The sequence below is a fragment of the Pituophis catenifer genome, unplaced genomic scaffold (assembly GCF_029215685.1).
Source record: "Pituophis catenifer annectens isolate HBS135680 unplaced genomic scaffold, rPitCat1.0.hap2 SCAF_3, whole genome shotgun sequence".
NCBI classification, from domain to species: Eukaryota; Metazoa; Chordata; class Lepidosauria; order Squamata; family Colubridae; genus Pituophis; species Pituophis catenifer.
In genome coordinates, this window is record NW_027256883.1 from 147,647,393 (window position 1) to 147,719,481 (window position 72,089).

A 72,089-nucleotide genomic window follows, 5' to 3' on the forward strand; every position below is an offset into this window, starting at 1 on the left:
GTTGACTTATCTTTTTCCAATTGCCACATTGCCCTGAGGGTCACAATTTGGTTTCTAAAATTACAGGTATAGTTCTGTTTTACTGGCTTCAATCCACCTTATATGCAGGTATAACATGTGACACACCTGTTCATTACTGATGAAATCTATTATAAAACAGATTTGTATGGAGGCTTTAGCTATCTGATTCCTAGCAGTTTTATCAATACACAGAAAAACAGTATATATTGGGGCATATGAAGAAAAACCTGCATCTGAAACAATTTACAGCACCTATTTACATTTTTAAATCATATCTAGAAATATTGATCACAATCCATGCATTTTCTTTAGGCACTGTATTACCTAATGGCACTTTTACCTTTTTTTTTTTTTTTTGAACAGCAGCCTCCAATGTTAAATGATTAACTGCAATCTGAATTCTGCTAAGTTTCCAGCATAGTTTGTGAGAAGACTTCAGGTATGGGGGGAGGGGGGATCCTCTAAAGGCCTGGCAGCATTTATATATACTTTCCACTGTTCATATTTTGCGATTAACCATTACATGGTATTTTTTGCTATATGGCTATTTTAGTTACCTGAAGAGGTTGCTTAGCTTCCTTCTTTGACACAAAGTTCATTTTTAAAAAAACCTGGGGAAATCCCAACTCTCTAGAGAGATACTGTAAAATTCTGTTACCTGCATATTATTTGTACTTCCTGGGAACTATACTTGCTGTGAAATGCTAACTTGCCTCCAAAGACTTTTAAAACAAGGTCTTTTACATTACTCTTTAAATGTACTTGTAAAGAACAATTGGATGCTGGTAAGTGCCTTGAGATATTTTCACCTAGTTCAGAACCTTCTATTTCAGCAAGTAGTTACAATTCATTTATGTACCTCATTTTGAAGAATATTGAAAGTTTGGTGTGGTGGATAAGGCATCAGTCTAGAAAGTGGGGAACTGAGATGTAGTCCTGCCTTAAGCATCTAGACAGTTGAGTGACCTTGGGCTAGTCAGTCCTAGGAAGGCAATTATGGCAAACCACTTCTGAAAAACTTTGCCAAGAAAAGTGCAGAGATTTGTCCAGGTAGTCTCAGAGAATCTGACATGATTGAAGGGGGGGGGGGGAATTAAGCATACCCATTATATATGTCATAAATATTACAAATTATAAAACAGAATTTATCTTATTTATCAACCATCATGCCTTCTGTCTCATTCTAGCAATTTGACTCTTTTATCAGTAGTTTGATATAACTAACAGATGTTCTTCAGATATCTCTAATTATATAAAAAGGTTGAACTGTACTGAATAGATCTTTACATGGGCATTGGGAAATATTTGTACTCAAGGGCCATGTGGACAAAGATGAAAGAAACATCAGGGAAAATGATCACACAATCATCTTTAATATGCAGATTAGCAAAACCTAATGCTGATATTTGATCATTACTAACTGTAAAAAACCACAAATACCCACCAAGTAAGAGAATTACAAAAGAATTTTTGACAAAAACTTTTTTTTTTTGGTATACTGGATAAATATATCAAAAAATTTAAAAGTATGTTTTTCTTATTTGCTCGGTATCAATTTCTTGCAAACTCAGCATGTTCTTGTAAATGAGGGGTAGACAACCCATGAAACTTATGACCCCAGAAAACTGTAGGAATACCATATATCAATTTGATTAGTGATTTGCAACGATCTGTGATTTGCAGCAAATGACTAATTTGGGGCAATGGTTTTTCTCCCAGTTTTTAAATGAAATAATCCACAGGTATATTAATCGTATAGCAGGGTTAATGCAACTATTTTGAGCCAAATTCTATGATCCTCTCCATGGCGCATACCTAGCACATGGTTGGATGGGGAAGCAGAAAGTAAACATCCTCTGAAAAAGGATTCTCTTCCTCCTTGGAACTCATTTGTTTATCATAATTAATCCTTCCAGATGTGCTCCTGATACCTCACACTTTAGATCCAACAACACTGTATAATAACAATGGAGGGCAGATAAGACAGTCAGTCAGCAGGCTGAGGATCTAAAATATGCTACAATGGTTTCAGCATATGAATCTATGTTTCCCAGATATAAGATGAAATGGTGAATTAAACACTCACATGCCATGCATCACTGATATTTTAACACACGGGTGTCAAGCTCGCCATGTCACGTTGCCGTCATGTGACATTTCATGACATTTTTCCCATTTGTGGAGCTGGGGTGGGCGTGGCCTGTGTGTGACACATTTGGCCACCAGTTTGACACCCCTGTTAAACACTTTAATATTTAAATTAAAAAACACCTAAATCTGTTATTTTGATTCAGTTTTCCAAGCTACTTTTAGAGACAGCTAAATAAGCTGCTCTGCAATCTTTACAAAATAATGCATCTTCATAATGCTGATTTTTTTTTTACTTCAGAATTTTTAGAGAATGGCATTTGTTTACAGAATGGCAATGTAGTGCTCTTCTGACTAAGTCACCAGACATCCTGTGAATAATGCAAACATATTTAGAGCCCATTTCTTTTATTTGGAAGCTTCACTACACATCACCATCTGTCCATCCCCTCTGGTTATGGGAAATACATTAAAAATTAGTCATTGTACTTCATTTCTGTAAAAAGAAATCTTCACAAACTTCCATTTATTTATATTTCCATACAAAAATGTAACATTAGCATACTGCTATTAAACCACAGTGGTTCTGGAACAGTTCACAATAATAATATCAAACTCATAGTTCAATCATTCTGCCAAAACCCAGATTTTAGGTGCAATTACAAAATGCATTTCATTAAAATAAATCATAGCATCATGAAAACATGCAAAAATGAAAATCCATGAAATTGGTACAAGGTAATGTTCTACAGGGAATTGTTAAGCCTCCCAAGACAAACCTGAAGGTACCAAACTCCCTGTCTCCTGGAGACTTCACACACACTCTTGCTTTGGAGTAATACACAGGATTACAATTCTTGCTGCAAACTTTTCCAGTTGTACAGGTAATCCTTGATTTATGACCACAATTGGGACTGGACCTTCCACCACTAAACATGTGAATTGTGCCTGATTATATGACTTTTTTGCCATGGTCATTAAGCAAATCATTGCAATTGTTAAGTGAATCTGGCTTGCCCCATTGACTTTGCATGTCAGAAGCCATTTGGGAAGATTGCAAATGGTGATCATGTGACCCTGGGGCGCTGCAACTGTTATAAATACATGCCAGTTGCCAAGCAGCCAACATTTTATTACATGATTACCAGGACATTGCAATGGTCGTAAGTCTGAAGACCAGTCATGAGTCACGTTTTTCAGCACCATCATAATTTTGAATGGTTGCTAAATGAATAATCATATGTCAAGGACTATCTGTACCTTGCTGATATCATTTCCCTAATCTGAGTGTATGAGAGGTAGGGCTCACACACTGCGCTGCCTTTCTGAAGACTAAACAACCAGAATGCAAAAATTAAATATATTTCAATTGTGCCAACTGCTGACCATATCCACCCAGCAACTGGGCAGAGAACCCCTTGCTAAAATTTTTGAAGCCCACCCCTGACCATAACTGACAAGCTATCATGGTAAGCTTTACATGCTAAGACCAAAACATATACTTTACAATTCTTTACAATCTAATTTCATGTATTTAATTAATAATACAAACTCCACTAAACTGAATAGATTTGCCTTTTAGAAATAATGTTTAAAAATTCAGTTCTTTTTTGACTAGAACTGGCCCAGATTCAAATTCCCAAACAGCTATGAACTCACTGACTCTGGATTACTTACTATACTTATCCTACAATATTGTTTAAATGGGAAATTCTCTAGAATTCCTCAGAGGAAAGATGAAATATAAAATAATTATAACACCTGAATGGGAATTATTGTGGCACATTTGTTCCCCTATGTAGATCAGTGAACCCCAACCTTTACGGCTTGGCGGCCTAGCCAGGTGGTGGTGGAAAAAGGAACAGGACTGCGCAAGTGGCAGCCCGCCATGCACACTTGCATGTAGGCCTGCACTTGTGCAAATCAAGCTGCATGTACACTGGCCTTCCACTTGTGGAGTTGTGAGCATGCGCACCGGCCTGCTCCTTGCACAAGATAAGCTGCACGTGTGCGCCTGCCAGTTGCAAACAGGCCACAGCCCAGTAATGGAACATGGCCTGGGGTTTGGGGACTCCTGATGTACATTATTGAATTGCTAAGCACACATCAATAAAAATAGGTTTTGTTTAAGATACTGTAAACGTTCAGCCAATTATTGCCAGAATTTGATTATCTTTGATGCAGAGTTAGTTGTGGTTTCTGTTTTCCAGAAAAGAGTCAAGTGAATGTAAATTCAGTAGGTCTATGGAAAACAGCACTACATCATCTACTAGTGACAACCTGTACAGCATTTCTTTTTAAATAATTATAATTGAGCAAGTCTTTTTCTCGTGTATAACTAGTAAATGTTAATTGTCATTTTCTTTTTTACCAATAATGATTTAAGCTTTTAGAAGACCATCACAAAGTGCATTAAACTGTAGCATACTGTACTGTTGGTAGAACAGCCTGTAAAATCATTTTATCCAGGGCTGAGTCTGAAAAATATATTCTGGTATAATAAATTGAATACATCAAGTTCAGTAAGAAGACAACAATAGGTTGGGACCCCTTCAGGACTCATTGGAGCCTTACTTAAGAGGCCTAAATCACTTGCAACTTTTTGAATTATCTAAGCCTTTTACACTTGGGAAAGAAAGATAATAATCACTTATCATGGATAAAGTACCCTATTTATAACAACTATTCGCCTTGCTTGACAGTTTCATATTATAGTGGCATAAGGAGTACCCCAGGGACGCAGTCCAGTTACTGCAAACTTGTGTCACTATAATAATTAAGGACCAGTGTTAGCACACACAAAGGAGTTCTAGCCAATGAGTGAACAAAAGAATGTTAATTTTATGGTCATCCATTCCATCAAGTATGAACGTGTGTCTCTGCTCATGAACTCTTGTCATTATTTAGCCATTTCTCATTTGGGCAGTTATGCAGTATGCAGATTATTTAAGTAGAAGAAAGCTTTTTCACTATGGTTATTCAAATAAAAGCTGCATTGAAAGTTCAATAAAAAATATTGCTAGAAATAATTTTTGCGAGGCTAATATGGTGTGAAGCCAGACGTGGAATTTTCAAAGTCTAATTCCTATTATTTCTCCAGAGTAATTATCTCATATTTACACTTAAAACTATTTTCTCTTCATAATGCTTTTCTGAGTCATTTATTTATCTATCAGCAAGACCAGAACACAACCATGCACATCTAATAATTCATATTGAATATTCTGCCATGTAGTCCTCCCAATACGTTATTGATGTTACCTTGATATACTAGAGTAGTAAATCTGATTTGTACTAAAGGAAACTGTTAGTTCCTACACTTGTTCACTCTGCACAGTTGAGGCGTTGCAGGATTAGGTAGTAGTTGTTACTCAACTAATATGTCTTCTCTCAGGTATTACCTATAACATGGCCACAACTGAATGAAAATGGCAAACAATATAAACGTGATTCTATTATGCTTCAGATTATAGCACAAACCTGCAGTCTAATGAAGATCTATGCTTATAAGTATATTGATTGGGAGCTGTCCAGAATTGGCAAAAGGATGTGCAGCTATATAAATGTTTTAAATAAACCTCAATAAAATAAATTAATTGCATCTGACAAAATATTACTCAAAAGTGATGATAATTAGTAACTGAGGGAGGGGGAAACCAATGTTTATTCCATAATCTATAAGAGAGATGAGTGAATCACAGGATCATTGAAGGAAAAGGATAGCTGGAGGTATTGTTGAGTTGTTTTAATGAGAACTCTCGATATTAGTGGAGAACTAATTTTACAAATTGGGAAACAGCAAAGTTGTATTATTGTATAGAAATGTTGATGTGCTCAATAGGTAGCCAGAAATAGGTAAAGCTGGGGAGGCTCAGATGCAATGACTCATTTAACATTTAATTATACCTTAAATTTACATATAATTGAGAGCCAGTGTGGTATAGTGAATCGTTCTGGATAGCGAGATGGGCAGGAACGATGGTTAGGGTCAGCAAAAGTTATCTCTCAATCTGCAATGAATCAGTGTGATGACATTCTATAACATTGAATACAAAGGGCTTTATTCTGCTGTGCATTGATTCAGGGCAGCAATAACATATGACTATTATTACAAGCAACTGTTCTTGTAGATTCTTTGACCATTGGCCACAGTGCCATTATTCAAATCCTATACCAGATCCCATTGGGGAAACAGCTAATTCCTAGGATATCACATAGACACTGACTCATCTATGCAATAAAAAAACCTTAAACTTTGTTAGAAATCGGTTCCAAAACTCTTTTTTACAAAATTAGTATTTACACTTGGAACTGGCAGTTAGTCAAAACATTGCAAGGCATGTATAGAGAGCTTTTTCTTTCCAGAGCACAAGCATGTCTATCCATAGGATATCTGAGATAACGTTCACTTTTTATTTACTACAGTATTTTCCCACACCTGAAAAAAATATAATTTTCCTTTCAGTTATTCATGATGTTATTTAAACCTTTGTTAGTGCGCCCACGTGTGTATAACAAGAGTAATGCAATAAAATGCTCAACTGAGAACTGAATAGTTGCAAGAGCGCATTGGTCAGAGTATTAAAATACCAGACAGCAGCCTTAATTTCATCTGTGAAACATCAAAGGGCCTAAAACACTGCAATTCTTTTCAGGAAAACTTATCGCTTACAGAATTCGTCTTAACCACTTAAGGATAAACATCAACCCAATAATCAATGATTATTTTCATTGTGACTTTGCTTGATCTTTCCTAAAATAAAATCCAGAGTTTTAAGACAGCTTATTTTCTGTTTCTTGCCACTGCTCGCCTGCAAATAACTACGGGAAATTTTATCTTGCTGAAAATCTGATGGTAGTCGAAAAGGGCAAGAGGAAAAGAGAACGATAACAGCGAGCAGAATAAAGAGCTTCGGCCGCTCATGCTAAAAACCAAGCAAAGAGGAACTCCGTTTTCAGGCTGGGGGTTGATGTTCCCGCCCGGCCGCTTTTGAGCGGTGCACCGTTTGGACTTGGGGCGGGAGTCTCAGCTTCGCTGCCGAGGAAAGGCTTGGAAGTGGTCCTGATGCCGCGGTAAGAGGGAAATTGGGGTGAGGGAGCAGTGGAGGGGCACCATTGCAGCGGATTGGCTGGCAGCGCAGGGGCGAGGTTGGGTATGCTGGTCGAATTTAAATTCGAACGCAGCCGAAGACCAACGAGTTCTAATGGTGCCACGGACTGTCAGTTGAGAGCAGGGGTCTCCAAACTTGGCAACTTTTAAGACTTGTGGACTTCAACTCCCAGAATTCCTCAGCTAGCTTGCTGTCGGAGGAATTCTGGGAGTTGAAGTCCACAAGTCTTAAAAGTTGCCAAGTTTGGAGACCCCTGATTAAGAGTGTCTGTTAACCGGAGGACGGACAGAGACCTATTGCATTAATAACTGTTCCACTACACCGACAAGAGGAGTGTATTTAGGTGCTGTTGTTATAGGTGTTGAGACTGTCGAAAGAGTGCAGAGAAAAGCAACAAAGATGATTAGCGGACTGGAGGCTAACACATATAAAGAACGGTTGCTGGAATTGGGTATGTCTAGTTTAATGAAAAGAAGGATTAGGGGTGCCAGGATAGTGTTGAGATATCTCAGAGGTTGCCACAAAAAAGAGGGGGTCAATCTATTCTCCAAAGCACCTGAGGGCAGGACAAGAATCAATGGATGGAAACTAATCAAGGAGAGAAGCAACCTAGAACTAAGGAGAAATTTCCTGCAGAGCAATTAACCAGTGGAACGACTTGCCTCCAGAAGTTGTGGGTAGGTCCAACACTGGAAGTTTTTAAGAAGAGATTGGACAACCATTTGTCTGAAATGGTTAAAGGGTTTCCTACTTGAGCAGGGGATTGAATTTGCAGACCTCCAAGGTCCCTTCCAACTCTGTTATTCTATTCTAGGTAAGATGCACCTGGAAAAGTGTTTTCTTGACAAGGTTTTTGGGAAGTGGTTTGCCATTGCCTGTTGCTTAGGTCTAAAGGGTGACTGATCCAAGAAGGCCAGTTCATTGGCTTTGTGTCTAAGGTAGGACTAGAACTCATGGTCTCCTGGTTTTTAGCCTGGTGCCTTAACCTTTACACTAAGCTGCAGCTGAGAGTGCTATTAATGCATGTATATATAGAAATAACTATGGGAGTTGTGCTTTGGAGTGTTTACAGCCGTTGAGTTTCCTCTGCCCCATGGTAATAAATATTTCTAACAGTGAATCGCCTCCACCAGTCTGGTGTCCTCCAAATGTATTATATTAGCAGCCCAATAATTTCCAGCCTAAGTGGCTTTTCAATTTGGGAATGATATGAAAAGGGCATTATATTGTGAAAAACTTCTATGAACATATGGGATAGAATATTCAGGTGAAAAGTGATTTCCACCTACTTGTTGCTAGAGAGCCAAACATGCTTTAGCTTGATAAATTAGGAAAAAGTCCTGCTGAGATTTATAATGTTTGAGGATTTCCCTTTTTTTTTGTTTACTTGAAAAGGTAAAAAATACAACACATACAACACACATACCTCATTTTGTTTCCTAGTATGAAATGAAGCATTCTTTTCCACCTCTCTTCATTTGATAGTATTTTAGCTACTAATACAAAAGATGGCTTCCAGGCCTGACATTAGCATTGATGAGAATTCCCATTTAAATGCTTGTCCTAAACATTTACTTTTGAGACTTTATATTGTTTCAGAAAAGTTTATATATTTAGCATAATAAAAGGATAGATGAGGTTAGTCCTGTTCTTTGGGTTCACACATCACATTAAATCATGGTGGCTTAGCACAATGTTATTAGGATCTTCAGCAACCTATGATTAAATATATGATTCCAACTAATATGTATAGTTTTTATTTTTGAACCAAGCATTCCTCTTGACAGTTGCTGCTGCTGGGAAATATACAATAATGATGATCCATTGAGTAAACATAACTTATTCATAATTTTCACTGACCACTAACTATTGGGGTTGGATTCATATCATAGGCTATGCTAAACTATAGTTTATGGTTTAGTTTGGCAGGCAAACGCAGGTAGTGCTATCCTAGTAAGATGTGCAATTAAAGTAAAAAGTGAGCAACATCAAACTTTGTGTTTATACAAAAAATGCTAGACAATAATCTGCTTGACAATTTGGTTGATTTTGGCTTTAAATATTATGTGAATCCAGCCATAATCAGCATATATATTCATTAGCAAGAGCTTTAAAAATGTTCAGGCATATGTACATATGTGCGCTGACATATATTTGACATACTTCTATTAATTCTCCAAGTAGTCAATTTTTGGTGACTGGAAGTTCTACTTAACATGATGGAGGAGAGCTAAGGATTAAATTCTGAAGTAATAAGGCAAATTGCTCCAGTATGTAGGTAAATAAACAAGATTTTTTTTTATTTGGCCTTGATACTGTGAGGAGTCTTTACTTTTAAACTATGCCAGGTCTATTTCAGGATTTGCTCTACAATTTTATAGTTCTTTAAAATCAGAGATGCAGAAAATGTGGCCCAAAATCTGCAAAATCATGCTCCAAAAGGCAAGACAAGAAACAATGGTTGGAAACTAACCAAGGAGAGAAGCAACCTAGAATTTAAAAGGCATTTTCTAACGTGAGAGCTCAAAAAAGAGATTGGACAACCAATCTGAAATGGTATAGGACCGTGATGGCGAACCTATGGCACGCGTGCCACAGGTGGCACGTGGAGCCATATCAGTGGGCGCACAAGCATTGCCCTAGGTCAGCTGCAGTGCACATGAGCGCGCAGGCCAACTGATTTCCTTCCGGGCACACTGGAAGTTGGCAAATGGGCCATTTCCGGCCTCCAGAGGGCCTCCAGGGGGGTGGGGAAGGCCGTTTTCATTCCTAGAAAGCCTCTGGAGCCTGGGGAGGGCGAAAAAACGGGCCTACTGGGCCCACCGGGCCATCACGTGCCAAAAACAGGGGGAGTATGGGGTGGTCGCACATGCATGTGCGGGTGGTGGTGGGGCGCATTGAATTGTGGGTGTGGGCATGCACATGTGCGACCCCCCCCCGGCGTAACCTCCGCTTTTGGCACGCGACGTCAAAAAGGTTAGCCATCACTGGTATAGGATATTCTGCTCGAGAAGGAGCTTGGACTAGAAGACCTCCAAGATCCCTTTCAACTCTACTATTCTATATTCTATGTTCTGCATGTGACTCATTAATATTTCAGATTTTCCCAGAATGACTTGGATCAAATTCTAGATCTTGTATTTCCATTGCTGAGGGATTATAAGGTGTACAGTATAATGGATGTCTGAACTATTTCAAAAGCTTAATGTAGCCATAGAAATGGTGATAGTAATAATTTATTATGGTTGACCAGAATTCTCAGAGTTATTCACATAATTACTTTCTATTTTGAATAAAACCAAGAACATAAAATTATAACTAGGTCACTGAGGCAATCAGGGCATATTTAATTTATAGGCAGTGTAAAAAAAATCTAACTACATTCAAAGAAATAAAATTTACAGGTATGATAAAAGCAACTGTACCAAAAATAATTCAAAATTGTCCGGATACTTTGCCAACTAGGGAATTATGAAGCAAGTCCTTGTGTTCTTATAGAAGGAATTACTGGCCATGAACTATGGATTCAGTGGATCCTTTCCCACAAGGGTACAACCTCAACTTGTAAGATTTTTTTGCCTTGAGACCAGCTTTTCAAAGCGCATTGAAATATGTTAATGTTCTTTTGGGTTTAGGGACCCTTATTTGGTTTAAGTATCTTGCTGGTTCAAAAAAAGGCAGTTGACTTCTCAGAAACACTTTCTTGGGTAGGGCAGATTGATCTCATCAGGCGTTCAAATTTGTAACACTTTAAAACTATATGATTGTCATAGAAATATGAATTCTAGCTGCTTTTCATGTAATGCAGATTATACATTTTTTTCATATAGACTTATTGATGTAACACTTGTAGATTCCTTGAGGTTAAATGTGCAGAACAGCTATATGCTGCTGTTTTGGATTGCTGATTCTCAAGATGGCCAAAAAAATGAATATACCATGGTTCATAACATAATATGTTTGAGACTGCTAAGAAGGTTATAGGATTTCCTTCAGAGCAAAAAAACAAAACAAAAAAACCACACCAAACTATTGGTGGAATAGGTGACCTGGTGCCTTAAATTAGAAGTTACTATCTCCAGTCTTGCTGCTGAGAGATGATGGGAAGCTTCAAAACATTCAAAATATGCCAAATTTCCAATATTTTGTTGTCACACCAGCTTTAATGAATGGGTATATGTGCACTTTATCTCATAAGAACATAAGAATTCCATGTCTCAACTGAGCCTATACTCAAAAGACAGAAAGTGGTTCCAAGACTTGTTAATCATTTATGATCGGTTCCGTTGAAATCATCTGAGCAAGAGTGTTATGACTTTCACATCATTGGATTTCTTGGAAAATAAATTTAAAGATTTATTTATTTAAAAAGGGAACATGCTGCTAAGAATTTTGTGAAATTGTTTTACATTTACCAATAGAAGAAAGTATACGTAGCTTAAGGTTGAATAGTGGAGTCCTTGGTGTTCTCTGACCTTAGTTGTTTGATCATAGATGTTTCATTACCTGACTAGGTACCATCATTGATACTAGTGAGCGTGGTGTTTACTCTGGGTTTTCTCCTTAGTACCCTGATCCTGAAAGCCTATGAAGAATTAAGGACGCCAAGGAAAAATATGTACTCTAATCAAAGGAAGTATGAATGAGAAAACCATTCCCCTACCAACAATGGCAAAGTAAGTTGCTGTTTATAAACAGGGAGCAAACACCACACTCAGTATCACTAATGAGTATGTACTCTGTACAATGTACCTAGTCAGGTAATGAAATATCTGTAAGCAAACAAGATCAAAGAATACCAAAGACTCAACTGTTCAGCTTTTATTGTCTCTTGGCAAGAATATGAGTGTCTCTTACCGTGAAAATATAAATACCATACAACTTACAGTATCTTATTCTTTTTATACACAAAAATTTTCAGTAATTCCTTTTCAAAATAATCCTAAAATCAAAACTAGCAATATAAAGTCATGCTTCAAAGATGTTCTTAAACTTTTCTTATTATGTTTCATCTCAAGAGAATAAAGTAAAAATATTTTATTGAAGATTGGCTTGAGCGTTGGCCTTGCTTACATATTTTTACATGGAAACATGTCTCATTGCATTCATAAGACTTAACTTTTGAGAAGATGAGAATAAACTACCTCCAACTAATAGGCAGCGTTAGCCAAAGCACATTATGTACACTGTTATACATTTCATTGATTCACTGTCCCATTTGGCTATTTGATCTAAATGATAAACCAGTTCTTAAATAAAGTGTATTTTTTCCTCCTATAACTGTATGATATAGAAGAGCAATACAAAAGAAACGTAATAAATGCTTCTCAGATTATGCTTTCTGTTTCACAATATAGCCTTGAATTGATGCTCCTTCACTTTCCCATTTAAGAAATGTCATTCTTTAAATCTGTAAAGGTCTTTGCAACTGTTGAGTTTTACTACTATTGCATAGGGGAAATATGTACCTAAAATAATTGTGTAACAGAAATGTGGCAACTCGATTTTTCTTCTCCTGGTAAAGTGGTAATTTCTTGGACTGTGAATGGCTAACGAGTTCAATTATTTCCAAGTTTTCAGCATCTCCACAGGCAGCGGAAAGAAAATTTGGGTATGCTGTAACTCTGCTGCCACCCAAAGTCTCTGACAGATTTTAAATAGCATACTGCTTGGCCGGTCTACCGTTTTTCCTAGATTTTTTTTTCAGTTTGCTATAGTTTAATGGGATTTTCATGTAGTTTGCCATTTATCCTAATCATAAAGCTATCTTGGGTGCAGATTCCACTGTACTTTTGCTTCCAGCTTTCTTTGAAGTCCACCATAAAAACTTCCATCATAACATGCCTTAGTGTCGAATGCAAATACATGTCCCCTACAGCATCTTTGCAGAGTGAATGTATTAATGTACACAGTGTTTCCTTGCTGCCACTGAGATACAGAAGATGTAATGGAGTCTGCATTCGTTAAGCAATACAGGCACTGTGTTTTAAAAAGAACATTCCATTAAGAATTTTGTCAAATTCTTTCAGCTTTGATTGTATCGTGGCAAGAATGCAAGTGGCTTTTAACATGAAAAATGTAAATACCACATAGCGTTGCTTGTTTGTTTTAAAGACAAAAATGTTTTTCATTTTCATTTCAAGCTAGCAATATAAAGTCATACTTCAAAGATGTCTTTAAACTTTTCTCATATGTTTCATCATAAAAAAATAAAGTAAAAATATTTTGTGGGAGATTAGCTTGGGCTTTGGCATTGCACACAGGTGCCATTTATGCAGGTAATTTTTTGTGATTTTTTGTGAGGTTTACTCATTCTAGCGCTGTGGTTGTTTGGAAACAGGAAAATGGCCTATTTCCAATGTGATACCTGTAATGTTCTTTTCTAAAATGAAAACCCTCTGCAAACGTTGTTTAATCTAAAGTTATCTTCTGATGCATTTATTAAATGATTTTTAAAGGTTCTTAGTTCCTTCACAGGGAAAAAAGGTCCTTTAAATATTGTTAAAATTTAAGAAGGTACATTGGAATTGTCTCTGGGAACAATAGTCTAAATTTATGTTGACCTTTCTTTCTTTAAGTATTTAGTCTGCATTCAATAAAATTCTGATGACTGCTCTTTAGAAGACAGCTGTACAATCTAAAATATTATAAATATTCAGCTTTTCATTTCTAGTATTGCCATTAACAGCTGGGCATCTAGTTCAGGAAAACAGATTTTACAGAGGAAGCTGGCACGTTCTTGAATCAGTACAGTGAAGAATGCGAGAAAATATTTTCTTATGGTTTAGGGACCTGTAAAGTCATAGAGCATCTGTTCCTTAATTCAGTCATAGTCTAGCAGCACTGAATCATGTTAAGAGCTGAAATATAAGAATTGCTTTTTTCACCTTGAAAAATAACGAGGTAAGTTACTATGCAATTCTGCATAACAATGTTCATTGTTAGTCCTTTATAGTTAATAAATATTTTGGGTAATCTGATATTGGTATTCTAATCGAAGTGTTTATTTCAGTTGTATGCTACATGTGAGAAAACAGCACAAATATGATCAGTTTTCAAAGCAGTATTTACCAACTTGTTCAATGTATAACTGTATGAGGTTAGCTCTTATTGTAAGAAAATGTTTGCATGTGGTTGAGATTAGTTAATGGGGATTATTACTAGCTACCAGTAAAGGATTTTCTTAGATTAAAATTTCCCTTTGCTTTCCTTCTTTTGTAGTGCTAAAAGAGCTTTGAAGCTGGAAAATCTTATTCCAGAAAAAGTAAGAGTTTTGTTTTTCTGTCCTGTATTTAAATTATTTTGTAGAAAATGTGTGTGTGTAAATGAGCAACATTTCAGAAAAATTATCATAAACAATTTAATAATGATACTGTATATCTGAATGTATAGAAGTGATTGCTAGAGATCTTTGAAGGCAATACTATTTTATATAATATTCTGGCTTTGCATGAAACAATTGACTATAACTAAGGAAATATAGTGCTGTTCTTTGTTTTGTTATATTAAAATCTCTTTCCAGCACCAAATGTTTTTATGACATTGCTTATTAGAAATTTGTTTTATAATTGGTGAAGCAAATGCACTGCTATCTGAATGTACATATAACAATATGCAATTATGATAATACTATAATCTGGATATTATAAACTGCAAAATTGAAAGCAAAACAAAGACATTTTTATGATGAGAATGTAATTAGCTGAGAGAAGTAATTTAAAATGAAATAATATACTGTAACATTGTAATAAATTACCCATTCAGTTATCACAATAAAAATGAAATTATATTGTTTTTGTGTTTCTCTCTTGTTCTCCCTCATTGGTAAAATGTGGCACTGTGTGTTTCTAAACCCATTGTGCCATGACATATGCCAGTTTATTTTCTTCCAATACCAATTATGGGTGTTTCTGTGACGCTAAACCAGGTAGCTTGTGGAAGAGAACAAATAATAAGAAAATATATTAAAATGTAAATAAAATGAATTTCCATTTTTGTTTGCATGTACCATTTTTTTTTATTTTACAGATTTGCTACAGCTTAGCTAAACTGAAAATTTGACCTTGCTAAAATATGTATATTTTCTCTTTGTTTGGATTGAAACAAAATTCAAGCCAAACAAATAACAATCATTAGCAATGTAATTTGCAATTTCATTTTCTATTATTCATTATGTGCTGTAAATACAGCTGTGACTGTAATTTTGCATCTGTTTTCTAGGTCAGAAGGGTGTTTTTGGAAACAAGCGATCCAGCTTGAAATTATTTTATTCCACCCTAAAGCTGCTTTTTCTTCTGAAATAGAAATTTAAAAGGGGGGAAATGTTTATTTTAAGAATAATTATTTGGCATGTTTGCTCAGTCAGATCTCTTGCTGCAGGTTTATAATTTCATTACTTTTTCAAAAATCAGAGGTAAAATTAATCATGAAAATTGGGAGAACTACTTTTTTGTTCAGAGTGAAAACTGTGTTGCTAAATGTTGAAAGAAAGTGTTCAAATTACAAGACTGTTATAATATATCTCATCCAGAGGTAGCTTCTGTGGGCTATTTTGAGAATATATGTAGGTGATAGAAACTGTAATTTGTAATCCTAAAAATTAAATCCTGAATGTTCTTAATTTCTTATTTCATTCTACACCACTTTCTCTTCACTTTCCCCTAAATTTTGAGTAGTAAAATTAGAGTTAGAAATGTCTTGCTCTTTATATGGCATTTAATAAATATTAAGTTAATCAAATAAAAACCTGCAGTTATCAGGCCCAAATCCAAAGATTAGACAGCAAAATCCAATTGACTCCAATCCTTTTATTTGTTTACATTTAATAGACAGAAACTTGCCAGATTAAAGCTATAACCTTCTAACCTAATAGAAGTACTCCTGAGAGATTATAGGATGTTGCTTCCTTGAATTTTTTTCTCCCTCTCCCATCTAGTTCAGTCTCATATTCTGGGCTTTTCTCTGGAGTGTACTGTCTCCGCCCTGGTAAATTGTGGTGCTTTTGCCAAAATCCCCACCCCCCTTCTCCAGTTATATATTCTATTAGAGCAGCCAAGAGATTTCCAATTATAAATGAGCGATAAACATTATCAATGTTTGTTTATACACAAATACATTTTAATGTTTAGCAATATGGAGATATGGAAAGGAATATGGAATTTTATATTAAATAGTAAGTCTGCTATGTTTAGTTATAATGTGATGGTGAAGGAGGAAAAGGCAATAGTTTGTCAGATTCAGATTTGGCTTCTATCTTTGTAACACATCTGTTGAGGTTGAAGGTTCTCTTTCTTTTGAATCATCTATAAGCAGTGTCTGAGTGATTGGTGACACCTTTCTCATTATTTCATTTCATGATTAGTAGCATCAAGCAATTCTGAGGTGATAATGAGTGTATAGTAGATTGATTAGGGAAGACTAGGTTATTGCCAGCCTTTTTTTAAAAGTTGAAATAACATTTGGAATAAAATGTGAAAGGTAAGTTAGCAGCTTTCCTCTATATTGGCAGGATGATAGGAGGATTATTTAACAGGTTAGTTTGTACAGCACAGTCTAAATCAGAATCAATATCAGGCAAAAGAAAATCTTGTCTTTGAGGACTATGCTGCTTAATTCTTGGGTCCTGCTGTAAGCTTAAGCCTACAGAAGTAATTTCACCTTGTTGGAACTGCACTGAACAGGTAAGTTGGGAAGTTACCCTGTCCTCTAAGTCAGTGGTTCTCAACCTGTAGTCAGCGGACCTCTGGAGGCTCACAATGTCATCACAGGTGATCCACAAAGGCTTGGGGGCACAGTGGTTAGAATGCAGCGCTGCAGGCTACGTCTGCTGACTGCCGACTGCCTGCAGTTCGAATCTCACCAGGCTCAAGGTTGATTCAGCCTTCCATCCTTCCGAGGTTGGTAAAATGAGGACCCAGATTGTTGGGGGCAATATGGTGACACTGTAAACCGCTGCAGAGAGAGGGCTGTAAAGCACTATGAAGCAGCATATAAGTCTAAATGCTATTGCTATCAGTTCAGTCCGGCTGAGGGATAAGCTGTGTTAATGGGGAGTGGTTTTTGTGGTTCTTTAATCTTGAGTCTGTTCTAAAGATTTATTAACTGAACATAAAATAGATCATTGGTGGGGAGGGGGGAGAAAAGGATGGTTGCATTCTCTTTGCAGTAAAGCACTGGTTTTAGTAGAGATTATCCTCTGCTCTTGACAGAAGCCTGAACCCTTAGCAGGTAAGAAGAATGTAGGTGGATCAGGGGCTGGACTAGAGTGTTTCTAAAAATTCTAGAAGAGAAAATGTATTTTTGTTGAAGAGTTTGTCCCATCCTAAAAAAAAAAAAAGGTACATTAAATGGTTTATTGAAAAAGATACTTTTAAACCTTAGAAAACCAGGCAATAAGTGATATGCATTCAACCTACCGATATATGCTTGGAGTCACAGTTTTAGGCGCTTGCTCAATAATTTATTACAACTTTCCAATGTGTAAGATTCCTAGCGAACAAAGATAGAGAGCAGAGCCTGCTTCTTTTGAAGCTATGCCTTCAGATTGATTGATTTTTTAGTAGAACACCTGGCATCATTAGATTTTGTGGCATGACAACTACTAACACCAGTTGTTAGAACTTGAATCAACTTACCAAGTTTAGATTGAATGTCATTTGAGGAAATAAAGATGGCCACAAATGTAGAACCTGTACATAAACAAAGCTCTCCTAGAGTATTTGGGATGGTCTCTGAAGAGTGGTTTTTGTGTAGCCTTTCTTTTCTATTCTCTTCAGTGTTTTGTAACTGAGGGTAACTAGGACTAGGCAAGTATTGTCTTTCCTCAACCTCCTTCAGAAAAGTAGAGTTTCCTTTCTCATGGTAGCAAGCTTGTTCTTAAGTAAAGGGGTACTTACAACTCTGTAAGAATCATGGTGTGGTAGGAGACCACTTTTTTGTTTTTCTACCTTGTTTTGTTGTTTCCCCACCTTTTTTTTTTTTTGCACTGTTGAATACTATTTCTCAGTTGCTTCTTTCATTGGTGGTTATTTTCAAGGTAATCACAGAAGTGCTAGAAGACAAGACAAGTCATTTAAATGGCGAGAGGGAAGAAGTAAGAGAGTACTGACTATGAGTGTTCAGCCAGAATATAGCACTCTAATAGGATAAAGCCAGAAATGGAAGCGATAGAATAGAATAGAGTTTCAAGATCAGTGTCCCAAGTTTCAACATTTTGGTACAAATAACATTGTGTTAATCTGTGAGCCCTGCAATATCTTCTAGTAGGTTTCTGTGTGTAATTCAAAAATGCTGCTTTTAATATTTGGGATAGGTCTTTCTTGTGCATTCTCTTCCCCCACCCCCATCCTTTATAATATGTATTCACTGATAAGGCTTAGGGAAGATAACCATTATGCTGGAGAAAATGATGTGCCGCCCTTGCTATAGGATAGTGATGGCTAACCTTTTTGCCATCGCGTGCCGGGGGGAGGAGGGGTTGTGTGCATGTGTACCCATACCCATAATTCTAGGTGCCCCGCCCCCGTGCATGCACGTGTGACACCCCCCGCTCCCCCCTGTTTCTGGCACACAATGGCCCAGTGGGCCCGGTAAGCCTGCTTTTCTCTCTCCCCAGGTTCCAGAGCCTTTCTAGGAGCTTGGGGAGGGCAAAAACAGCCTTCCCCACCTCTCCGAAGGCCCACCGGAAGCAGGAAATGGTTCATTTGCCAACTTCTGGTGGGACCAGAAGTCCCATTTTTTGCTCTTCTCAGCCTCCAGAGCCTTTCTAGGAGCCTGGAGAGGGCAAAAATGGCCTTCGCCACCCCCCTGTTGGCTTCCGGAAGCCGGAAATGGCCCATATGCCAACTTCCAGTGGGCCTAGAAGGCCCGAAAATCAGCTGGCCAGCGCATGCATGTGTGCCAGAGCTGAGCTCCCATGCCCACCGATATGGCTACGCGTGCCATATTGCCATCACAACTATAGGATAAGCTTTGGGAGTCATTTAGAAGGCACATGCTACTACAATAAGGTCTAAATGTTGTGGGTTTATCAGATATTAATTCAGCATCCATAGGAATCTGAAAGTGCAGCCAGAGACATTTATGCCACTTCTTCTAGATATTCACTTAAGATCAACTATATTTTTCTGTTGTGACACCCATAACTTAGATCACCCTCTTGCAAAATTACATGAGTTGACTTTGATGCAACATAGAATTATGCTGAAAATATTAAAACATATGTAACTCTGGATTGCAAGGAGGTGTATTGCATGATAGGTAAATTATGATTATTTAAAATAGTAAATAAGTGTATCGGCATTGAAAGGGAGAATGTGACGGTGCTTTCTGCACATGTTTTTTATTGGTCCAGGTGCCAGCAACATCATCAGTAAAAGGAAAGGAAAATGGCCTTCTTTTTTCACCAATAACAGGAACATGTCTAATGAGTTCATTTTCAAGTCCCAGGAGTAATCATGCCAAAGAACAGAGAAATGACCTATCAAATGGTTAGTTGAACATTTTATTCTACTTACTATGGAAGTTTTCTGGTTATTGATCAAGTCAGGTTCTTGATTTAGTAATTTATGTTTATAGTTACATAAATAGCTATAATTTCTTTTTTATTTTCTCCCCACCCCCCAGTGAAATTGGATTATGAGGGCCAAGATTTTTACAACTTTTACAAGCATACTTAAACCATATTCAATGGGGAGAATAAAAAACTTGCCAGGTTTTGTATGACTTCTTTACTGTAGAATGAATACTTGTAAACTCCTTTGACTGGCTTCCTTCAGAAATCTGTAGGAGTTTTATTTTATCCTTTGCATCACTCATTTAAAGGTGCAACAAAACTCAAGGCGTTGTTTTAAAATATACATTGCAGTTAATTAACTGCAAAACAATTTCATGCCTTTATTAATTGATGGAGTATATCATACAATGTATCAATTTAGAATTCTTGATTAAACAAGTTGTGGAAGTTCTAAAGATAGAAACAGACAGTGGTAGAGACATTTATGAGGCTGAATGTTCTCAAATAAATACAGAGCTCTGTAAATTCAGCCATGAATAATTGGTTGCATTCTTTTACATTTAAAACTCAGAGGGAAAAATTCAAATGAGAAACTCCTAAGGGGGAAAAATAATTGATCAAACTAGATTTCCTTGATAGCCTTAACTTAGAAAAAGTCTTGTAACATCTATTCAGCTGTGGTACTGAAAATGTATATCTTCTGCAATAGCTATTGTTGAAAGATCTTAATGTACAGTAAAAAGAGAAGGTATCTCTCACAATGTTGAAATCTGCTTACTATTTTACTCAAGTCAATTTTTTTTTAATTTGATTTATATGCCGCCCTTCTCCAGAGACTCAGGGCGGCTTACAGTGCGTTAAGCAATAGCCTTCATACTTTTGTATATTTATACAAAGTCAGCTTATTGCCCCCACAAACTGGGTCCTCAATTTACCTACCTTAGAAAGGATGGAAGGCTGAGTCAACCTTGAGCCTGGCGAGATTTGATCTTACTTTAATTGCAGACAGCTGGTGTTAAATTACAGTGCTTCTGTCTGTTGAGCTAAACCAGGCTCCTTTGCAAATTTGCAAATATTAGATTGTTAAAAATAATAAAAATGAAAAAAAAGGCTAGAAAGTTGAAAAAAAGTCTCAGAAAAATGCAGTGGCAAAATTATGGCCAAAAATAAAAAATCCTACATGGACCAGGAGTTAAGTTAACTTTGAAGAAGCTTTTGTTTTGTTGGTCAAGTAAAGAAAATATCATTTAGGATTTTAAAAATACCCGTTTCAATTTCCAACTATGCGTTATGACATCTTTATCATAATACGCCCATAACTTACTTGTGCTCACACTATTTGTAAGAAATTAAATTTAGAAATTAAGAGTAGAATTTTTAAAAAAACAGCTTACCATCCGATTCTTTGGCATTATTTCTGCAGCTTGATAGAACTAAAAAAAGGAAAGCTACTGAGGCTTTGCTGTATAATTATCCATCTAAATGTCAACTGCGAACATGTGATGCCTTCTTTTATGTGCAAAAGGACTGTTCCCTTATGCCCATACTTAATTACAGCATGGAAATATAGCACACACTCACCTTTGCCTTTGACACTTAATGTTCAGGGATTTTACTTCAGGCATTTCTCCTTTTCCCCCCCACTCAGAGTACAGGCATATGAAAAATTCAGTCAATCTATATGCCACATACATATGTGCCACACAAGCTAAAAATCATAAGAGTTGGTAAAAGCAAATACTTTGTATACTGTTAATAAAAGATTCATTCAGGACATCCAGTGTTTGGAGTTTTGAAGTTGTAGATTACACTATAGATTATGAATATAGATAAATCTATTATTAATATTCAACTAAGAAGACAGGAATTACTGAGTGAATATGATAAATTCTTCAATTTGTATAATTGCTTTTTTACCAAGTAGCTCTAACTTGCAGTATGATGTACAAAGAGTACAGATTTTCCTTATTTTAACTGGTCCATATTAAGCCATAAATTTCCAAACGATATTTTCTTTCTTCTCTTCGGTGTCTCTGTATCATTTCTGTTTTGACATGTTACTTGGCTTTAAGCCTGGTTTAAGGCAAGATTTTAAATAAAAAGCCCTTATTGTTCCTCATGCCTTTTTAATGCATTTTACAATACAAGTAGTCCTCGTATAACAACTGCAGTTGGGACCAACAACTCCATTGTGAAATGACATGGCTCTTAAGTGAAACTTCACATTATTGCGCCAGGCTTAGTATATCCATTCTGCTGTGGTTGTTAAATGAATTAACCGCAGTTGTTAAGCATAATGTCACATGACCACGGTTTGCAATTTACTAACAGCTTCTCCAATGACTGCTTATTGGAAGCTGAACTGGCTGTGAATAAAATAAAATTGAATGGTTGTTAAAGAAAGACAGCCATTAACCAAGGACTACCTGTATTTTCTGTATCTCATCCCACACAAACTCTAAAAATTAGATTCCCCCTAATATCCCTTAGCTCCCATCTTGGCATTCCAGAAGGCTTTAAATAGTTGGCTGTTCTCCAGGCCTTGTGCTAGGGTGGTCAGGATTTGTTTGAGAGGGTCAGTGGGTTAGTCATTGGTTCTTATTTTTTATCATTTTCTTACTTGTTTTTATAACTGTTATATTGTATTTTCTATTCTATTTTGTTTTATTATGCATCTCCCAAAGTCAGTTTAGAGCTGGACGGTGCCTAAATTGAATAAATTAAAACAAAATAAAATTAATTAATATATGATCCCATAGCTAGTATTCTGTCTATATTAGCATGACATAATAAACAACAGGCTATTTTACTAATTTAATTAGATTTCTAAGCATTAATGTTTTAAAAATTGATTTTAATCCTTACAAATCCCTTTAATGGCTATACATAAATGCAGAAATCCGTGAGTGCCAAATTCAGTGACCAAACAGAAAGGTAATTAATATACTTTAATGAGAGAAAGCTTCATTTCTGTATCAAATATGGGAAAGGACCAGGTTTCTCAGGCTAATAATAGTTATTCAGGAACCAGGAAGACACATTTTGCAAACGTTCAAGAGCATTTTTCGAGGATGTTCAGGGCATTCAGATTAGGTCCAGTATAAAAGCCACTGTTGTTTATGAATCAAACATAAGGTCCTTCTCACTGTGTTTAGAACACTATTTAAATTTGGGGATGGGACATCATTTGTTGTAATCTGCAGAGAGCTTGTGTGAAGAGATCCTGCAGCCTTTCTGTACTTCAGTTCGGCACTTAAGATATATTCCTGAAGGAGTAAAATAACAGAATGTTATACATCGTAAATTTTAAATCATGACTTGACATGCATACAGTCAGTAGATTCGGTGCAGTGCAGGAAAACACTCCTAGTGATATTTACATGGTACTTTAATCATCCCCGACCTCTTTCACTTTCAGATAGCCTTTAATTCTCCCTTAGCTGGAATCATTTGGTGTCACAAGACTTGGGAGCAAGCTGTGCTCAGCGGATTGCCACCTCCTACTACTTGTGCCCTACGCTCAGCACTAATTCTGTTGCCTCTTCTTTTAAGTCCAGTCCATCCTGTCTCCCAGAGGGAGGCGACATAGACCACACAGTGATTATCTCTTTGCCTTATTCCTTAATGTGCTTGATTAGAGAGGGCAGGAGAGGAAAAATAATTGAGCCAAGCAGGCTCTACGATGGAGAGATCACATGAGCCCAGTCATGTTGTCTGTATTGTCCCTTCCTGTTAATCTGCAGATCAGGACATTTTAGTTTTCTGAACATAACTGTGTTGCGATTCTTTTGAATGAACGGTCATTAAGCTTCATTCATGTGTGAGTGAATGTTTGTTGCTTACTTATGGCTTGATCTGCACGTCCTGTGTTAGGATATGGGCATATACTTCGCATTCAAGTTGCCATCGAGACAGACTGTAAGGATAATATTTGGCCAGAAGATCAGCAGCAGCTATTTAGTTACTTGGATTTTTATGCCAGTCCTCTCATGACAGTCTCTCTGGGCAGCTTCTGTAAATAAAAAGATAATGCCGTAATCCTATAAAAACAACCATGTGCAGAGTGCAGAATCAGCTTGAAGAACAGACTGGTGCACTAGTCAAAACTGAACAGGAACACACAGAACCCTTTCATGTGTTTGCTTCCAAATCGCCTTAAGAAAAGGAATGGTTTTAAACTATTTAACCAGAGAATAAGGCAGTAAAGAGAGGGGAACTATCTATGGTCTGGAACCTCTACATGCCCTGTGTTGCTTTCTTGGTTAAAGGATGGGTTTGGGCTTTTGAGGAAAGAAATTTCTCCCTGTCTCCCTGATGCAAAATTCTAGCATCTAGTTGTCTAGAATGCTGAATTCCTTTTTCAGAGCCTTTGAACTTTCTCTGGATAGAGAGGGAAAATACATCCCTAACTTAAAAGCCACTGTTTGGGGATTTAAACCTCTGTTCTGTAGAAAACGTTTGCCTATCTTACCCAGCTATTGCAATGAGATTGACTGCTAAAAAGTGTTACGGTTGCTAAGGATTAACTTTCATAGGGTTTTTCCCACTTTGGGTGATATTGTACATATTATATAGTACAGTGACATTGAATTAAAATCAAAGTCTTGTGTACCGTTTCCTTTCGGTGGTTTCAAAAGTATGAGATAACCCTCATTCTTTTCTATATTCTCTGTTGAATACTTTTTTAAACCAGTTCAAATTGAGTGTCTTGTTTTCCTTTCTCATTCTAGTCCTTCTACCTGGGACAATGATGGAGTCTTTGTGAGAGGAATCAGGGGCTGGCTAATGTAAATAATCCACTCCACTAGAAGCATCCTAATTCTGAGATACTTTTTGGTTTCCAGGGTTTAAACAGTGTATGTGTGTGTATATACATAGTATACATATGTATGTGTATGTACACACACACACACACACAAACACACACACAGAGAGAGAGAGAGAGAGAGAGAGAATATATTAGATAGATAGATAGATAGATAGATAGATAGATAGATAGATAGATAGATATAAACAGAGAGACAGAGACACATACAGATACATACATACATACATAACATTCATACATATTACTTTAATAATGAGAGGAGTTTCTGTTCATCAGCAAAATGGGAAGTGTTCTTTATTGAGAAGATAAATAATTTATTCCTACTTCTTTAATTAACTTTGTAGAAATTGGAGAGTCTTCCAAAGTCTTGCCAATCCAATCCAATAGAAAGGAGCAACATCAAATGAAGAACAATGACAAGTAAGGTTTTCTATTGAGTAATTATCATGAAGTTCCAACTGCAGGTGATTTGGGAGTGTTCAAAGCATTAGCACTTCTAGATGCCATATATACAAATACTTTTTTGCACTAGTATTTCCTGTGCATTTCCATGTTTTAATGTTTTGAATGACACATTCATCTAAGGGATTGGAAAGAAGATTAAAACCCTCACTTTATCGTGCTTGCCATGCTTTTTCTTTGTATTTTATGTTTTATTGGTTTTATTTTTATTTTTTTATTTGATTGTTGTGAGCTGCCCAGAGTCATTGAAAGTTGTGAACTGTGTTAAATAATTTATCTGTATAGGTAGTTCTTGGCTAGTGATGGTGATTGGAACCAGAATTTCCATCACTAAGTGATGTGGTCGTAAAGCACAATGTCCATCACATTACTTAGTGACAGAAATCTCAGCAATCAGAAAATCCCTATTGGTATTTTTAATTGAATTCCCCTGGTGGGAACCCACTCCAATCCAAGCCATTACTGATTTGTTACCTCCCAGCCCTGAATTTCAATAAGGGACTTTCTTCTCTTGAAGTCCCCCCATCTGCCTAGCTTCCCCCACTGCTCTTTTGGCTGCCCTGCATTGTGACATCCTTCAACAGCAGTGGCAGCTCTGGGACTGAAGTAAAAGTCCAGTACCTTCAGTAGATTCTGCTGGCTGTGGCTGCCTTGGGCCTCTACTTCAGCCCCAGCACTGCCAGCGCCGTTGCAGAGTGTTACCTCAAATTCCATGCTGCAGCCAGCAACCCAGCACCACAGCACAAAGCCACAGCTGCCCCCATCATCTAGTATCTATTGTATCTTGTACTCCACCAGCCCTACTGCACCTAGGTGACATTTGCTGCCTTGTCCCTTCTGCTGCTGCTGAGGCATCTCTGGCCCGGCCCTATGCAAGGCAACCACTAACCACCCCAGCCTTCTTCCTTTTTTACAAATTGCATGTACTGTTCTCCAAATTGTATGTGTCCTCACGATTCTTTGGAAGGCCTCTACATCAGCCCCAGTGTAGCTGTCACTACGACCACCGCTGAAGCAGCACTCAGGCAGACATGAGGCCCTGGAAGCACCCCTGAGACCCTTAGTCTTGTTGATGTGAGTGAATGACCATGCCTGAATTTTGATCATGTGATCACAACGGTGCTGCCACAGCGATAACTTCGGGGACAAAGCGTAAATACTATTCAAATAGTTTTTGAATAATTTCAACAATTATACAGGATTAACTGTTGCCTAATCCTGCAAGAAACTGTTATTCCTTCCAATGTTGTTGCACTGGATTTGGCAGCAATGCCATCCAGTATGGTTGATGATGAGAGAGGTTAAGAGTTGTAGTTTAGCAACATCTGTGGAATCCTCATCTTTATCCTATAATATCAGTTTGGTTGTTTCAGCTGTTCGGAGCAAGCAATTGCTACTTGAGCTTTTATTTAATATATTTGTACAGTGTAGTCCTTCTGTCAAATATCGACCTTCTAACGGCCTTCAGAATAGTGCTGGGGTTTCCATTGTTCTTTTTTCTCTGTTCTTATATCCACTGTTTACTTTCTCCTTGATCTTAAACAACCATGAATTTGGAATGTGGCTTGGTTGGAATTCTTATGTACAGTACTAACACTGGGATATCTGGGTAAGTAGATACTAAATTAGTACACTGAAGCATGTTTGCAATCTTAATGCAACCAGGAAGAAACCCGATGAACTAGAAATATTTTTCAGATGCATGCCATAATGTAAATAGTTGCAACTTCATATGGCTGTTGTTTTAACCTTAATTGGGGTAGGGACAGGTTGTTTGCTAAAAGCACAACTTTACACGGAAGGTCTAGTTTTTCCTTATTTCTATTTTCCTTATATTTGTTTCAAGTATTGTGCCATTGATGTTGTATTTGTCTTTTTACATAGACTCTTGGTATTGCAGTCTGAAGTTGAACATTCCCTGGAAAGATTCCTGAAAATCCGAAAAAAACTAACCAATCTGAAGGTCCATCATTATGCTTTTCTGCTTTATCAAATTAATTCAATTATCTTGATTTTTTAAAAAAATCATTACAGCTTAGTTTTTATGTTCTTCCTTTTCTTATTGTGAGTTGAGTTCAGTAGAAATACTAAATATTCCATAGATGCATATGTGTGCTTGTACCATCTCTTCAAGGTAGACCCGACTAAGGAACCAAAGTCATACACACTAATGCTACATTTATTATAAGTTTATATTAACAGAATTTTGCAATTCTGAGTGTTTCCCTGCTCTCTCCCTTTGTCTTTGTGAAAACTAGGGAAGGTTTTCTCTGAGATGCTTGCTCAGGCTACAGTTTTGCTCTGGATTTAGATTTATTTTCTGACTATAGTCTTGGTTATGGATCTTTCTCCTGTTCCTCAAGGTGAATCTTTCTGCCCATTACATCTTTCCAGGGGGTCTGGAATAGCTCTCTACATTCTCACAAATTCTTTTCTAACAAGTTGCCCCTTTCTGCATTCACCTGCTACTTTCACTGTCTGAGAGGTGCATGTGTGTAAGAGGATTTGGGGATGGCTTTGCTCCTACTTTTCATTTTGTTCAAAGTTTGTAATAATTGAAAAATATGGGAATCACTGTCAGTGAATTTTTAAAATGTAACAGTGGAATAATTGAATTAATTATAAGTAATAATAGTACAACTTCTTTAAAATATCTAAGTAATCCTACTCTTTTGCAGTGCAACTTCCGATATGCTTTTTAAAAGTCTGGTGTTTCCCTTAGCCTTAAAAATGTTTAAATCTTGATATAGTAGCTGAATATGAATTTGGATTGGAGGACATCTGAATTAAAATCACGGTTCAACCATTCCTGCATTTTCATGTTGGTGCATGAGATTAAGACAGAGTTATGGGAAACAATACATTTTATCTGATTTGCTCTAGGAGAGATGATAAAATAATCCAAAGTTACCCCAACAGGCAAAAACTTCAAATCATATCCAAAATTTATTTATTTATTTATTTGTTCAACTTGAATGAAATTCCTGGTTTCTCAATTCTCTAACTACCAAATGTAGCCAGGAAATTAACTTTCAACTTCATTGAACTGATCCTATTGGGCATATTTCTAATATCACGTGCTAGTAACATGATATGTTTTATCAATTGAAAAGAGTGGAAGATTTAAGAAATGTTGTTTTTAGGTTAAAAACCTTAGCACTGATACTAACTTTCTCAAAAAAATAATAATCTGTTTTTCAGGCTTTAGAGGGCACCGGAGAGCTGGAAAATATTCTGGGCACGTCAAACAAGCCTGGTAACTTAAAAATTGAAGTGAGAAAATCCAGGAAACTGAGTAAGAAGGATTTTATCTCATTCCAGGTTTTTCTGACAGAATTTAAACTTTACATTTTGTAGGAGGGCTTGGAGCTATAATTGTATTATATAATAATATAAACCCTTCATTGGTTTATTTTTTATAACTTTTGAAGGCTCTAAAGACACTTTGCATGGAACAAAACAATTACAAAGATAAGTGGAGATATATATATATAAAGTTATTTAAGGCAACACAGCTCAATCCTGTATTTATCTAGTATTAAATTTAGTGAGACTCATCTCATGCAAATAGGACTATACCCTTAAATTAAAGTGTTCTGTTGAGGAAGTTAAAAAGTAACCTAATGTTTAATTCTTCACAGATGAAATGACCAAGTTTGGCATCCTATCTATTTCTCAGTTTACTAATCCATTCATGTATAAGACTTTCTGGGTTTTAATTTAGACAATATCAATATTATGGCTTTACGTGCATATTTTCTTCTAATACTTGTCCTTTATCGGTTCTTGTAATATAAGAATTTTGTTTACAAACTCTTTAGTGTATTCTAATATCCTTACCAATGTGTGTAGTAATATGCAAGATAAATTGTGTGGGTGGATATTTCCATAAATTAAGATGTATTATTGCCATTTATATTAAAATTTACTAAGATTCTATTTGCTGCTTTTCTTTTTTGGGGTAATATAGAAGTGTTGTAAGGTCTAAGGGTGATTTCCCTTCTCATTTCCTTAAGTTAGATGAGAAAACTGAAAAAAGCATACAAACTGTCATAAAATTTGAATAAAAGTTGCAATAGTGAAAATAACTTTTCAATACAGACTGGATTATTAAGGTCTATTAAACATAAAATCTGTGAGATCTTGATTAGTATTTAAAATTTGATTTTTATGCCTACAGCTGGTCTTGTAAATAAAATGGCTTGATTTCCTGTCTACCTGAAACCCTCTGTTATCATTCCTGATGCTTTCTTAGAAAACACTCATTCTATTACTATAATGGATGTAGAAATCTGCATCCAATTCAGCATTTTTAAATGTAATGATTTCATTGGGTGTTACTTAACCACCATTTTAAACATTAGAATTACACAAGTAGAGTTCTCGTGGTATCTAAATATTGTTTCTTCTTCAGTTGAGCAAGTCAGAAAGAGAAACCTGCAAAAACCGGGTGCTGTTAGACTTTCTACTCAAGGTGAGGTTTTTATTCCTTAATATTGTATAACATTTGCTTTGATGGCTAATTTACTAGGGAATTCCATTTCTTGACACGCTGTTTCGCAAGGCACCATCCCACCCATCCCTTACAGTATAATGTAACTTTCATCTCTTCCCCAAGCACTTAAGCAGGTATATAAAGACACATTGTCACATTTAAGGGTCTAACTCGAGGTGTCCAACCTTGGCAACTTTAAAAACTGCTAATTCCCCAGCCAGCCATGTTTACAGGTCTTAAACATTAAGACCTGTAAAGGGAGTGTCCCAAGGGAGACACTCCTGGTCCCAAGGGAGGACACTCCTGGTCTAACCAAAGTGATATGGTCTAAGAAGCTGCATTTGGTATTAGTTATTTTGCAATTTATCAAATGCCAAGAGGCTAGATATTTTGGACAGATGTTTCATTTTTAAAAACTCCAAATAAGATGTTGAATTGTTTATTTACATATCTTTCCCCTCTGGCTAGCGAGGTGAAGGAAAATCTGCAGCGCCTTGTGATGTTGATGTCCTTTTTTATTGATTGAGAACCACAAAAGTAGAAGTAGCAAACCCAGTTTTCTCCAAGCAGATGCCTAGGCAGCCCAAGAGAAAGAAACATACTGCTGATGAACTGCAAAAACCTCATTCCCATTTTTTCCCACTTTATTAACAAGCTTCCCCAGTTGGCACTCACTCCATCAGTGTCCACCAATAAGTGGTATGGAGTTGAAGTCCAACACGGTTGAAGAGGTCACATGAAGTTGGATTTATCTTTGTAACAGGGATGATTGGCTGGTGGGGAAACAACTACTGTAGGGTATTACAGACTGAACTAATTTATGGATTATTTATACATACATACATACATACATACATACATACATACATACATACATACATACATTATATCTGCAAATTCATTGGAAGCCTTGAGTGGGAACACTTTAGAACATGGTTGTCCAATCTTTTGGCTGGCCTGTACTGCATAGAATGAAGAGGAATGGTTTTGGGCTGCACATAAAATATAGTTAATATATATAAATAACAAACTTCCTTTATTTTTAATGTTATTTTTTTAATGATTTTGTTGGGCCCATTACAGGCTGTCCAGGGCCACATGAGGCTCATGGTTTGGACACAACTGCTTTAGAGAATCAAGAAATCAGGGACAATTTTGATTTATATTCTGGCTTTGCCTTCACATAAGAAAATGACAGAATTTATTGTCTGACATTGGTTTTTGCAGCCTGTTATCGTGGTCTTTGAATAAGCTGTTTGAAATCCAGTTTCCATGAAATCCGATAATTCTCTTATATCATTGGAAAATTTAGTCCTACAGGATGAGCATTGATAGAATTGATATTTATTTACTGAGTCTGCATTAGATCTGCAATAATTTGACAGTTACAGTGGCTCTTGACTTTTTATTTATTTCTTTGATTGCCAAATGCCATTATTTTCTAAAATGAGTTTTGCAGCAAGTTTTTTTAAAAGGATACTAAGGCGGTTCAGAGATCCTAAATAATATCCAGTGAAATACAATTGTATTCTTCCCCACGGAGCCCTTGCATTGTCCAAAATATTTTTATAGAAGATTGGGACCTTATAAAACAATGGAAGTGTGGGAGAGAGGTCTGGAGAAGGAGGAGAAAGTTGGGAATATTTTACACAGATGCTCATAGCCCCCCAGTATTTTAAAATCATTCTGGGCTTTCCAGAGGCCCTTACTCAAACATGCAGGTTATTTAGAAATGTTTCTTATCAAATTATTTTCCTACCAAAATCTTTTTCTTTGCAATGTTGAATCCACGGAGAAGAACCAAATGTACACATTTGGGGAGCGGCTTGCTTTTTTAAAAAAAATGTGCAATTTTTATTTTGAGACTCACACAAACATATTCATGTTTTGTATTTTGAAAGAGTAGACTATGACAAAATGCAAGGAAACGTGATTCGGTGATCATGGTCACGAAGACTCGAGAACAGTGGTGTCCAGCCTTGGCAATTTTAAGACCCGTAGATTTCAACTATCACAATTGCTGGTAGTTGTATGCTGGCTGGGGAATTCTGGGAGTTGAAGTCCACAAGTCTTAAAGTTGCCAAGGTTGAACACCCCTGCTCTAGAGGCTCCATGTGATCCTAGAGCACCTTCAGTTGCTACCAGTGGTGAAATCTAAAATTTGTTACTACCGGTTCTGTGGGTGTGGCTTGGTGGTGGTGGGGTAATGTGCCTGGGTGGGCATGGCCATTTTTTTTCTTTTAAAACCATTTTTTTCTACAACCTCTTCAGCGAAGAGGTTGTAAAAAAATGCTTTCAAAAGGCTCTGACGATCCCAGTTGAGTTGCCTGATCAGCAGAGGCTTCTTTTCTTTTAAAAGCCTCTGCCGATCAGGGAACTCAGCTTTGATCGTCAGAGGCTTTTAAAAGAAAAAAAAACCTCTGCCGATTAGGCAACTCAACTTGGATCGTCAGAGGCTTTTAAAAGAAAAAAAAACCCTCTGCAGATCAGGTAACTCAGCTTGGATCGTCAGAGGCTTTTAAAAGAAAAAAAAAACCTCTGCTGATCAGGCAACTCAGCTGGGATCATCAGCTGATGATCCCTTTGACGATCCCAGCTGAGCCGTGCGATAATCAGAGACTTTTTTTTTATTTTTAAAAGCATTTTTTCGGCCGAAGAGGTTGTAGAAAAAATGCTTTAAAAAATTAAAAGAAAAAGCCTCTGATGATTGTGTGGCTCAGCTGGGCATGGGGGGGGGCAGGGATTTTTTCTATTGGTTCTCTGAACCACCCGCCTCCATCGCTACTGGATCGGGCGATTCGGTCCAAGCCGGGAGCATTTCACCCTGGTTGCTACCCTTTATGCTAAGACAATGGTGCAGTTTTCCTGCAGTAGCAGTGTTACGGCAATTTGTGGCGAGGAGCACTTCTCTCTATTCTGCTGGAATCCTTGGCCTTTAATACAGATTAAGCCTCACTTAGTACTTAGCTCCCTTTAAGGAAACACATGCTGCCATTTTTCCCCTCGGGCATCTTTAATTCACTGATCTTAATAAAAGCTACCTTTTTTTTTTTGCAGTGTTCTTTGGGAAGCTTACAACAAATTGGAGCCAGAACATACAATGTTTTTAGTGTTCTTGACACCATGAAAGCAGCATATTTAAGGGGAATATAATCTGTTAATACCTGAATTTACACACACACTTCTGTATCTGTCTTACCCACATCACCATTTCTTAACTTCAAATCTCTCTGTGTACAGTATAGCCTTGGTGCCACCCAAGGCTTTAATAATGATAATATTTCTCTAATGTCTATTACTGGGGGACTTGAGAACACTCAACATTTATGAATACAGCCTTGCCACATTGCAGAGACAAATGAACTCTATTTTACAAAGTCCAATCTCACCAAGGCACTTAAAAAGATGAGATGCTTAACTGACATCACTGCTTAGCTGACCCACCTGAAGGTTTAAGCATATCTTATTTAAAAATAAGCACTTTATAGTTCTGTTTCATATTATGCACTTCAGTGGCTTAAAATCAGGAGGTTATGAGCTAGTGAGATAAACGATCTTTTTCCATGGTCTTAAGGAGTATTTCTAATCACTAGTTTTTCATAGACATTCTTCGTAAAGTTGTCTAAGTTTGACAGATGGAGGAAAAATCTACCTTGAAAGCATAAATATATCATGTGTTACACAGATTCATAGAATTTGAAAGACTGTTTAGACCAGTGGTGAAATGTAAAATTTGTTACTACCTGTTCTGTTGGCGTGGCTTGGTGGGGGGAGGGTAATGTGACTGGGTGGGCATGGCCCACCCAGAGCCTTTTAAAAGCCAAAAAATGCTTTTAAAAGCCTCTGACGATCCTAGCTGAGTTGCCTGATCAGCAGAAGCTTTTTTTTCTTTTAAAAACATTTTTTCTACAACCTCTTCAGCTGAAGAGGTTGTAGAAAAAATGCTTTTAAAAATAATGTAAAAAATGCCTCTGATGATTGCGTGGCTCAGCTGGGCATGGGGGGCGGGGGCAGGGATGTTTGCTACCAGTTCTCCAAACCACCCTCGTTACCAGACTGGGTGATCCAGTCCAAACTGGGAGCATTTCACCCCTGGTTTAGACCAAATCCAATTCCTTGTTAGTGCAGGAATCAAAATTAAAGCACCCCGTCAGATGACTATGTGCTGAGCATATCCAGCACCAGAGAGCCTTCCACTTCTTAAGATTATTTGTTCCATTATCTAACAAACTGCTTTTGCTCTTAAGATTTTCTGAACATTCAATCTCTCTCCCTCTTCCCTCTCTCCTCCACATAAGAGAAGCTTATTCTCTTATGTGCAGACCTCTTCTCCCCTATCAACACTGATTGATCCTCAAATGTGGAGGAGATCCACATTATATTGTGCCCCCCACTCCTAACCTCTGGAGCTGGTCCAAAAGGATATCATGAAAGATAGTATTGAAGGCTGGTGGGAGATCAAGAGAAGCAAGGACGAAATACTGCCATCCTGATTCTTCTTGCGGTCATCCAGGAATGTGACCAATGCCATCTTGGTTCCATACTGAATCTCAACTGCAAGGGGACCGCATGATCCGCTTCATACAGGGCCCTCTGAAGCTTGCTTTAAAAAGACAGGACAAAATCCCTTTCCACTTCCTCATATCTAATGGGATCATGTTTGCACTGGTATATGTGCATGTCTGCTTTTTTGCTACACTGATCGTGTTTACAAGAAGACTTGATTCCAATCTGGTTAGTCAATCATTTAGAAAGAATTTTTTCATCATAGCCAGTATAGCTGTCCATATAGCATTGTTTCCAAAATATTTGGAAATGCACTTACATAAACTATGAGCCTAATTTTATTCTTGGCCCTGTATTCACTACTTAAATACATGTGAGTAATGGATACAATTAGGAGCAAAACCTCCAACTGATGCAAGGATAGGAAAAACAGCATGTGTGTTTTCTTTCACAAAGTTTGGTTAAAGACTAGGAAGATAAGTAGCTTGTCTGTCCTCACAGGCAAAGAGTGAGCTGGGGAAGACAGCTAGTTCCCAATCTTGTGTCTTAAAACTCAAGGCAATGCTTCCTTTTTCCTGAGCTTGAAGTCATTTCGCATTTCTATTGATATCTGAAATCTCCGTAGCTCAGCAGTGTGTTCTTGGTGCCAGACAGGCAGCCACACATCTTGATCAAATAGATTAGTTTTCCCTTGTGGTTATGATTTAGTTTTTAAAAGAAACCGAATAAAGGACATTTCAGCAATGAAGACTTAGCTTGCTGGGTGTCAGATGTGTTGAGTAGGGTTTTCTCATTCTTTATTGTTAACATGTACTGAACGGATAACATTCTTGCCTCGTTTTTTTTCCCTATCTTACTACATTTTTTTATACATGCTTTGTGTCTGTATATAGAATTTTTTAGCATAGATGTTTCAATTTTTAATCCAAACACTATACTTAGTTAAATGGTGTTGCTTTTAAAAATTACTTTAAAGATAAGACCACCACAGTAGCAGTTTGTGCCTTATCTTAGAATGGAGTGTGGTTTATTAGAGAGTCCAGCTACATAAAGCAGGAATGAGCATGGCCCAAAGATTAAACACAATCTCTGGTTGATATGTGTTGCCTGCTGAAGATCTCATAACTCTTTGTGATCTAGGATGCCACTAATCCATGGCTGGCTGGGGAATTCTGGGATCTCTTCTTCATGCTGCAGAGGGTGAGAAATACTGCACTAATCAATTAGTTGCATAAACCTGTAAGCCTATTTGTGGAAGCCAACAATGGCTTGGCTTGGCTTCTCTTTCCCTACTTTTGCTACTTCTCTTTTTTTGTTGTCCCCCTCCACCTGCTTTTTGCTTCCTCTCTGTCACTAGTTGTTTTGCTGGGAGCAATGGGAATGCTGGGAGTTGTTTTGCTGGGAGCAATGAGGGCTCCAATTTATTCATAGCAGACAAGACTAAAAATTCTTTCTCATTGCTGGCTTTGAGTGCTCATTTTCTGTGGTGTGCAAAGGCAGTTTCTAAGGTGTGACCTGGAAGCTGCTGGAGCCTTCAGGGCCCCAAAGGTTGCCCATCTGTAGACGATGATCTGGCTGAGCAAGTGGGCAGGGTCAAACAGGTCATGAGTTTGAGTTTCACGATTCTCCCACGAGACCTAAATCCAGTTCCCCATGAATTCTGTTGACTCTTCCGTTGACCAGTTTGCCTTGACCATTAGTAGATCAGATTCTTGTGTATAGATAGCATGAAATAAACTCAGGAGTGATAGAAAGAGAAACCATACAAGCTTTGAGGATAGTGCTAGGTCTACTTTTCTCTTTCTCTTGTTCACTGGGGAAAAAAATCAAGCAAACGTTTATTAATATATAGCATAGCTATGAGGAAAGTAAATCCATTATATCATCTATGGCAAACTAAACTTTATGTTTTCAAAAAAATCTGTTGAACTGGATAGAGTCCCCAATTCCAGTGAAGATAAACGCAGATCAAAGTTGCTAATTGAAGTCAAGAATGTTAACATGATGGAAATCTTCTGATCTTGAAATCAGAGGTTTTTTTAAATACTGGCTAATGAACTAATGAAAAGAACTAAAAACTTAAAACAGGTCCCTACTGAATTGGACTCCTCACCCATCTAGCCAAGCAGTCTTTTCTCACAGTGGCCAACCAACTGTACAAAGAAATCTTCCACTAATCTTCCATGGCCTTCATGATACACTTCATCTGGGCCCATAGCCATTGATCTGCATGACTTCCATGGTCCAAACTTTTTGTGAAGCCAGCAAGGCTAGTATCCTGCTAGTATCCTCGTGAGAGTAAATTCCAGGATTATTTATCAATACTCAGAAACTCCTTTCAATATAGTCAATTAACACAAAAACAAAACCAAGGATTGAGTGTTTTGTGTTCAAGAACAGCTATTAATGAGATGTTGAATTGAGATGATTTCTTCCATTTTGAATGCTAGAGGCATATTTAACACTCCTTCACCTCCCCTTCCCCCTCCTCCCCAAAAGCACATAAAATTTAGCATGGTGTATGAAATTGGTTGTGGAATACAAAAAATATTTTTAGATTTTAACAACGTTGATTTTAACTGCCACAATGGTATCTCTTTTGCTGTTCTGATAAGAATGGGTGTGTCAAAAATAACTGCAAGGAAGGAAGGGCAGCTGAAGATGGAACATAGTGTTTTATTTTGCTTTTCACTTTTGGATGTGGTTTTCTATAATTATTTTTAATTAGTTACGCTCAGGACATAAAACATATGACTGTTCTTTAGCTTGGTACTGATGGAATGTCACATTATCATCACATGGTGAGGCATGAAATTTATTTACTTTACATAAACAACCTCTACTTAAAACAACTTAATTCAGAGCATTCTTTCATCAATCGACAGCATTATGTAGATCTTAAGATATCATTTTATGTTAGCAGCATAAAAAATAGCACCATTGTTTGCCCATGACTAGCATTTACAGTAAACAAAATGTTTTTTGAAGACAATGTAAGCAAACTTGAGAGCAGCTGCCAGGAGATGAAATCGAGTTGTGTTGCTGCTGTCTAAAGCATGCCATGTCTGTGTGTAGGATGGGTGCCGCATATTTCCAAAGGGAATTTTTGTTTTAGCATATGGAGGAGCAAATCCAAACACAATTAACCTTTATCCTGCTCAGTCCCGGACAGTACTTGATCACTTGGGGAGAGGCTTGTGCCTTGTGCCGGATAGAAAAAGCGGTGCTTACCCAGTGGGCAAATTCCAATTGATTAGAAAACAAAAGGATCTGTTACAAATGGGTTTGCTATGTCCGAGACAAAGCAGTGGAGTTTTGCAGTCTTTTTTTTTTACTTTTTTTTTTTTTTTTAAAAGCTGCTTTCTGAGTTTTGCAATATTATTATATTGCATTTAGCCTGATTTGGATAATCCATCTAATCTAGCTTTCTATTGTGAGATCAAGCAATGTGAAGCTAGCAGACTTTGCTTGCCCCCGTCGCTTTGCCGTTTGCCACAATTGTATAGTGCTTCGGTTGCAGCTGGCTGATCCCAAAAAGGTAGAATGGAAGTCCTTGGACAGGTAGAAGGCAAACGGTGTCTAGGCCTGATATTTAGAGCAAGATAAACTTCAAAGTACTCTATACCAAGTACTTTGGACCGTTATTTCTCAACCTTGGCAACTTAAAGGTAGGGGGACTTCAACTCCCAGAATTTCCCAGCCAGTGTTAAAGTTGCTAATAATGAAAAGCACTGCTCTAGACATTATGACATTTTTTGTCAGAAGATAAAAAATGTCATATATTAAGAGACCATTAGCCCATTTTGTTCAGAGCTACCTACATCAATTGGTCACGTTTCCCCCACCCAAATACTCATCTGGCTTAATTCGGCTTGACTTCCCAATCTAACCAAGGTTGGCCAAGTCCTACATCCTCTGAAAAGTGTAGACCGCAGACCTGCTGGTCATAGCAGTTGCCTTATAAACTATTAGTTTCTCCATTAAAAAAGGTATCTTCTGAAATTGCTCTGTAGTGGATTCAAAATACCATTGGCTGGAGATAATGGGTGTTGTAATCCCACACATCTGGATCATGGAAAACTGGATCATGGTAACTTTGTAACTTAGTAATGCATTTTATAAATTTAGTTAATATAAGAGGGTTTTTAAAATGTTATTATTTAATGACCTTTCTGCATTTCTTTCTATCAAAGTCTTTTTTCACATTTGCAAATTGAACCTGGTTATAAGATAGGATTTGTTATCTTTGTTACAATATTTTTCTTATTTTTTTTTTTACAATTTTAATATATTCCTAGAGTCAAAGCTATACATGTATATTCAAAAGTAATCCCCAGTATGTTCAATATGGCTGATGCTGTGATTTATTTCTCAGAAATAAATTCCAATAGCATGATGCAAGATTGAAACTTTGCATTGCAACCAGTGGTGAAATCTGAACCGGTTTGCTACCGGTTTGCTGGCCGCGCATGCGCAGTTTGCACCAAATGCATGCTGTGCACACATGCGCAATACACACCAAAAGGAGGGTTGGGAAGGTAAGTAGAACAGCGAGGGGGGGGAAATCAGCTGTGGAGTGCGATCTTGGGAACCTTTTTAAAAACATTTTTAAAGCATTTTATACCACGGGTTCGGGTGAATAGGTAGTAAAAAATTCTTTAAAAAAGTTTAAAAAAGGCTCAGATGATCACAACTGTGCCGCATGATTGTCCGAGCCTTTTTTTTAACTTTTTAAAAGCATTTTTTCACTACCTATTCGTCCAAACCGGTAGTAAAAAAAATACTTAAAAAGCAAAAAATAAAGAAGTTCCGACAATCAGCTGAGCGACGTGTGATCGTCGGAACTTTTTTTAAACATTTTTTTACTACCGGTTCAGTGAACCAGTAGCATTTTTACTACCGGTTTGGGCAAACTGGCCTGAACTGGTAGCATTTCACCTGATTGCAACCCCATGCATGTCTACTCAGAGGTAAACTCCTCAGAGTTCAATAGGACTTAGCTTCAGAAAAGCGAGAACATTGTGGTCTCACTTCCCTTTGAAGGCTGAACCATTCTTGAAATTATTTTGTAAGAAACTAAGTTTGGGCTGTATCGATTTTGTGTGGCATTTTTTGCTTTAGGTGAGATTTTAATCTGTCTAGCAGAGAAATGCTACTTAGTGGAAGAAAAATGGTTAGTCTTCCATTATTCTTTTGGCCTCTGAATATTGTAGGATATAATGCTTTTTGGTCGTCTTAATCTTTGGCCTAGCAGTAGTTAAGATGTCAATTTTAAAATACAACATTAGAGGTATGTAGCATCATAGTTTACAGTAATGTTAGATATTTTGAAAGCAAATAGTGTTTCAAGTGTGGATTAATGTTCTATACTTTCTAGATTAAATGTTACCTATCAAGTTGACTGTGATACTCATTTATAAAAAATATGTACCTGAATATCTTCAATTATATTCAAAATCAACTATACAAATGCATCCAAACATACACTAGCTTACTAAATTGCATTCCTTTCAGGATTGCCTCATGAACTTGGATCCAATTGTTGTATGCTCTTATTTCTTATAGTTTTTTTTTTCAGCAAGCCTTACAATAATATAGGAATATGAATATCAAGTGAAATGAAACCTTAAATTATAAAATGTTATCAGTACTGTGTTCCTACATGACTACAAATGCTCAGAAAGAATACCTGTTTCTTTTCTTTCAGACATGTAATGGTTATTTAAAATAAAACAGGGTGTGGGAAGGCACAACTGAGGCGATTAATAGCAATTACTTTTAAAGAGGTGTAAATAACTTGCTATCCAGACATTACAAATATCTAGGTGCTCTCTATGTGCTGATGACAACAAAATTGAAAAGAAAGACGGTAATAATTCTGACTGGTTTTCTCTGCAGAAGATATTGATTATTTGTGTGTGGTGAGAGATTTGGAAAATTCAATTAAAGGAGTTGTGCAAAGGTTTCATAAATTTTCCTTGTACAGCGTGTACACAGACAATGTTGCGTATTAAATCAATGCAGCACTTCACAATATATTTTCTTTGAAACATAAAAATAAATAACATTTAAACAGTTCTGCTTACTACAGAAACAAGTTTTATTTTCTGCGAAGCATTTAGTCATGTGCTATCACTGACTCATACACATTTGCCAGCTGTAACAAATTTTATAGACATTTTCTCCAGAGACATAGTTCATGTACTATGAATTTTTAAATGAGCAAATGGTGAAGAGGAGATGTCAGCAATATAAAAATTGATCAGTTAAAAGATAAAAGCATAAGTAAAGAGATTTGTATGGTAGTCTTAATAGGTTTTATTAAATAAAAATACTATAAAAAGAACCATAATGAATAGTCTAAAGATTTTAACTGTGCTTGAGGGTTATGGAGAAAAATTATTCTGGCACATTTAAGAAAAGAGAGGTTTTATATCAGCAGTCAAGTGACCATTTTTTTCCCTGTCTCCGCTTTCCCTATCCACTTTGGAGTTTCATATGGCTTAAAATGCTCTAACTTTGCATGCACTTGCAAAAATCAAAGCAAAAATCCAGAATAAAATTTTAGAGAGCTCATGGTGGCTTTTGATTCTTATTGAGATTCTTATTGACTTTACCCAATAGTTACAAATGTCACTTGAAGTTGAATGTCCCATGTTATCTCTGGAAAATTATCTTCCTACTCTTTCTTGTGAGAGACAAAAAGGAGGGGAGGGAAAGTGCAAAAAAACAGTTTTAACAATTTCTCTGTAATTGTGACTATAATAAAAGCAGGACAAATGACTAATGCAATGGAAATGGAATGAGAATAACTTGGGCAGTGTATTGGATTTTGGATTTAGTGGGTTTTTTTTTACTCCATCCAGTTTCATAGCTGTAAGACACCAGTAACCCTTAAAAAGTAAATAAATATCCATTCTGGCCACTACTCCTCATCTGAAAAATCTTCAGTCTTCACATTTGTTTGAATGTAATAGTAGGTTGTACTCTATAATGGCCTATTAATAAGTGGGAAGAACTGCAACTTGAGTGTGTTAAAACATGTTAAGTATAAGTTGTTCTTGTTTTGCAGAGACTCTCCAACCTGCCAATAGCTTTGCATTCCTGAAATCTCTCATTGGCTAAGGTGAAGAGACATTAAGGTGAGGCTTTAAATGTACAATATAGAAAATCATGTAATGGGAACTTTTGTGGGAATTATAGACCTCTGATAGCATTACATTTTGAGTGTAATATAATTTATTAAAAACTGTTTCAAAAGTGTTCATCTGATTGAATTAGTCAATGGAAAAACAACTCAATGTGATCATAAATATTTTCTCTGCAAATTGGTGATTCTCAAATGGCAAAATATTTTGCAAAAGATATATTGTGCTGTTTCAGATATGATGTAATAAAAAAAGCATTCTTTAATCCAATTGTATATTTATAGGTTATAATTCCATCCTTGCATTATTCAGAGTGAATCCCATTTTGTGTGTGTTTTAATGTGTATATATAAATATTTGTTAGGATATTTTAACGTGTATATATAAATATTTGTTAGAATATTTGCTTTAATTTTTTTTAAATTTGGATGGTCATCAAAGTGAAGTTGATAAGGATTTCAATCATTTTTTGTGCCATATTCAAGTGTTTTACTTTTACATGGGTACTCAAAACATACTGTTTGATATTTGTTTTTAGAATGCATTTCATTCAGTCTTGATCAGAACACATTTCACTTCAGAACATATTTCAGTTTGCTTTTATAATTTTATAAAATCACATTGTGGTAGACAAGTGCTAGTTAGAACTAATTTTCATGAAGTAATCTTCATCAAGTTGAATGTTATTTATTCCCTCCTAAGTCAGGATAAGATTGTACTCATTTAAGTATATAGTATTTTCAAGACCATAGTTTTCTTATCATCAAACAAATTTTACATATAACACAGAATCAGCATTGTATCAAACTAGGCTGATTTATATTGGAATGTAAGATGGCAGCCCTGTGCTTCAGCATCACTGAAAAGTGGATGATTCTGAGTTGCATTGTGGCCGGCTCACCCTCTCATTCTATGAAATAAATATTGCTCCCTTGTTTGTTACCGTTGTAGCACCAGAGCAAGTGGACTGCAGTTTGCACTGCAGCTCTGATGCTTATAACTCCTATATTAATAAATATAACTTTATTGAAGAGTACAGCAGTAAGAAAAACAACAAATAGTACTGTCTTAGGTTGTTCAACTAGAAAGAAAAATGCACTCTGAACTGCTCAAGGGATGAAAGAAGCATATATACTTGGAGCTGAATCAGCAGAAGTTGAGCAACAAGACTTAGTGCAGAACAAAACAAAAGCAGGATTTTTTTTTTTTTGCTGCCAGTGAGAAAGCAATAGAGTTTCTTCACCCTTGGCAGTTTGTAACACAGTCCGAAAGCTCAGCAGGACAGCACAAGAGCATGCACAAAGTGCATCCTAAACACTCAATAAGCCAAGAGAGGTTTGGCGATCTTAAAAATATCCTGAAGCCCAGTTTTAGTAAGATGCCGGATACTACACAGAATGGGGATGTACACCAAAACTCAACAAACAAACCAAGACAGCATTAGTAACTGGAAAGCACAGTAATGCATGTATGAACATACAAACACACTTTTTCCATTATTTGTCTGCAAAAACAGGAATGTATGCTTATGAACAATGTAACTTGTTCATCCATGTGTACTTTTGATGCAGAAAAGATTTTTTTAAAAAAAATCTTTTTAAAAAAGTGATTTCCCAACACCCTTACAGCGGTTTTGTTCTGTTTGGCCATGTACTTTTCTTTCAACACTCTCCTCCTCTTATTCTATTCAGTGTAAACCAGTGGTAGCAGGTACAATACTAGCTACATGGGGAAAAGTTTGGGAAAAAAAACTTGCACATGAACGATAGAATAACAACCCAGAACACAGCACTTAAAATGGTCAGGATATTTGAAACTATAAAAAAGCCAGGGTTTTTTGTTTTGTTTCTTAAAAATCACTCACCACAAATGTATTTTACTGAAACTACTATTTGATGTCAGAGCATTTTACATATTCTTAACACAAATCAGAGATTTGTCTTTCTCAGGTAAGTCAATATTCTGTTATGAGTGCAATCCAGATGAGTTAATGTCTACAAGGCAACATTCCCATTGGCTTTGAGAGGTAGGCAGAAGGCAAGTGGCTGCTAGGGATCTACTAGTGAAAAAGCAGCCAGCCTTTAGTCACAGTAGACATCCATAGAGGCAATTTTGTCTCAGGAAGCACAGGTTAACTCTGCTACTAAATCATGGAGTATCACTACATAACCTGTGCCAGAGAATAGCCTTGCTCAGGATGCTGGTACATAGACACAACAGTTGCTGGGATCTAGTTATATGAGTATTGGTTGCCAACAACTTGTATCTTCTCATCTTGCCCAGGTAGTGCAAATAAGAGTGTCCAGTGTTACTATTTAAGCCAACAGATGACCTCTCTTCTTATTAATATTCAGCTTTCCCCGTACACTGAGCATGACAATAGTACTTAAGTTCACCAATACCTATATATATAAAAGCGAAAACCACTCACACATTAATCACGAAATCTCCAGAACTGTAAAGCCTACAAACTTGAAATTTGCCACCTATGTTCCTCTTGGCTTCTAGGTGCTCACTAAGAAAAGATTTTTCAAAATGACCATCAGAGCAGTAGTATTTCCTATATTATTATAACACACTCTGATGCTAATTAGTTAGACGTTCTATTCCCCCTCCCAACTTGAAAATAACTCTGGAGAAAATGGGATAGCATAGGACAGGCTTCTGTAGAGCAAGCCCCATGGAGAGAAGGAACTACAAAGCCTGAGGGAAAGAAGAGGATAGGAGAGGATCTATGGGGCCAGCCTGAGGGAGAGAAGGGGGTAGGTTAAGAGAGGCTTCTGTGGAGCCAGGCTGAGGGAGAGGAGAGGCTTTTGTGGGGCCAGCCTGAGGAAGAGAAGGGGAGAGGAGAGGATCCATGGGGCAAGCCTGAGGGAGAGAAGGGGATAGAGAGGAGAGGCTTCTGTGGGGCTAGCCTGAGGGAAAGAAGGGGAGAGGCTGATCTTAACTACTCATTAATTTTCAAACTCTAAGTGTCGATTTATCAAGCCTGAGCACATAGTTTCGTAGCGAAGCACGGACATCCAGCTAGTCCTAAATAAAGCAAGCAGGGTCTTGGTGGAGTTGAGTGGAACATTTGCTGAATGACTTATGTAACCATCCTCTTTCTTTCCATCTGGGACACTTCTGCAACCAGGAGTGCACTCCACAGAGGAAGATTGATTAACAGTTTGTTAATACGATTATGTTTCTCCTTACTGTCAGAAAAATCAAAAGGGTTCGTAAATGTTTAAGTACCACTGCCTACCTAGTAACAATAAAGGAGAATTCCAGTAAATTATGAGTTATTGTCGGGCTGACAGTTTACTGTGGCCCTCCAACAGCAGCAGCTGCAGTAGTAGTAGTAGGAATGCATGTTCTCACTGTATCTCATAATCCTTGAGTTTTTATTAGCAGAGTGCATAATTAGAAAATAGAAAAATAATCTCCATTTATTGTAAAAAGGGGAACTTGCTGAAGAGACATAAACTCATTTGTATTATTATAGTAATCCATAATACATGTTTCAGAATCCAAACTTTCCAACACTTAAGTGCCATTATTGGTAGCTATAGTTCTTGGTAGCTATAAGTTGCTTGTTATCAAAGCAATTAAGAGCATTTATTTGTGCCACATAGACCAAATAATCAGCATGAAATAACAGTATTGTGTTAAACATCATTCTCTTTATTTTCTTGAAATATTAAGACATTTGGCTGTGCTCCCATTTTAAATAATAAACTAAAGTAGTAGTGAGTATTTGTATTGTAACAAATGCACATTTCCTTGCACATCAAGGAAAATGGGATATTTTATTTCCCAATGGTTTGTGTGTGCTAGTATGTTTCATAATTGTAATTAGCAATGGTAAACAGTGTTAACATTGGTGCTATATCCTGTTATTTTAATCATTTGTATGTATGTGTGTTTTAAAAAACCCACAGGTTTTAAGAATATACCAAGCTTGGCTGCAAGATTCTCCAACTGCCTGATCCTACTTAAAAGGTTAAAAAAAAACCTTCCTGTAAATCTATCTCTCCAGCAAATACCAGCTAAGGATTGCTCAGTGTACCAGGCAGGTGCACATCTAGATACAGTTTCTTGCATCTAATTTAAACTTTACAATCTGTACAACCAGTTAATCTCAATGTAAATAATACACTTGCCATAGCTTTTTATGCAAATATGTAATGGCATAAATTGTACTCCTTCTATAGTTAAAAAAACCCTAAGAAAACTTGCTCAATGCTGGTAAAAATTCTTTAATGAGCTTTTCATTACATTTTGAAAGAAGGCCTACTTTTAGAGATGGATGCTATTTCCCAGGCCTTCAAACAAACTGCAAATTTCACAGTAATTATATGCTCCATGCTGCCTCTGATGGCCTGCCAATTCTACCACAAACAATGAAGATGCCTTGCCAATTTACAGCATATTGTTTATCTTATCAGCACACACAAATTCAAACAAATATGCCATTTATCTTTGTATATAACCCTTCATTTGTTAATAAAGACTTATGAGATCTAAGCATTTTATATGCAATTATTGTTTTAGCGATGTTGGTTTCCCAGTGAAGTTCAGTTTTTTTATTGTTAATGAAACCATCCAACACCAGTATGTTTTGTGTTATTGGGAACTTAAACAACTAAATACAGTACATTAAAGCTCAATCCTTAAAAGGTTAAGTATTTTTGTGAAATAGTATTTGCAAGCATAAAAATTAAGCTAGTTCTAATATAAGATAATCCTTGCTTAATGTCCACTTGTTCAGCGGTCATTTGAAATTACGGCACTGAACAAGGGGTACTTACTTACCCATGGATCCTTGTAGTTGTGACCATAGCAACATCCTCATGATAGCTTTTTGACCAGTCCTCAAATTTACAACCATCCCAGCATGATCACGTGATCATGATTCAGGCACTTATGTGATATGATTCAGGCACTTTGTAACTGGCTCACAATTACCGTTTGTTGCAGCATCCCAGAATCATGTGATCACCAGCTGTGACTGATACCAGCATCTAACAAAGTCATCAGGGAAGCCATCCAGTAGTTACAAATGATGGTCACATGACTGTGGGACATGACCACCTGAGATTCATCTAAATGACAGCAACACTGGGACAGCTGGAATTAATGCTGTAAGTGCAGTCATGACACCACACATCTTATGACTGAATATCAGAATAGCCGAGTTGGAAGGGAACTTGGATGTCTTCTAGTCCAACCCCTGCTCACGCAATAGATCCTATACCCATGATGGTGAACCTATGGCACATGTGCCCGAAGTGGCACACAGAGCCATTTCATTTCATTTCATTTCATTTTCATTTCATTTATTGGATTTGTATACCGCCCTACTCCCGAAGGACTCAGGGCGGTAAACAGCCACAAAATAAAATACATAAATACAAAATTTAAAAACAGAATAAAACTGAATTAAACAATTTGGCCAAGACAAATTAAAAACACCCAGTAATTTTAAAAACAAATTAAAATTTACATTTTAAAGGGGAAAGATTTAGGCCAGGCCGGCTTGATGGAATAAAAAAGTCTTGAGAGCGCGACGGAAGGTGCACAGATCCGGGATCCTCCGTATCTCCGGGGGGAGTTCATTCCAGATAATAGGTGCCCCCACAGAGAAGGCTCTCCCCCTGGGGGCCGCCAGTCAACATTGTTTGGCCAACGGCACCCGGAGGAGCCCCTCTGTATGAGAACGTACCGGCCGGTGGGAGGCTATTGGTGGTAGCAGGCGGTCTCGTAAATAACCAGGTCCTAAGCCATGGAGCGCTCTAAAGGTGATAACCAAAACCTTGAAGCGCATCCGGAAGATCACTGGGAGCCAGTGCAGCTTGCGCAGGAGAGGTGTTACATGGGAATGCCACGTCGCTCCCATAACCACCCGCGCAGCCGCACTCTGCGCCAGTTGGAGCCTCCGAGTGCTCCTCAAGGAGCTGTTGCCTGGCACATGCGGCGGCGTCTCTTCCGAGTTTCTGGTGCGTATGCGATGATCAGCTGCCCTTCGTGTGTGTGGCAGTATCGGAAACTGGAAGAGCTGGTCTTCCGTTTTCCTGTGTAATCATACATGCCAACTAGTTGATTGTTGCGTGCACATGTGCTCCAGAAACACAGAAGACTAGCGTGTGCGCCGGAAACCCTAAACAGGAAGACTAAATAAACTGGAAGTTCATTTTTGGGTGCGCACATGTGCCCTGGGCAACTCTTCCAGGTTGCAACCCAGATGAGCGCGCGTGCGTGCTCCTTTTTCAGCACTCAGTGAAAAGGTTTGCCATCACTGATCTATACCATTTCAGATAAATGGTTGTCCACTCTTCTTAAAAACCTCCAGTGATGGAGCACCCACAACTTCTGAAGGCAAGCTGTTTCACTGATTATTTTTGATCCCTATCCCAATTACTATTGGTGAGGATTACTTTATATGCATTGGGACCCATAAATGATTTGATATTTCAGTTTGCATATTAGAAGCACATTTTTAAGACAGACGATTTTGAATGGAAGTAATGAAATGTTTTGTTTGCTTTATGAAAATGTATACTTTTATAAATTACTGATAACTTAGTTTAGGAATAGCAAAGACTGGGAACTTGAAATTTACTTTCTAATTTTCTTTAACTAGCACAGTCTTTATTATTTATTATTTCTTTCTCTTACAAAAAAGAGAAAGAAAATAGATTGCTTCAGAAAACTCATTACCAAGAAATTATCATAAAACAAAAGAGCAACGTATGTAAATCAAATGTGTTGTGTACTTGTATAATTCAATAAAGGTATTTGAGAATCTAGAATGTGAATTAAGAATTCTCATAGCTTTTTTTTAAAAAAAGAATGTAACATTTATCTGTATGACTCTTAACTGTAGAAATAATTAGGAAGGAAAAAAACACATCTCAGAATATCATATTTGGAACACATGTTTCTGTCTCCCTAGAGCCATTGGGGCAAAGTCTCCAAGGATAAGGAGGTTAATGAAATCAAAAGAATACTACAACAAGCTTTAGAAAAGGCCCATCTATGCTTACTCAGGGTTAAATTGTGTAAATATGCAGCAACAGAGGGCCTGTAGAAATCTAACACTGGAAGCTAAAATTCAGGAGCATGAATGAATGCTTTACTATTGAATGGGCCTCCATAAGGGTTAAGTAGCCTATATATTCAGTAGGAAGAGCAACACTACATTGTTTTTCCATACAAGTTTGATACCAACACAATCAGTAGCTGTCTATCAATCACAGAGAGAACAGGCCTGGAGATGACTGCAGCTTTAAATTTGCATTTGTGCTTTGTACATAAACCATTATATTTATAGCCATTTTCTTGTTTTTCTTCATGTTTAGCTGTTTATGCTTTTTGAAAAGCTGCTCATGAGAAGGCACTATAGAAACGGCATTTTAAGAAATAGTATAAAGTGCTTCTGTTTGTATAGAACTATTCTGTATCATATTGGTATGGTTGGGAAAAGTCACCATTTGGTTTTAAAATGTATGAATTAGACTAATGTAGTGGTTCTAGTGTTGAGAGAGGCCCAGTTCAAGGTCACTGAATGACCTTGGTTCAGTCACACTTGGCTCAACCTCTTTCACAAGATGGTTATGGGGGGAAATGGGAGGGATGCTCTGTATGGGAATTTGTCTTCCTGTGGAAAAGCAAGACATAAATCTCATAAATTATAATAAAGTTTGATTTTAATACAGTAAAACTTTTATTTAATGATTTTCCATTTACCAATTCTTTTCATTTTGACATTTCAGTGTTATAAAGTTGTTTCCCCCCCTAAAATGTATGTATAAAAACACAGACACTGAAGGACAGGATTGATCATCAGGATTAAAAGCAGGAAAAGGGGATTATTCATAAAATGCATATCAACATGATTCCAAAGAGCATAACGTTTTACACCAAGTTATAATACAATATTACACAACATAGCTAATTCTAAATTTCTTAATTACATTTGTTTCGCTGATTTCAGTGGAATTTACTGCTCTATAGGTTTCCAAAGGATGTCAACTACTAAAACCTCATAGTTACCAGTTTTAGGCATTTCTCCTTTTTCAATAATAGCTGTGTAAGTAAACACAGCTATTATATATTTTTTATATTTCTATGAAAGGAGTATCATAACTCTTCCTGTATTGAAAGCCATCAGAAGGAGAAAGGAAACTGCATATACCGTATTTCCCTGAAAATAAGACCCTGTCTTATATTTTTTTGAACCCTGAAATAAGTGCTTGGCCTTATTGCCATGCGCTAAAAAGCCCGATTAGGTTTATCATCAGGGGATGTCTTATTTTGGGGGAAACAGGGCAGGGGTGAAATGAAAAATTTGTTACTACCGGTTTTGTGAGCGTGGCTTGGTGGGGGCGGGGAGTAATGTGACTGGGTGGCCAACTTTTTTTAAAAAAACTTTTCAAAGCATTTTTTCTGCAAATGCAAAAAAATGCTTTGAAAAGCCTCTGCCAATCAGGCAACACAGCTGGGATCATCAGAGCCTTTTCAAAGCACCTCTCCGCTGAAGAGGTTGTAGAAAAAAATGCTTTAAAAGTCTCTCTGATGATCCCAGCTGTGTTGCCTGATCGGCAGAGGCTTTTCAAAGCACTTTTTTAACCACCTCTTCTCCAGAAGAGGTTGCAGAAAAAAATGCTTTGAAAAGCCTCTGACGATCCCAGCTGAGCTGCGCGATCATCAGAGGCTTTTTTTTTTTACTTTTAAAAGCATTTTTTTGGTGGAAGAAGTTGTGGAAAAAATGCTTTTAAAAGCATGGTGGGGGGGAGGGTGCGCAGGGATTTTTGCTACCGGTTCTCCGAACCACCCGCCATCGCTACCGGATCAGGTGATCCGGTCCGAACCGAGAGCATTTCACCCCTGAAACAGGGTAATACTAAGCTTTTTCTATGCTAATGAGCACTTGCTCTTAACCTCCGATTACTGCATGGGAAAAGATAGCATAGGGCCGTGATGGTGAACCTATGGCACATGTGCCAGAGATGGCACACAGCGCCCTCTCGGATGGCACGCAAGCCATCACCCTAGTTCAGCTCTGCTGCGTATGCGCGCATGCCTCCCACCAGCCAGCTGGTCTTAAGGTGTCTGCTGTGCATGCATGGGGACAGGGCTCGTGTGGGAGCTGCTCGTGCATGTGCGGGGGAAGGGAGGTGTGCGGGGGAGGGGCGTGCACACATGTGCAGGGGCGTAGCAGATGCAGGAAGTGCGCACACATTACATTTTGTGGGTTTGGGCATGCACACTTTGGGCAATTGGTCCGGAAAAGGCTAGCTATCACTGGCATAGGGTAATAAAAACATGAAACCAGTACAGGTAGCCCTTGACTTATGATTGGTCACTTTGCAGCTGTTCAAACTTATGACAGATCCCCCAAATTACATCTAATTTGTGTGCATCAGAAGGATATCAAATTCAATGGTACTATTTAATTGTTATGCTTCAGTAAGGTTAAAATGGAACATCATTTTTCCATACATGTATTTCTAATAGGTAGCTGAATCTAGAGAAAAATCTATGGAAAGTAGACCTATTGTGTCTGTATTTTAAAAAACTTTATCCAATATAAAAGTTTAAATTTAAATCTGATATTTGGAATAATATTTGAAATGCCAGGGCAGCCTGAGAATGGTTATGACACATCAGTAAAAATCAGTATTACATGAAAAGACTTGCCCATATACACAACAATCTCTCTTTCCTACCACTTCTGAATGAAACTAATCCTTTAGGAAGGAAAAGAACCAATGCAAAAATGCATTTACCATTACTGTAACTCAACCCAGCCCCAAATCAGTTATCTGATCACTTTTATTTACCATTAATGCTCGGGATTCAGACTACATATGGTAGATGTCAAAGAGAACCATGTCCATTTCTTCAGAATTTAGAAGTTTACATTCATCCCAGAATCATCAGCGAAAGCCTAGATCAAGCTAACAAACAAGCTTGCTAATAAGCTAGTAAGCAAGCAAGCAAGCATACATACATACATCACTCTATACCATACTCACTCTATACCTTGAGGAAAAGGGAAAGAGAAATAGAAAATAATATCCAAAGTCAACTGAACATAGAGTAAAAAAGATTTACTGTATTTAGTTGCATCTCTATTGATGATATTCATATATAACAGAAAAGCAAAACTTTTAAATCTTCCATTTGTCAGAATTGAAGTCTGACTAATCAAACAAACAATATTTTTTGTTAGGACCTTTATTATAAAACTGCCTTCAATTGTCACATTATGAAAAAGCAAGTCTCTTACAAGACAAAATGCAAAACAACCTGATTTTGCAACATGATTTGAGCTTTTCTGAGTGATCTGTTAATTAAGCATTTTAGTTTTAGTGCTGCACTGAAGTTCTCTTTCTCTCAGTCTACTGAAGGATGAAGGCCTCTTAGTTCAGCACATTGGTAGATTGTTTTTCAACTTTCCAGTCAGAAGAGAAAGCTTGGCTGACCCAAAATTAAACAACCAGTTTCCATGCCTATGAAAAGCCTAGAACCCAGGTCTCCCTATTCCTAAATCAATTATCTGAACCCTAATTACTACAATGACTCATATGTTTATGTGGGAAAATCTCCCAATACTATAAGGTTACATGTTGATATACATGGAAAGTATTAACCACTGCTATACATTGTAATTCCTGTTGAGGCCTTCAGATATTATTGAGGTTAATACTGAAATAAGACTGTCAGGAAAGGATGAACGATGACACTGAATCACTTGACACTTGACCTTGATGATTTTAAGCTTATAATAGAGAGGATACTGAAATTTAGTATAAGGCAATTTATTATGTGTAATCAAATACACTGTAAGAGATAGCACTTAGTAGCAATAGACATGAGTAATTGCTGTAACATACAATCAGTAACGTCAACATGTTTTATTTTGGGAAGTACATTAAACCAATTCAATCATAACATTATTAAATTATTGGGGTATTATATCTGTTTAAAATAAACTTGCAGATTGTTGAGATGCTTCTTATTTTCTGGATTCATTTTGAACTTACTGTCAAGTGTCAAGGGTTCTTTTTTTACTGCACAGAAAAGACCAGTAAGCACAAGTCTCTTGTGAACAGCACATATTAACATGTAAATATTTTCATCTGGCTTTTCTTAGAAAATACATGAAATAACAAAAAGACTTGCATTCCATTATAGAACGCTTTAAGGCAAAGGTCTATGGAAACATAAATGGTATGTCCCAAGTAAGACCTATTAATTTTCCAATTTGGCACTTGAAATTAATTAATTTTTTTCTGGTTTCGATCATCTTTTGATTCCCACATTGCAATGATGTTAAAATACAGTAAGAAAAAGAGAAAGTGTAAGCAGGATACAACAGAGACAGCTACTGGAAATAAATCTGGTAGATGCTTTGGAGGTTCCATCATGGCACTCATTAAAGTCAGGATGCTCATCAGAGTTACTGAGATGAAAAACTAAATGTTGGGGTAGGAGAAGAGAAAAGGCATGATGATTACTACAGGCAAATAAGTGGTTTCATTGGGTGTTGTTTTCCTCACCCTTACATAGGAAATTGGGTGGCATATAAATTTAATAAATAAATAAATAAACATTTCAATGAATTCAATGCCTCCACAGCATAATATAATATTTACCAGTTGCCAGGGTTGATACTAATAAAATACCATTAAATATACACATTTTTCAAGTAGAAAAAAAATCCTAGTATTGCTAATGTATATAAAGTGCTCACTGCATTTCTAACATGGTAACACACAGTGATGAAGGAGTTCATTTTATTAGTCAACTTGAAGGATTATGATTATAAGATGCTAGATGCTGCTCATAAGTAATGCTGAAAAGTGTTCTAGCAATTGTTTGATAACAGCATTACTGAGTAATGTAATTCAATAGTTTAACTGAGGAAGTTTGGCAACTTAATATAGTGGTTTGTGCTTTGGTAAAAAAAACATGCAAAGCATGAATATGCTCTTAGTAAAATTAGTGCACATAATATATTTTTGTAAGTTACTTACTAAACTCTTAAACCAAGTCAAGTATTTCCTTAGGTAACTGGAAAGTTTTTTTAACTGCAGATCTTCTTCAGATGTTTTTTCAAATATTGAAAAAGAAGTTGTACACACCAGGAGGAAAGCCAACATTGTGACAGTGTAAGACAAAAGAAGGCCATCCTTTAATAGAAGAGGAAGCATGCTGTAAAGGGAAACATGAATTACTGTGAATTCTAGCAAGGTTATACAAACCAAAAAAATTACAATGTAAAATAAATCTTAAAATGTCTTCTCAAAGTACGAAGAATTGTTTAGAAATAACATTCGAACTCACCTGAAAGTTGAAACTAGAAGAAACCATGTAGATATAAAAGGAATTTCATGTATAATTAAGCAGACTGGTCTAAGGAGAAAACAGAAATATAAGCTCAAAAGCATTGTTTAAGAACCATAGTAACTTTTCAGCTGCTGCTTCCCCGATAATCATAAAAGAATATTAGGACAAAAAAATAAATGGATTAATGTTCAAAATAAAGGATCTTTCTATAGGAGTAAGCAATATTTCATGTCCTTGATATGCTGCAATAAAAGAATCTGCCTGCATGGTCATTGCTGATCAGCTACAGCTTCAATGCATACTCAGTATTCTGGGACCTAAGAAAAGTCCATGATTTCACCTTCCAGATTCTATTAGAATGGGAGAGCAGAAATTCATGGACACACAACTCACATGTTATACAAATGTATTGGTCCTTCTGTAGGAGGTTGAATCTTATTCTAGAACTACAGTCAGCACTACAGTTTTCCTCACACATATTTTCAGTGTTTTTATATAATAATTAAAGTATTTTAATATAAAATACTACTTACACTGAAACAAGAAGAACAGATTTTTCATGCACTTGGAATGAGAAGAGGAAGAAAGACAATGAACAGCAAACCTTTGAAAAAGAAAATTACGAATGTTAAATGCTAGACAAGATCTGCTTTTACTATTATTGACAGGTCTATGTAGAATATTTTGTGCTATTAGTCATGGCCAATCAGTTCCACACTTTAATTACCAAAAGCATTTATTTATATCATAAAATATGGCTTTTTGGCCAAGGCACACAATATGATAAAAAGCTTTAAATTAGTAGCATGTCTACCTGGATAGGTTTATTAGCTGATTAGTTGTTGATGAGAGCACGAACCATCAACCAGATAAGTGACTCACCAGGGCATCTAAACAAATCAACATAACTGACAAATCATTGATGTAAAACTTAAGCATCTAGACAAATTGAGAAGGATTTAAAATAGGCTTCTGGTATGGTAGAGTTCTACTTTCCCTCTCTGATCTGAAATACTAAATTTGGCTGAAAAGTTTTATGATAAGTTTTTATTACACCTTTAAGTTTTTCAGTGTTCTGACAAATATTGCAGGTAAGCAGTCCAATATCAAAGACCACTAACAGTGCAAGAGTCCATCATTTAGGATCTATGACAATTCGCCATGGGCAACTTGCCACGGCCAACTCACCATGGCTAACTCGCCACAGCCAACTCGCTGCAGGACAATTTGCCATGGCCATCTCACTACAGGACAACTCACTGCTGGACAAGAGTTACACTAATACCAAAAAAATGGTGGAACAAAATCATTGAAGAAAGGATGCAAAAGGAGGGACAGAATGAAATGTGAATAGTAAAAATTAAAATATTTTTTATTTATTTTAAATAATTAAATAGAATTGTTAAATTGTCCCGCAGTGAGTTGGCCGTGGCGAGTTGTCCTGCAGTGAGTTGTCCATGAAGAGTTGGCTGCAACGAGTTGGTTGTGGCAAGTTGGCTGTGGCAAGTTGTCCCATTCCCATCATTAAACCATGTTTGTTTGTTTGTTTGTTTGCTTATTTATTTATTTATTTATTTATTTAATTAATTAATTAATTAATTAATTAATTTTTATACCGCCCTTCTCCTGAAGGACTCAGGGCGGTGAACAGTCAAAATAAACATATATATAAAAATGTGAAATAGAAGCAATTTAAAATAATTAAGCCAATTTGGCTCATCAGTTAAGATCTTCTAGCATAAAATTTTGACAATTAAAAAAATTTATGCCAGCCCGGCTTGGTGAAACAGAAAGGTCTTAAGTGCACGACGGAGTTTACTGTTTACTCTTCATTAGCCATGTTTACTTTCAACGAGATATTCTGAATGAGATTAACATGGATTATTTTATTGCCAAATAACTCCATGGATGTTATAAACAGACTATTATAATAATGTCTATGGAGTAAAATATCTCCTAACTTTTTGTGCATGTAGTTGAGGACAGATTAGAGACCATAGGAAAATAGGAATAGGAAAATAGCTAGCCCAACAGAAGAGAACATATGTGGTTCACAGGGTTGAACTGAAGAGTTCTTGATGCTCTCTGATCTTGGTTTGATTCAGGATATTTCATTAGCCAATTAGGTAATGTCATCAGTGCCATAATTATGTGCCATAATCATGATGTTACCTAGGTGGGTAATGAAATGTTTGCAAGTAAACAACCAAGCTCAGAGAGCATCAAGGACTCCACAAATCAAACTCTCATAAGCTGCATTCTAGGATACTAAAAGAACTTGAGAGATATTTAAAAATGGACAAGTTATAACAAGATGGTAGACAAACATTATAAAAGATAGATTTGGGGTATTTTCCCAACTCAGGAATTTTTTAAACAAAATTATTTATAAGATCCCTTCTACTTTAGGATGATTCCCAATACTACAGTGTAATTTGTATCTTTGCCAAATAAATATTTCATTCCAAAATTGTTTTTATCAATTTTACCATGTTGCTTTCTTTCAGTAAAAGAAAATTAAAGGAATTCTTTGCAAAAGAAAAAAAAAAAAGGAACAGAACATGGAGTTTTAAGTTGCCACTGGCAATTTCTTTCCTTCGGAAAGAAATGTTTTATTTATATTATTTTGCTTATTAGATTTCTACCTCACCTTTATTACTTTTCAAGTAACACAAGGCAGCGAGCATATATATCAAACATAGATAATACTCCTTATTCTCCTATTTTCTCCACCACACCCCCTGTGAGTTGGGTTGGGCCGAGAGAGTGACTGACCTAAGATAACCCAACTGGCTTTCATTTCTAAGGCAGGACTAGAACTCATGGTTTCTTGGTTTCTAGGCCAACACCTTAACCCACACACACACATACAGAAGAATAAATAAATTAGAGAAAGCATGCAGAACGAAATTTCTTAAATTCTTTCCAACTCCCTAGTCTCCATGCTAGATCACATGATCAAATGAAGCAGGAAAGTGGGAGTTAAGGATGGAGAAGTCAGCAGCATTTAGCCCAACTGATTGTTTCATAGGGAATCACTGATTGGAATTGTTCTTTTCCCCTTTCTACATCCCTATCAACTATAACAGATAAAGGAAAGAGACTTACATATTACAAAACTATGAATTTTTATGTTTAAATATGTGTTATTATATACTTACCAAGCCATATTTAAATCCTCTGAGTGAAGGTTGCAGAGTCAGTTTTATGCAACTGGGAAGTACAGTCAGGAATGTTAAAGCAAAACTAAAAATAAAGTAATAATATCATATTAAACCACTGATTTCAATAACCAGATTAATTCTGAATCAAGAATCAGATAAGAACTGTTTAGGAACACTTTGGTATTGCTCAGTTTTTATAGTTACTGAAGAGAAATAAGATTCCTTTCATAATGATGATGATGTTATTGATTCAGCTAAGTCCGACTCAATCACAAATAAATAAACCAGCAAGCAGAGAACAGCTCCACACAATGTTGAAATAATCTTTTTTATTAAAGCCGTTTAACTATATAATTCTATATAGTTTTATATAACATAAATAATTCTAAATTATTTATGTTCTTTGAAATGCATCTTTTGCTAAAACCATAAAGGAAACTGCTTGGGGAGTTTGATATTTACGTACCTTAATTTAAGTTGTGTTTCTCTTGTCAGGATTGTCTTTATTTTGAAAAGAATGCTTACAGTGCACCAAATATTGGCTACTTTATCCTGAAAATATATTTAATGTATTGCATTATTTTGAAGATAAAGCATAATTTTATATACATGGAATGGCAGAAATAATCTACATGAAATTAAACGTATCTGTGTAGCCTTCTCATAAAATCATAGATTTTTGAGACCACAGACCGTCAATGCTACACAACTACTTATAACTATGTATTATCCATATTTTAAAAAGCAATATGAAACATTTTTTCAAATGTGAATCCACACTACATTCTGCCACATTCTCTTACTAGTACATATTTAGCACCGCCTGCTAGTTGCCAGCAATGACAGAGTTAACCCCTAATAAATCACGAAGTCTAAAGACATTAGCAGTTGTGCTAGGATCACTTTCCAAATTAAATTTGTAACCACACAGCTAGCATACTCATGAAACTCATCCCTAAACAGCTGCTTGAATCACAGCTGTGTAGACATAACAGCAAGAAAGCTACTACAAACAACTGAACAATCTCCTTGTTCTCTTACAAGTATACAGAACACACACTGCAAATTTGCTGAAGGTGACAAGTGCTTGGCAGCAGCACCAACATATAAGGTGCCAGCTTAGTAGCCAGTGAAGTTTTACAATTATCAGAACCGAAGACATGTCTGTAAATGGGAATCAATTCAAAGAACCTGTCATAGGCACCCCAGGATAAACTTACTGTTCATTGCTTAGTAGACAGTTTCTTAGTTTACCCAGATTAATATCCCAATCAGCCACTCCTGTGCCAGTTCTAAAAATTTTAACACTGAATAAACTGTGTGAAGTTTTTAAATCATACAGACCCATTTCATTAAAATCTACAATATATTTCTTTTGTTTTTAAAGCATAAAGTGAGATTAACAGTCAGAAAAACAACCTGCTTGACAGTCCTTTGGCTTATGAATTTCTATTCTTCATGTCACATTTCTATTTCTATTTCTATTTCTATTTCATCATGTAACATTTCAGTCAGTATATGACTGGGGAATAAGATCCTAAGTGTTTCTTACGATGTGCCATCGCCACTGCTGTACTTAATGATTTTCAGATGTGAGTCCGCTGCAAAGTGTATCACTATTTCTCTGTCTGGTGCAAACAAATTAATAAAAGTAATACCAGTAATAAAACCATCCAGTTTATCGTAAACATCTTAAGGCTTTACCTCAGCCAAGCAAATTGTAAATTTTCCACCAGGACTAATTTAAACCATGCAAATTTGAGCATCAACCCAATCTCTATTTTGGAAGATTTATTTTTTTTAAAAAAAGAAACATTGAATTCATTTTTTTCATATTGAATTATTTTTTAAAACCTCTAGATTGTGCAAGGACATTGTTTATTATTGTGGAATATATTTGAAAAATGTATGCCTGAACTATAGATCTGACGATGGGATTAATTCTATTTGTATAATATCCTAGAAGATGCCAGCTGAGCTAGGGGTTAAATGCTGGATTAAATAACTGGCAAGAAATGACAGTCAGAGAAGTCAGATCATATTACTAGCCTTCTGGTGTATCTTCCACATGAAATCCCTAAGGGTCAAAGTGAAGGTTTCTCAAGGGAGCTAAAAATATAAAACATTTACAAGAAGCTTGGGAGGGGGAACATGAGGCATACCTCAAACAAACCTCGATCTACTGGAAAGAGCCTTCTGAGCACTTGCAAAATTTGTCCAATGTCTGTACAAAATGGGAGCCAGCAGATCACAAAAGAAAGAGTGACAATAAAAGACAGTTTCATCAACAACCATAACCTGTAAAAAAAAGAGGAAAAAAAAACCAAGCCTCAAAGGAAGAGAATTTTTATGTACAGTACTTTCAAACTTAAAGTTTACTTTTCCAAATAGGAAACCTGTTAGAAAAGTTAAGAAAACTGTTAAATATGCTCTCCCTGCCTCCCCCAAGAACAAGAAAAACATTCTAAACTCTTATCTTCTAAATATGGGTGTACATTTGTGACCTGTGCTTAACTAATGACAGGTGTTGAAGAGAAAAGATAGTTGTGTGTATTTTGATACACTATAGACACTCTTAAAACTATTTAGTATGTTATTTAATGACTTAGGAGAAACATGCTTCTCTGGGGGAAGGGGGATGATAATGACATGAATCCCTACTGCAAAAGCTAATCAAGAAATGAATGACATGCACAAATTCCCAAGGCAAAACAGCCTAAGTGCATTCCAGGACCATTTTCTGGATGTCAGCTTGTAAAGATACTCACCCTTTGCCCATCAGGCCTTTCTTGAAGCACTTTCCCAGCAGGTAGCAGAAGAAGGGCAAAGCGTGGTAGAGCTCCATTTGTTTGTAGTTTATAGCAAAAGAAAATGCTACTGAGCCCAAAAGGTCAAAGTCATAAGAGAGAAACAGCACTCCCCACAAAGCAAGACCAAGACTCACGGAATTATATATGTTTGTTCTGTTAAGGACAATAATCTGTAAAGAGCTTGCTAATGAAGAATAAGCAACTATAATAGGATTCTGTTGGTTGTCCGCTGCCACCAAAACCTACCTAATGACGCAGCGTCATTCCGAGATAGCATGAAAAGAATCTTTATGTCTTAAAATAATAAAATGGGGCAGAAAAATGTAGCTTTCACTCTACCTGTGCCACACGTTGCTTTGACTACCCTCACCCCTCCCCTTTTGTTACCCACACAACAACACACCTATTCCACAATATCCATGCATTGCAAAAAACTGTCTTCACAGAACAAAAAAAAAAGATACTGAAAATGTCCATAGTCAATCAGAATGAGACCGGGATAAAGCAATGTGCAGAGAGCACTAGAAATCTGAGAACAACAACAAAATAAATAATACAGGTAAAATGTGAATATTTATTTTCTTTAGAAAGATTATATTGGAACTGTCAATCTATTGAACTTCTTCCATCTAAAACAATGTAAACAAAGTACTGTTAAATCTACTGCAATGGATACTATTTTGTTTTTTATTGTTTTTCAAAAGTATAACTCAATTACTTCATATGTTTAAAGTTTGTTTATTAAATTTATATTCTAACCTTTGTTCACGAATTCAAGGCACTCCTGCCTTCCATTTCCCCCCACAACTATTCTGAAATGCAGGTTAGAACAAGAGAGTGTGATGATTCCAAAGTCAGCCAGTGAGCTTCCATGGCTGAGGGTTTCCTTGTGACTCAGAAACATAAAATGATCATGACACACAGACATAAGATCTGAGATTTGCTTAGCCCAAGGAATTACAAGTTATCTGATAGAAACACCCACTAGACAAGAATGACATGTCTCTCTGATGATTTTACGTATGAAATTATTCACAGCTGCTCTGAATTGTCCACTACGTGGACACGGATCTCATGAGATGACAAAGATAGTGTCTTGTAGTGGCACCTGGGAGATTTTTGAGCCAGTGATTAACAAAGAAGCAGATAAGGTTCTCTGTAGCCTTATCACTGCCATTTTTGGATTTGACCCCTGACCCTGTTAGCTAGTTAAACAGGATATCTTTGAGATTACCTATCCCATATAAAACTTGTAGTGCCAGGAATATTATATCCTCCCCGTTAGGTTGGGCTGAAAGAGAGTCACTGGCTCAAAGTCATCTAACGTGCTTTAATCACTAAGATGGGAATAGAACTCACCATCTCCCACTTTCTAGCCTGGTACTTTAACCACTAGACCTGTGATCGTGAACCTATGGCATGCGTGCCACAGGTGGCACATGGAGCCATATCTGTGGGCACACAAGCGTTGCCCGAGCTCAGCTGCAATGCCGGTCAGCTGATTTTCAGGCCTTCCGGGCCCACCGGAGGGGCCTCCAGAGGGCCTCCAAGGGGGTGGGGAAGGCCGTTTTCACTCTCCCCAGGCTTCAAGAAAGCCTCTGGAGCCTGGGGAGGGTGAAAAACAGGCCTACCAGGCCCTCCTGTAACCTTTTTGCCATTGTGTGCCAAAAGCGGGGGAAGTGTGGGGGCGGTCATGTGTGCATGCATGGGGGGGGCAGGGCGCGGGGGCATTGAATTATGGGTGTAGGCACACACACGCATGACCCCCTGCGCGCCCCCATTTTTGGCACGCAACGGCAAAAAGGTTAGCCATCACTGCACTAGACCAAACTTGCTCTGTGTTAACCATATTTTATAATTAAGCTAAATGTTTTAATTGTAAACCTTGTTTATTTTACATAAATAGATCAACATGTATTTGTTTCTTGTGAAATACTGTAATGAATACTGTTAATGTTTTTAATCATAATTGGACTAATATTGTTTATCTGATTATTCACACATTCCTCACTTTTTTTACATATAAACAACATTATTTTTGTTGCAAAGAAAAATATACTAACCTTCTTTTTTACTGATGTCTCTTTTAAATAACAGCAGTATAAGATTACTGCAGGAATATAAACTAGCATATCAGCAACAAGAACTGCAAGACAGAAAAATTATATACAACAGTCAAACCAATATTTCTCATAACTCTTAATTCTGCTTTTTCTTGTTATCATTATGAATCATTTATGGAATTTCCCTTCATACTTTTTCCCTGCATGTTATGATTCAGGAATGCAACCTGATCAAATGGGCACCATCCACAGCTAGAAGGTTGCCACTTTGCCTCTTTTTTACTGAAAAAAAAAAAAACTCTAATAAACATTCCATTGAAATGATCTAATCAAGGTTAAACCACCATGGCCAAAATGAGGAAGGCTTATCCACATCCACATTTTCTGTCCATATTTCATACACACTTAGATGACTATAATATGTGCAAACATGGCTGTTTCTGTATGTGTCTGCATGTATGTGTGCTTATCTGCGTACAATCATAGAGAGGGAGTTCCTAGTTACAGGCACTACTAATACTTAAAATGCTAGGAAAAACAAATAAAAACACCATCATGTGTCTGGTGGGCCTCTGGAACATGGAGACCACTAGAGTGCTTGATGGGATTGTTTCTGTAAGGGTTCCTCCCCAATTAATGATCCTGGGTGGCTGCTTGGTTTAATGAAGAATTAAGGAAAATTAAATGACTAAAAGGACATCTACAAGCAGCGGTCACAGTAAAACCAGAAATGCATCAGACCAGGTACTGATAAAGGTTCATTTTTAAGTTGCACATCAGCAGCAAGAGAAACATAGCATGATTTCTCTGAATTTAACTGCATTCACAGATGTTTCTCCCAGCAGTCTCAATCAAAGCCATCAGAGGATTTTAGGGAAATATGGGTAGGTTAAGATACCTACAGGCTCTGTGCATGGTTTTGTGGTTTTGTGGGCAGATAACATGGCTCATATGGGCTAGATACCAGTTGGACAGAACCCAATACAGTGAGCAAATCTGGATCCTGTACTGTTATCTGAGATTCTTTTGAGAATACATTCAATGAAGTGAGCATGTCTTATTGGTATCTCAAAGAGGGGAACGTGTTGTTCTTGGTCCTTTAGAATCTTTTATTGGTGTTTGATACCATCCATCGTTGTATTCTGTTGGGCTGCCTGCAAGAGTTGGAAGTTGGAGGCTATCAAAGTATCTAGAGACTATCAAAATCTGGACTCTATTTTATTGCCAGAAGCATCTATTTCGAAGGAAGTGTTTAGAATTCATTTATTGTTCTGTATTTATTCTGTTGGAATCTATCCAGAATTCTCTGATTGGGGTAGGCTATAAAAATAGGAAATATAATAACAAAAATTCATAGCAAAAGATACCAAAACAAAACATCAGCAGAAGCTGATATTAACCCAATGAAACCCTTGACTAGTTTCTAACTTTAAAAAAAAAGAGAGAGAGAGAGAGAGAAGTACAAGTGGTATGTGGGACAGAGGTTCATTTTCATAATGATTTTCATAATTTATTTGATTGTTTGATTATTGCCAATAATCAGCCACTTGAATATGTACATTTCATTTGTTATACAATAATTATAAAATTATTGTAAACATAAAATTACTTAGTTTTTAAAAAAAATTATTTTATAATGCCAAACTATGACTTGAGTGATTTTTCAAAACATTAGGTTTGTTCAGTATATACACTATCTAGAGGGATAATTTTCTAAAATGGATAAAAATAATGGCTAACATTTAACATTATTGAATTCTGTAACCTTGATAACACTCATTTAATGGCTATTGTTTAAAAAATGTCTATCCATTTGTTTCGTTGATACATCAATGATTTATCAGGCGTGTTGACTTGAGCATTATTAAAGACTATTTCAAGGGTAATTTGGTTCTAGTGATTTTTAAAATGTAGTCAATTGCTAAAGACCAGATGGAAAGGTTTGTGGCCAGCATAAGAGGTGAGGCGGAGGAATGTCTAATTCTGCCCAAGTTAATCAGCAATAAGGAGAAACTAACATAAGATTATTATTTTTTTGCACAACTCTATTCACTCCTGAAGGATGAATAACACAAACTAATTAATTGTTTATGATGCTTAATAAAAAAGTCATATGACATCGCTGGGTTTGTTTTTCTTTCATTATTAACCACCATATTAATATCAATTAATGTGTCTATGAAAACAATAATCATTTTGATTTAATTGTAAAAGTAATCACTACTAAATGCTATGATTCTGTATAGAATACTAGCAGTTTTTAAATGGCTGGGAAAAGCTATTACATATTGTTATACAGTAAGAAGCATTTAATCTTGTATGTGCATATTAGCATCCATTTCAGTAGCACCCTAAAAATGTAGGCTGGCTGGGCCCAAATTAATCAAATTATGAACACTTCCAGCTACTGCAAGAAGAGCACTGGACAAGCAATACAACTGTCTGTTTGTTTTTTCTTTGTTGTTACAATCCTCTATGTCACCAAATCACTGACAATATCTTTTCAGGAAGTATGGAGGGTAACATCTAGTCCAGGGATATCCAACCTTAGCAACTTTAAGACCTGTGGCTTCAACTCCAATCTGGCTAGCTGGGGAATTCTGGGAGGTCTGCCAAGGTTGAACACTCCTGGTCTAGTCTATCAATGTTTAGTCTAGTATTTCCATAAAAACTGAAAACACTTGAAGGAAGAAGAAGCACTTATTTTATATATACTGTATTTATTTATTTATTTATTTATTTATTTATTTATTTATTTATTTATTTATTTATTTAATTTGTATACCGCCGTTCTCCCAGAAGGGACTCAGGGCGGTGAACAGCCAAAATTAAAAAACATACAAATGCAAAAGTTAAGATAATTAAAAGAATTAAATCATTGGCTACCCAATTTAAAACCCCAAATCCATAAAATTTAAAATCCCAATTAAAAACCATTTAGGCTAGGCCGGCTTGATGAAATAAAAACGTCTTCAGGGCTTTACGGAAGGTCCGGAGGTCCGGGATCAGTCGTATTCCATATATGGAATTAGAATTAGTCAAACCGCCTATTTTATTTAGTGTTGTAATTATCTTATACACATCTATAGATAATTATTGACATGAACTTCAGTGTTATCAAAAATTTAGTTTTATATAATATGGAGTAGAGGACAAGCTGTCACTCTACTGCCATTATTTATTGATCTTTTTGTACTCAAATATTTCTAGCATATTAGACAAAGCAGATTTGATTATATCATGTAAAATAAAACAATGTAACTGCTACTATATATAAACATGTGTGTGTATCTCAAAAATATTTAAAAATATTTACTGCTAACCACATATTAAAATGATTTAAATAACTGAAAACAATTTAATACCAGATTTGATATTATTCAACATTTAAATGACATTTAAATATTGAATAATGAGCAATTAAAATTACCTGTTCATTAGTCAAAACTGAATAAAGTCAAGCATTTAGTTACTACAAGAAGTTCAAAAATATGAAGAATATTGAAAAGTCCAATCTCTTTTGCTCACTCGGCATAATTGGCTTTAAAACTGAATCTGGGCATATTCCTCTAGGAAGAGGAATATTCATCTTGTGTAATAAAAAAATGTTAGCATTATATTTGGCAAGTTATTCAGAATCCTGTAATGTACTACTTACCTTGAACAATCCCTTTCATTAAAGTATTTTGTTAGTATAAAGCTGTATTAATATGAGCAGAGTGATATTAAAGATTGTAATTATTTTATCAAACTTTGCAAACTCCTCTTATATGGAGCATCTCCAAATACACAATACAGGATCAGATAAAATGCCTTGTATAGTTACATTGGGGAAAAAAAATCCTACCTGATGCACGCATAAATAACTTGTGTGACTGACTCTCATACCCACGAGATGTGTATAGAGTAATCCAATTGGGATTTATTAACTTTGCCCTAAAACAGTTACAAATAAGAAGAAACAGAATTCTGTGCATATTTATAAGATATGACAATTTAAATTTGTAATAACTGTTCATTTAATGGTACCTAAACATCAAATGTAAAAAAAAAACACCTCATAGTAGTTTTTTTAAAATGTTGTAAACATATTCCTCAGATTTTTAACAGCATAAACAAGGTAGCAGAGACCATTCTGAATAATATTATTTACTTTAAATGAATTTACAAGAATTCTTTGGTTTTAGTCCAGTTTCTGAAAACTAAAAGCAATAATAAAACACTGTTGATAATTTCAACATATCTATTCCAGTGGGTTTTTTAAGACAAAAAATAGCTATGTTGACCACAGAAAAAAGTAAAACCCATATTGTAACAATAGTATTATAAAGCCAGTTCAAGGTAATAAAATAGCATAGTGTTTTCTAGATCTATCCCAAGCTTTTATCAGCTAGTTGTATTTATTTAATAAATGTAAAAAAAGTAGAAATTGTAGCCATTAATTTGTTTGTTACAATTTTGTAAAAAATAGAATAGACAACCTACTGTCCTTTTGATATTTTTAATTTCAATCCCTGTCACAAGGCAGTGTAGCCATCTACAATAGAACTGCAGTTTTTAACATCTAAAGAGACCGTCCATTTCTGAGACAGAATATAAGAAATAAAGTCTAAAGTCTCTTGTGTCCTTTAGCACAAGATTTCTGTCACTTTTAAATTTTAAAGTAATATCTCTTCAAAGCTACTTCTCAATTGGCCTCTGCAAACTAGAAACATAGGTACATATTGATCACTGTGAACAAATGTTGTTCTTTATCTTGCTACAGAAAAAAACAGGGAAGTCCCACTAAAAGCCTATCCTTATTACCATGATACTGATACTGATAATCATTTATCAAACTTGTGTACCACCCAACTCTCAATAACTTTGGGTAGCTTGTGATAGTGGATTGTATGATCACAGTTGTAAAGTATTTCAGCATCTTAATGAAAAATGCCTTGGCCGTATACAATAATATAAAATCAAATAGTCTTTGTAAACATAAGATACATGTATTTATATAATCAGACAAACAGAATTAGATGCTTAAGCTGAATACATAAATCCTGAGCTATATATAAGATCTATTTGCAATGTACAATCTTCTCTGTGTCTCATCTGTAACAAATCTGTACAGTTTGTTAGCAAAATATGAAATAATGTGAATGCCTTAACTAATATATTATAAAATAAACTGTACGGAGGTTGGTGACTTGTAACCCACAATTGCCTCCTGCACCCAAAGCATGGTCCCTAGAATTCTTCAAAGTAGCTGGAATGTTGCTTTTGGGGAAATTTGGAGGATTTATATTGAAGGGCTTTCCCCAATTTAAAGGAGATAGAATTTAAGGAACAAAATAGACATCAAGTTCCTGCAATTACAAATATGAAAATAATTTCTTGATGTGACCCCAATCCAGTGATCTGGGAATTCAAACATTGTATATAATGTCCATATCCAATCATTTTCCTATTCTTCATCACATTAAAAAAAAATCTTATTAGGAATGTTAATCTCCAAATATACCACAGAATTCTTATGGATATAAACAGCTTCTGAATTAGCGTACTTTTTCTTCTTCTTAAAGAATTATTTTAAACAATTGGCTATATAATAATTAACTTACACATAAGCACACAGAAGACTGTGATAAGCAGTAAGAGGTGGGTAGTCAAGGCCCCAATATTGTAAATTATTGTCACTGGTGTTAAAGTACCTGAAAGATAAAGTAAAATTCAAAATAAATATACATGTTTAACATATTTTAGGGACAATATCTCTTTTATTTTCTTATATAATTTTGAAGCTATTTTGTGACAGCTTCTGAGAAAGCAAGCTTTTTTCTCCCCCCAAATCATCTTTGGACAGTTTTCTGAGTAAGTGTCTCTTAAATAATAGTCTGCAGAATGATGATGGAAATAAAATGTGCTTTTTATATTAATTATATGTAATTGTATAAGATGCCACAGTGGCTTTAAAATCTTCAATATAGGTATAAGATTTCACGAGGTTTTCTAGTCTTCAATATAGGTTTTCCTATATTTAGGAAAAACCAGATCTAATTCTATTACTTTCACTGGAAGAAACACACAAACATCCGAGATAAAAAGGAATAACTGACTGCTTTTGTCAGTACACAAACTGCTGCCATTAGAAGAAAAAACTGCTCTATGTAAAACATATTCAGATGGCACTGTTGTCTTATAGAAGGATGAGCTTTTGAAAACTCATTGCACCTTAACCAAACATAACAAAATTGTTGACTCTACAGAATTTGAACACAATAAGTGACAAGCATCACGAACCTGCTCAAGACTTATCAATAGTAACAAATTCAACTGGTCCTCTAAATCCTCTAGAGAACAATACAAAAGTGCAAAGGCAAAGAATGTTCATTTGGTATGAGTTTTCTGTACTGTACATTTGAGTGAAAAATAATCAGAATTTAGACACTTCTTCAAGTTGAAATACTTCAGAAGATTTTATGTAATGAAAATAAAAATTACAAAAATAAGATATCAGAACCTTTAAATCTGTGTGAAACAGAGTGACTAGTATTTTATAATTGCCAGGGGCAAGTCCTCAGTTTTTCCAGTCTATCCAGTCCAATGCAGCCAGTTTCTGACATTTATTGCAATAAATGATATTTCTTGAATACCTTATAAGCAGCCTGAAGTATCTTATGAACAATTCATGATAAATCATATTTCTTAAAGCTGCATCTCTACCCTTTTATCCCACTATTTAAATTTTCTCACACCAGGTTAGTTTTAACTTCTTCATTACAGTATTAATATTCTGCATTTTACTTGTTAATATCTCATTTATTCATCCAGCATTGCCCTCTAATTCAGTCTTAAACTCCATTAGAAAAGGTTCGTGCATACTGATGAAGGGAAGGCTAAGAAATTCCATATTTCTAACTAGCAATAAGGAAGAAAAGATGCTGTCAAGATTGTCTTTGATAAATATATGCATGGACTCCAAAGCAAGATAGGGAAGGCAGAAAGATTTAAATTCATGCCTCTGGCTCAGGAAAACCACATATAGGAAAACTACATACAAATCACATTTCTAGTTTATTGCCCACCTTTTTAATATACTTTGCTTCTGAACAAAGGAGGCAAACGTGAAGTACATGCAATATCACTTGAGTATATATGCATAGTGTTGTCACTGTAGCTTCTTCAAAGGCAAAGACTTTGGGGGAACCAACTTTCTAGAAATGCCAAGTTGCACGTAGTATAATGAATCACAAAATATTTGATGCTGTTGCAAAACAAAGCTAATATAAAATTGCTTCCAAATATACTTTTGATATTGCTATACCTCGTTATTCAGAAATACTGTACATGAAGGAAAATTCTAATTACCCAAGAGTAAGCTAGGTGAAAGGATTCAATAACTGTAATTATATGTTTTGATGGCAGATAAGTGCACTTTCACTGGGTCTTATTCCCTTACTTGTAAATTCTTATACTTATTAATCTTTTGGAACTGAACAATCTTTTCTCTCTCCCATCACTTCATCAAACCCAATTTGCCTATAATTTAAACATATTATTTATTATTAAGTATAAATATAATTTACATAAAAAACATTTCCCTTCATTCTATATTGAAGCCTTATACTGAGACAATACATTAGCTCATTAGCTTCTACAGTCAACTATGTGCTCTAGTAAGCAACACATTCCAAATTTATTAGTCTTAGCACTATCTTTTGTTTTAACTGTGGAAGGGAAATGTTGAGGCTGAGTCTTTAGAAATTAAAATAATACATTTAATAAACATCAGGGCTGTGCACATTTTGAAAATGTGAGTGCAGCATCTTTTTGCTATTCATTAAAACGGTCCAGCTTTCTTTAGAATTTTGTGTGAGCCTGAAAAAGGTGTATTTGCTTTAGAAGAGCTGAATTGTTAAAGAGTTAACCTGACTCTTAAGCAATCGCACCTTCAACTTTGAAATAGAAGCTTGAAAAAAGAGGGGCTACTGGCTGTGCCTGCATTCCTGCAATGTCCAAAACGCAGCACCTTTCAACTCATTTGCAAAACAGGTGTAGCTTAATCAGCAAAAAGGAAAAGTGGGAGAAGGACAGAACTTCTATAGCACTGTTTCTTTTTATCTTTCTGAATGCTTTATTACATCTGGAAGATGAGAAAAACTTGACAATGGGCTTTCTCCTTCAGGCAGTCTCTTCCATTAGCATACCCCCCCAATCATTATCTGTCCTGAATCATAATCTTCCCTTATCCATGATATGTTAAGAGAAAAGGCAAATACTAGATCACTAGTTTTTCCTAACTATAGCTTCAATGCTTCATCTTTCTCTCCAGTGCTTTGCTCATCCAATGGGTAAACAGAAATGTAATACAGCTATCATTTTTCTCCTCTTTTCATATTCCAATCAAACTAGGTGTCTTAAAGAGAAGCAACAGCACAGAAGAGGCATGTACTTCTATTGAAAGGCAGAGCATAATACAGAGACATCAGATATAAAGCCAAAGATGAGAAACCAATGCTTTTTGCTTCAACTCTTACATTTTAGAAATGGAATTTCTACACTAACGGTATGTTTCTATAACACTTGCAAACCCATTTAATATTTTAATTAAGTTGCCTAACCATTGTAGATATAGATACTTAATATGATCATAATAAATGAGATAAATCTGAACAGACATAATATAGTATATTGGATCTGAAAAATAATTGCATTCCTATAATACTATTTGGGATATCACGTTGAAGAAAAGTGAACTTATTTCTACATAATTTTGTACAAAACTATATGGTCCAGCTAAGTTCCCCCCCCCACCAGCCTATGGGCATTCCTTATATAAATTGAAATAAAGACATACCAGTGCTTGACTGGCAGATTATAAGTAATTTCTTGCCAGTGTCTTTGAGCTTCATAGTCTCCATACATAGGTGCTTTTCCTTCACCTAAAACACAAAAGGAAGATGAGACACATGTTTCTGTACTTATTTGTTAAACTACATGCCATCCATTGTTATGATTCTACTAGTGTTTTTATTAAATGCTTGAGAAATGAATGTTTTCTATTCTAAATATGTGTCCATGCTAAAGAGAAAATATTTCAAATTCAGCCCTATAACCAAAGGCCCTCTCTAATAGTAATTTTTGGACCCAACACCTAATAGCTGGTTTCCTCAAAAATATGGTCCCTATTGCATATCTCCATTCATTTACTAATGTACAATGAAGGAGATAAGTCACTTTCTTTTTCTTTAAGCTTTATATAAAAAGTACTTTCTTTGCTATTGTAACATTTTATGCTTGAGTCAAATTCAGCTTGAAGTTGTACCAGTTTTATATGTAACAAATTAGGTTCCATTTTGCTTAATTCTACTTGCCATTCTCTCAGCCAGTATTGAATAGGCTTCTTTTTGAACAAGATATAAGATATATGAAACAGTGTAATTGTTGTAGCATCCAAGTAAATATCTAATATATACAATTATTCATTTCTTGCCTCCTGATTAACTAATGAAAGCACATATATATTTCAGCTAACACACTATAACTTTACATAAATTGAAAAGTTTCTTTTAAATCTAGGAAAGACTTTTATCATTCTTTTATATAATTTACTTTTTAATCATTCATACACGCAAGAAGAGAAGGGTAATATTTGTTCCTTTGTAACATGGGGACAAGTTCCACAAGAAATGAACTTCTGGAGCAACTAAATATCATTATTGCCTGAGCATAGGCAGAGGACTATTGCCTTGCCTTGCTTTTTGGTGAAGAATTGCTTTTAGTGCAGACAAATAAATACACATATAACTCTTTTTGGGTGGGGATTGGGAGAAAAAGCTGCCAATCATAACATTTTAAAGTTATTATTAAACAGATGCAGATCTTCAAAATATACCACTATTACTTTATTGTAATGATTGGAGTCTATGCCTTCTGAATAATGCCCCTATGTATAAAATACAAATTATAAAACCTCCCCCCTAATTACTTAAATACCAGCATATTCTAACCATCTGCCTAAACCAATGTACAGAGACAATAAACAGTGCTATTAATTTGTGCAGACCTAAGTGTCTGAATGAATGGTTGCAGGTTGAAGATTACTTGAACTATGCATTTGTTTACACTAGATTTTATTAATGAGTTACTTTAAGAATAATAGATTATTCTATCTTATTACAGATAGTTCTCATTTAGCTACTGCCTCATGCAACTATTGTACACCCTTGACTGAAGATTGGTACACTCTTTCTTATCTGGGATGGTTGTCCTCTTCCACCAAGTGTGCAGCTTTCAGGAAAAAGCACATGGAGTGGTGAGGGAAGAAAGAGGCACCTGACTAGCCAGTTAGATCAGCTAAATCAACCCTGCTGGTGATCAATAGGGCGACACATGTCAGATCACCCTCACATCTGCCTCATGCAGCAACTATTCATCAGTACAATCGTGATGAAAAAGTAACCAATCCTCACAGTCCTCATAGGTCTATAAAGCAAAGGAAAGCTGAAGTAAGTTCATAAGCATAATCACTTAGTGACCATTTCACTTAACAGCC

The 72,089-nt window shown here is 36.2% G+C and overlaps 2 protein-coding genes across 3 annotated transcripts in view; one reads left to right on the plus strand and one right to left on the minus strand.

The window, feature by feature from the left end:
• Positions 1-7,115: 7,115 nt before the first annotated feature.
• Positions 7,116-45,682, plus strand: ITGB3BP (integrin subunit beta 3 binding protein). The gene is made up of 9 exons (XM_070939494.1): positions 7,116-7,182; positions 14,442-14,484; positions 19,573-19,708; positions 24,907-24,982; positions 26,909-26,987; positions 28,226-28,319; positions 29,439-29,498; positions 41,098-41,167; positions 45,097-45,682. Exons 1-8 carry the CDS (start codon positions 7,175-7,177, stop codon positions 41,148-41,150), a joined length of 549 nt encoding a protein of 182 aa, XP_070795595.1. The 5' UTR covers positions 7,116-7,174; the 3' UTR covers positions 41,151-41,167; positions 45,097-45,682.
• A 6,758-nt stretch (positions 45,683-52,440) lies between these two features.
• Positions 52,441-72,089, minus strand: part of ALG6 (ALG6 alpha-1,3-glucosyltransferase) — a 20,676-nt gene continuing 1,027 nt past the window's right edge. The window contains exons 2-14 of one of the 2 annotated variants that reach the window (XM_070939495.1): positions 70,392-70,476; positions 67,156-67,245; positions 65,397-65,485; positions 61,550-61,632; positions 59,951-60,015; positions 59,445-59,639; positions 58,839-58,974; positions 57,143-57,228; positions 56,674-56,758; positions 54,046-54,116; positions 53,510-53,578; positions 53,200-53,377; positions 52,441-52,638 (exon numbers count right to left, since the gene is read on the minus strand). In XM_070939495.1, coding sequence (XP_070795596.1) covers positions 52,441-52,638; positions 53,200-53,377; positions 53,510-53,578; positions 54,046-54,116; positions 56,674-56,758; positions 57,143-57,228; positions 58,839-58,974; positions 59,445-59,639; positions 59,951-60,015; positions 61,550-61,632; positions 65,397-65,485; positions 67,156-67,245; positions 70,392-70,476 — 1,430 coding nt within the window. Of the gene's footprint in view, positions 52,639-53,167; positions 53,378-53,509; positions 53,579-54,045; positions 54,117-56,673; positions 56,759-57,142; positions 57,229-58,838; positions 58,975-59,444; positions 59,640-59,950; positions 60,016-61,549; positions 61,633-65,396; positions 65,486-67,155; positions 67,246-70,391; positions 70,477-72,089 lie in introns of both variants that reach the window. The other variant, XM_070939496.1, reaches the window with a different exon arrangement.

Excerpts from the sequence above, each read along its gene's own strand:
- ITGB3BP (XM_070939494.1), top strand. Across the intron at positions 19,709-24,906 it reads GAGAAATGACCTATCAAATG|AAATTGGAGAGTCTTCCAAA; the intron begins GTTAGTTGAACA and ends TTAACTTTGTAG. Across the intron at positions 26,988-28,225 it reads AAAAACTAACCAATCTGAAG|GCTTTAGAGGGCACCGGAGA; the intron begins GTCCATCATTAT and ends TCTGTTTTTCAG.